Source organism: Eschrichtius robustus, chromosome 9 (genome assembly GCF_028021215.1).
Source record: "Eschrichtius robustus isolate mEscRob2 chromosome 9, mEscRob2.pri, whole genome shotgun sequence".
Taxonomy (NCBI): domain Eukaryota; kingdom Metazoa; phylum Chordata; class Mammalia; order Artiodactyla; family Eschrichtiidae; genus Eschrichtius; species Eschrichtius robustus.
Genome location: NC_090832.1, coordinates 67,351,100 through 67,423,188, shown reverse-complemented (window position 1 = coordinate 67,423,188; position 72,089 = coordinate 67,351,100). Strand labels below are relative to the sequence as shown.

The 72,089-nt window shown below is 38.9% G+C and overlaps 1 pseudogene; it reads right to left on the bottom strand.

Moving 5' to 3' along the window:
* Nucleotides 1-23,999: 23,999 nt before the first annotated feature.
* LOC137769150 (bolA-like protein 3 pseudogene) lies at nucleotides 24,000-64,480 on the bottom strand (annotated as a pseudogene).
* Nucleotides 64,481-72,089: the final 7,609 nt, after the last annotated feature.

The following is a 72,089-nucleotide window of genomic DNA, read 5'->3' as shown; positions in this document are numbered from 1 at the left end:
TTTTAATACTTTTTCTTTGTAATTAATTTTTGATAGTTTGATTAATATGTGTCTTCACATGTTTCTCCTTGGATTTATTCTGTATGGGACTCTGTGCTTCCTGGACTTGATTGACTGTTGCCTTACCTATATTAGGGAAGTTTTCAACTATAATCTATTCAAATATTTTCTCAGTCCCTTCTTTTTTCTCTTCTTCTTTTGGGACCCCTATAGTTCGAATGTTGGTGCGTTTAATGTTGTCCCAGATGTCTCTGAGACTGTCCTCAATTCTTTTCATTCTTTTTTCTTTATTCTGCTCTGCAGTAGTTATTTCCACTATTTTTGTTTAAAATCTTTATTGGAGTATAATTGCTTTACAATGGTGTGTTAGTTTCTGCTTTATAACAAAGTGAATCAGCTATACGTATACGTATAACCCCATATCTCCTCCCTCTTGTGTTTCCTTCCCACCCTCCCTATCCCACCCCTCTAGGTGGTCACAAAGCCCCGAGCTGATCTCCCTGTGCTATGCAGCTGTTTCCCACTAGCTATCTATTTTACATTTGGTAGTATTTATAAGTCCATATATTTCCTCTATTTTATCTTCCAGGTCACTTATCCGTTCTTCTTCCTCAGTTATTGTGCTATTGATTCCTTGCAGAGAATTTTTAATTTCATTTATTTTGTTGTTCATCATTGTTTGTTTGCTCTTTAATTCTCTTAGGTCCTTGTTAAACATTTTTGTATTTTCTCCATTCTATTTCCAAGATTTTGGATCACGTTTACTATCATTACTCTGAATTCCTTTTCAGGTAGACTGCCTATTCCCTCTTCATTTGTTTGGTCTGGTGGATTTTTATTTTGCTCCTTCATCTGCTGTGTATTTCTCTGTCTTCTCATTTTGCTTAACTTACTATGTTTGGGGTCTCCTTTTCGCAGGCTGCAGGTTCATAGTTCCTGTTGTTTTTGGTGTCTGCCCCCAGTGGGTAAGGTTGGTTCAGTGAGTTGTGTAGGCTTCCTGGTGGAGGGGACTGGTGACTGTGTTCTGGTGGATGAGGCTGGATCTTGTCTTTCTGGTGGGCAGGACCACGGCTGATGGTGTGATTTTGGGGTGTCTGTGAACTTATTATGATTTTAGGTGGCCTGTCTGCCAATGGGTGGGGTTGTGTTCCTGTCTTGCTAGTTGTTTGGCATAGGGTGTCCAGCACTGGAGCTTGCTGGTCATTGAGTGGAGTTGGGTCTTAGTGTTGAGTTGGAGATCTCTGGGAGAGCTTTCGTCGTTTGATATTATGTGGGGGCTGGGAGGTCTCTGGTGGACCAATGCCCTGTACTTGGCTCTCCCACGTCAGAGGCTCAGGCCTGACACCTGGACAGAGCACCAAGACCCTCTTGGGAAGTGTGAGGTCTTCTGCCAGCATTCAGCAGGTGTTCTATAGTAGTTGTTCCACATGTAGATGTACTTTTGATGTATTTGTGGGGAGGATGGTGATCTCCACGTCTTACTTGTCCGCCATCTTGAAGGCGCCCTTCTGATACATGTTTTAAAAGCATTTCTATGTTTGCACTTTTGGATAATTAAAAAATAAAACAGGTACACCTATTTATTATGTCCACCATAAAAATATGCATTGGAAGGCTGCATTTTAAAAGCACAAGGAGAATTTTTTTTTTCAGTCATCAAAATTGTTCAAAGTCTTTTCAAGGACTCCTTTGTTAAATTCTACGTGCAAGATTCCTTTTGAGAGGTTCAGATTTAAATTTCTCTCATCTTTTAAAAGGCAATTTTCTACATCCCTTAAAGGACATATTTTATTGGACATTTCCATCCAAATTTAATGACAATTTCTCCTTTAAATAATTTTTGAGTTTCTCAAGTCTGTATTTTATTTGTGGAACAAACAGTTTGTGCGATAATCTCCTGACTGTTCACTAGTATATTCTTTATTGCTTTATGGGAGAGTTCTCAGTAATCACAGGGCTGTGAGAGGGTCCTTGACTCTCTAGTCTGGAAAAGTTAAGTGTTATGAACTAAGTATGCATCTGCCGTTACCGATGCCTGCACAACCCCTGTCTCTTACTATTATATCAGGAATCTAGGTAGGTATGAATGGTCTTCTGCAAAGTAGAGAACAATTCACAAGGGTATAAAGCAAGGCTGTATTCTGTCCCCCCTTTTATTATATTTTAAAAGTTACTTATAAATTTCGATGGTATGGAGGCATGGCCTCCCATCATAAAGAAGTTTTTTTTATGCAGACAGTATGGTTTAACTGTCATGCACCAGGAAAGGCTTTTGTGCAGGACTGGTCCTATTAACTCACTGTGTCTAAAGGAATGACATAAGTTCCACTATCATATTTTTTGGAATCTAAGATGCCATTAATTGTAAATTTCACCAAAGATTTAATAACGTGTTTTAAAAATATTGTATTTGATGTTTTCAGTAAACAAAAGAGCTTCTCATTTCAGAGATGTCAACAGATGAGAAACCATGCACGTGTATTTTATAACTGAGCAATAAGATAATGGGGCATGAGGAGTTCTTAAAGGACTCTGGAAATGCTGCTTGGTGGGCTCATGCCAAGACTCCATCTCTGCTCTGGCAAGTACCTACATGGATACTTCTCTACTGAAATGAACACCAGTGATGAAATCTCTTGAAGGCGTGGTCTGGATACAACATTGTATTAAATGTTGAAGTTCTTTATAGGGTTGAGAACATTCCATGTCTCCCAGGGAACCTGAGAGGAGGCATACCAATGCTATAAATCAATTCAAATGATAAAAATCTTGCATTCAAGTTTGGGTAAGAATCATATTGACAATTGCAAATAGTGGACTAAATTAGAGTGAAATTTGAAAGAATATATTTATTTTTTATGAGTCTCAAGTGGGGAATATCAGTAGAGAAGAATTTGGTGGAAATACATAAGTAGGAAATAAAATATTTAGGAAAATGTGTAAAAGGTTGGAAAATGTTGAGTAGGAGTTGTAAGAAAAAAATCTACTTTACTGGAGGAGATATATATATAAGGTTTAGTACATAAAAATAAAATATATAAGATATAAATATAAACTACATGAGCACAGACTATTCAGTAAGACAAGGTTCCAAACAGAAGTGTTCTTATTCTGGAGATCATAAGAATAAGATAAATTGAAGTTGACCAAATAAATCAAAACTGCCTGATGCTGTTTTGTACAGCTATGAAGAACCCCCATTCCTATTAGTGAGATTATAATAAAAGAAATGACATGGAAATGAAATAAACATTTTTTAGGGGTGAAATTACATACGGCCAAGTTAGCTCTACCTTCGGGGAAGGTTTGACAATGGGCCTGGGACAGAGGGTGAGATCCCCAGGTCACCACGTTGTGGAGACCATTAGGACTTATGCTCCCAGAGGCTTCAGTGCATTCCTTAGGTTATAAGGATTTGTGTCAGGTGGCTGCCTCAGTGGATTTTCTTGCCATGAGTAGCCATTAAGGCTTGCTGCATCCATTCAAAAAGATTAGTGCAGGCATAAGAGAGAGTTGCCAGACCTGCTTCAATTCCAATCCACTGCTCCCTTCCCCACCCTCATACTCTGCAAAATTACTTTCACTAATTTATGGTTTGACATTCTGTTCTTGGTTTATACTAAGGGATATTATACAAAAGAAGAAAAATTATTATAAAAGCCCATTAATGCATATACTGTGTTTCATATACTGAAAATGTTGTCTTCTATATCCCTTCCAGTCCTGTTTTAAGGCCTGTGAAAAATTCTTCTTTGAATTCTTCTTTTTACATGACTAAAAACAAGCCATGTATCTGATTTTTAAAATCCATTTATTAGAAGATACCCAGACACTTGGAAATAAAATTTTAGCTCAATTTTAATAGCAGCATAGAACATGTATGTAAGTCTAGCTTTCCTTTGGGTCTTGATATTCTATCTCAATTTACAATTTCCCAGGCCCTAATTTTTCATTTACAGTTGACCCCTGGACAGTGAAGCCCCTCTATCCCCATCCTTGAAGTCAAAAATCTGTATATAACTTTACAGTTGGCCCTCTGTGTCTGTGGATTCAACCAACCTCGGATCTTGTAGTACTGTAGAACATATTCATTGGAAAAAAATCCGAGCATAAGTGGGCCCCACAGTTGAAAACTGTGTTAAGGGTCAACTGTATTTATATTTTAGTGTAAGTAATCTTGTGAGCTGTTTCAAATAATCTGTGTAACAAAGCTTGTTATAAATAAACATGCACAATATAACACTTATAAAAAATTAAATATATTTTGCTTTTGCCTTTTAATCTCATTTTTGTTTGGTTTAGTGTGGTTTGATATGGTGAACAGTCAGCGTGTTAGTTATAAAAAATGTGCATCGAAGAAGTCGGAAGTCGGATTTGTTAGAAAGAAAGACTGGTGAAAAATGATGTCTGTTCCATGGGCTGAGTAAAATTTTGGTAATATAGGGCAATTTCAAAGTTATTTATGGGATTATGTAGTCAATTCCTTTTGTATCTTGTTCCTCTTGGTCTTTAAAATTGTTTTTGCTGGCTATGCAGTGTGTTATTCCTTGTTAATATAATCACCTCTGTGAGTTGATGTGTCTCTTATGGGAAACAAAACTTCTAGCTAAGATCTCCAGGGAGAACCTTGATGGATCATGAGAGAAGGATGAGTCATGAGGAAGGGGACCTACGTTTTTCTTACCAGCTTAGAGGAAGGTTATTACAATAATTATGAAGGTCCTGTGTGGGAAAAACAAAAGCCATAAATATATATTATATGAACAATTCTTAGTTAAATACATTATGGGGTCTTTTGGGATTAAATAGACCTTTTGAAGCCCTGTGCTTTTATTGAAAGAGCAGCTAAGTGGCTTACCCATTGTCTCACAGTGCTCTGGTGGCAGCGTTGAGACTGAGTTCAGCTCTCTGGAGGCTCAGCCCGTGTTCTTGCCCTATCAACCCTAAACCAAATATGGAAGAGACTGTAATTCTAACTTTGGGAGTGACAGTCATTCTGTTTATGTGGTATTGTGCAAATGTTCTTAGGGATTTGGAAAATAAGATTGAATTTTAATTTTGTGTGTATTTGGATAATTTTATCTGACTCATCCCTATGATACACTTTTTAGAAGAATGTATATTCTATATAGAACTCTGACTGGTGAAATAATCAGTTGTTTTAAATCAGTAAATATCACTCTTAGTCATTAGCATAGAGTTAAGACTATATAGGCTTTGGAACCTGGCAGACTAAATCTGAATCCTGATTCTGCCACATAGTAGCTGAGTGACCTTGGTCAATTTCCTTAACCCCTCTGTACATCAGTTTCCTCATCTGTATAATGGAGATCAGATTAGGAACTACCTCATTTTTGTGAGAGTTAAATGAATGAATGCATAAGTATTTTTAATAGTGCCTGGTACAGTAAGAAATCAGTAAATGTTAACTTTTATCTCTCTATTTCTCTATTTTTGATTTTTAGATTACTATATGCACAGATTTCCCATGGTTTGCTTTACTTGAATAGCAAAACAGGGTATAGAAGTGAATATGAGTGAGCTAAAAACCATGCAAGGAAATACAAAGGTCGTCTAATTTGAGGAACTATTCAATTCATAAAGGTTTATTGTAACATTCCACCAAGTGGTCGTTTCAACTGTGCTTAAATTTTAAAGGATGAGGAATTCACCTTTTCCTGAGACAGTCTATTCCATTTGGACAGTTTTACATAAAAATGTTGTCTACATATTGAGCTGAAATCTGTCTTTCTGTTTTTGTTTTTTTTGGCCGCACCGGCATGCCACGCAGGATCTTAGTTCCCCCACCAGGGATGGAACCCATGCCTCCATGCAGTGGCAGCTCAGAGTCCTAACCACTGGACCACCAGGGAAGTCCCTATCTTTCTATTGCTTCCATTGCTTCTAGTCCTTTCTTTTGGAATGGCACAGGGCAAATTTAACTGTCCTTTCAAGTAACAGTCTCTAAATATTTGAAGAGAGCTTTCACATGGTATCAGCTCCTTCCATTTTCTCCTTTAAAGAGAAATGAATAGTTGAGACACACTATTCAACTATTTCCCGCTGTGTCTCTGTCTCTCTCTGCCTCTCTGTCTCTCTCTGTCGCCTCTCTGTCTCTCTCTGTCTCTCTGTCTGTCTCTCACACACACACACATACACACACACCCACACACCCTCTGCTTTTTCCCCCAACTTATCTCATCTATAATAATCTTAATCAACAATTGATATGTATAATTTTTGCCATGATTCCATGCCAGAATCTAAAGTCCCTTGCATATTTTCTAGATGGTGATTGATGGACAGATAAATTAATCCCGCAGGAAATTTTTGCAGAAAACCTCATCAGGATGCATAGCTGCTTTTGAAAATGGTGACGTGTAATCTAAAATATCTGATGCTTCTAAGACATTAGAACATAGGGTCAACTTTTAGCCTCAATGATAAAGAAACCATAATCTTAATATACAACTCTCCATTCCTTTGGTTATGAATTTGAAAACTGCATTCCTCTTGAAGTTCTTTAAAATCTGAATTTTTGCCAATTTGATTTTTCTTACCATTGTTAGATACAGGTCAAAAAAGGTTTCGGTTGTCTAAATATGTGCCTCCCCTCCAGCCTGGTGCAGTCAATGGATCATAATATCAGAGGTTTGGATCATACTTTCATTGTAAGGATGGATGTTAATACTTAACTCACATGTGTTTTAATGTATAGGTTATCTTAAATAACATGCGTGCAGTTCTTAGTGTCATGCCTGACACAAAGTAGTTGCTTAGTAAATAAAAACTAATGGGACTGATGCATTTCTGGTTCAAAAGGAAACCCCATTGTATACCACTTTCTCTAATGTTCCGGACATAACAGAATAGTCCAGACCTGTTCCTGAGTATGGCATATTGTTCAAGAAGCCAGAAATATAAAAGTGCCCTGTTATTCCCCATTTTTCATTCTATGGAATTCCACTTTCCAGAAATAACCATTGTTGACAGCTTGGTTTGTATTGTGTCCTTCAAGACATTTTGTTTTCATAAACATATGTACGTATGTGTATAATCTGTACAACATGACTATTTATGCAAGTAAGCGTCCACATATATGAGTGTTGTTCTTTTACAAGTGGGATCATATTACATACTATACTGCAGTTCACTTTATTCACTTAAAACACTATGGACAGGGCTTCCCTGGTGGCGCAGTGGTTGAGAATCTGCCTGCCAGTGCAGGGGACACGGGTTCAAGCCCTGGTCTGGGAGGATCCCACGTGCCGCGGAGCAGCTAGGCCCGTGAGCCACAATTACTGAGCCTGCGCATCTGGAGCCTGTGCTCCGCAACAAGAGAGGCCGCGACAGTGAGAGGCCCGCGCACCGCGATGAAGAGTGGCCCCCGCTTGCCGCAACTAGAGAAAGCCCTCGCTCAGAAACGAAGACCCAACGCAGCCATAAATAAATAAACAAATAAATAAAAAATTAAAAAAAAAACAAAAAAACTCCACTATGGACATATTTCCACAGACTAAAAATGGACACACCTCATCTTTTTAATAGCTACACAGTGCTCCATTATATGGATGTACTGTGCTTTAGTTAATAATCCCTTAGTGACAGATATTTAGAATGTATCCATGTACTTGCAAATGTAAGCAGTGCAACAATAAATGTCCTTGGACAGATATTTTTGAACACTTAAGTAAGCCTTGAGGACATATTCTTAAAAGTGAAATAGCTGGGTCAAAGGACAAAAGTATTCAAATCGAAATAGTTCTTGCCAAATGGACCTTCGAAAATCTGTACCAAAGTGCACTTCCACACACAGTGCATTCATTTATTCTTTCGCTCAGTAGCAGAGTTTCCGTTATCCCCACACTCTCACCAGTACTGTGCATTATCCATTTTTTTCTTAATTTTTGCTAATTTGGTTAGTGTAAAATGATAGCCTACTGATGGTTTAATTTGCATTCTAAAACCATGAGTCAAATTGAGCACCTTAAAATGTGTTTATTGGCTATCTGTATTTCTTCTGTGAACCTGCCAGATGAATTCATTGTCCATTGTTCTATTGGATTGGCAGTCTTTTTCTTATTGATTTTAAAAATCAATAATGTATTTAGGTCTCTACTGCAAAATTCGTTTCCTAGTTTGTTGTTTAGAGAGAGGCCAGCCATTTAATGATTATATGATTATTTGAAGCAGCATGCTACTGTGGAAAGATGCTAGTCTCTAGGGTGAGAACACACAAGTTCTAGCTCTTGTTCTGTCTCTCGCGTGCTCCATGATTTTGGTTTTCTCATCTGAAAAATGTGGAAACTAACACCTAACTGTGAGAGTGCTGCAAAGACTTAGTGAGATAATGTACATGAAAGCATTTAATAGACTCTAAAATGCTTTGCAGATGTAATGTGTTGTTATTTTTATGATATCCGTGGAATGGCTCATCTGAGAAAAGGAAAGTTTTTTGCCTTCTCCTTAAACTCTGGTTTCTTGTTTCGTACGTCAAAAGCCAACCTCTTTACACATGGCAAATTTATAAGTATTGACTTCAGGGTAAGGACAGGTTATGCTAAGTCTTTTCTATCCTGCACTGGTCAGGTATCATCAGGAGAAACTGAGCTCATTTCTGGGGACTGTGCTTTCATGAGAGAATTAATGTTCTGGAAAGTACTGGGTGAGAAGGTGCCAGGGAGGAAAGGGCCAGGAAATAGTGTTATAAAGACTAGAAAAGCTCATCTTAGAAAAAAGGAAGAGTCACAGGGAGTTACTATTTTACTTTAATATTTGAAAGGCTGTTTCCTTGAGCAGGGAATAGACTTGTTTTTCATTGTCCTACAGAGAAGATCTAGTACTTACAGTCATCAATTTTCTATGTCTATAAGGAACACCTTTCTGGCAATTCCACCTGTTTGACAATGAAACAAACTGTGTCAAAGCAGTGATCTTCTCATTACTGGATGTATATAAGCAGAAGTAGAATGCCAGGAATGTTTTAGAAGGGATTTCTGAGTTGGAAGACAGTGATTTCTGAGGCATCTGCATTGCTTGGCCATGCAGTTGTATTCCTTCTTATAATTTTTGAGGCTATACCATTTGCCTAGTTCTGAGTTGGGTGTTGTGAACAATACAAAAAAATGTAAGATGTGATCAAGAAGTTATTCTCCGATAGGAAAACACTTGTGGAAGAGTAGAGAGAGGACTGAATCAGGAGGCAGAAGATCCCAGAAGCTAGAGGGATTCTTCCGTTACATCCATTTCCACAGTCACTGTTATCTGGGAGCTTTCTTTGCTGATTTTCTTCTCTCATACTCTCCTTTTACTTTTCCTTCTTATCTGGATTACTCTGAATGTTTTTTATTTTTATTTTTTTACATATTTATGTATTAATAATATAACAAACACTCAGTGAAACCACCACTTAACTCAAGGACTAGACCATTGAAAGTAACCTGCCTGTACACAATGTGTTCTCTTATCCCAAGTCCCTGTCTCCTCATCAGATATTATCATTGAGCTGAACTTCATATTTATCTTTCCCTTATTATTTTTTATTGAAATACAGTTGACTTACAACATTATATTAGTTTCAGGTATACAACATAGTGATTCAATATATTTATAGATTATACTCCATTTAAAGTTATTATAAAATAATGGCCATATTCCCTGTGCTGTACAATATATCCTTGTAGCTCATTTATTTTATATATAGTAGTCTGTACCTCTTAATCCCCTACCTTATCTTCCCTTTCCCCCTTTCCTTTACCTACTGGTAACCACTAGTTTGTTCTCTATATCTGTGAGTCTGTTTCTGTTTTGTTATATTCATTCATTTGTTTCATTTTTTAGACTACATACAGTATTTGTCTTTCACTGTCTGACTTATTTCACTAAACATAATACCCTCCAGGCCATCCATGTTGTTGCACATGGCAAAATTTAGCTGAGTAATATTACATTGTGTATATATATATGTGTGTGTATATATACATATGCATATATACATATATATACACATATATATATACCACTTCTTCTTTATCCATTCTTGTGTTGATGGACACTTAGGTTGCTTCCATGTCTTGGCTATTGTAAATAATGCTGCGATGAACATTGGGGTGCATGTATCTTTTCTAGTTAGTGTTTCTGTTTTCTTTGAATATGTACCCAGGAGTGGAGTTGCTGGATCACATGGTAGTTCTATTCTTAATTTTTTTGAGGAACCCCCATACTGTTCTCCATAGTGGCTGTACCAATTTACATTCCCACCAACAGTGAATGAGGGTTCCCTTTTCTCCACATCCTCACCAACCTTTGTTATTTGTGGTCTTTTTGATGATAGCCTTTCACAAGTGTGGGGTGATATCTCATTGCGGTTTTGATTTGCACGTCTCTGACGATTAACGATGTTAAGTATCTTTTCATGTGCCTGTTGGCCATCTGTATGTCTTCCTTGGAAAAAATGTCTGTTCAGTTCTTCTGCCCATTTTTAAATCAGATTGTTTTGTTGATATTGAGTTGTATGAGCTGTTTATATATTTTTGAATATTAACCCCTTATCAGTCATGCCATTTGCAAATACTTTCTCTCATTCAGTAGGTTGTTTCTACATTTTGTCGATGGTTTCCTTTGCTGTGCAAAAGCTTTCAAGTTTAGTTATGTCCCATTTATTTATTTTTGCTTTTGTTTCCTTTGCCCTAGGAGACATATCCATAAAAGTATTGCTACGATTTATGTCAAAGAGGGTTCTGCCTATGTTTTCTTCTAGGAGTTTTATGGTTTCCAGTCTTACATTTAGGTTTTTAATCTATTTTGAGTTTATTTTGTATATGGTGTGAGAAAATGTTCTAATTTCATTCTTTTACATGTAGCTGTCCAGTTTTCCCAGTACAATTTATTGAAGAGACATCTTTTCCCCATTGTATATTCTTGTCTCCTTTGTCCTAGACTACTTGACCATAACTGTGTGGGTTTATTTCTGGGCTCTCTATTTAGTTCCATTGATCTATGTGTCTGTTTTTGTGCCAGTACCATGGCTCTTTGATTACTGCGGGTTTGTAGTATAGTCTGAAGTCGAGTGTGATACCTTCAGCTTTGTTCCTTTTTCTCAGGCTTGCTTTGGCTCTTTGGGGACTTATGTGGTTCCATATAAATTTTAGGATTATTTGTTCTAGTTCTGTGAAAAATGTCATGGGTGTTTTGATAATGCTTGCATTAAATCTTTTGCCATTTAAAGCCACTGTTTCCTTATTGATTGTCTGTCTGGATGATCTGTCCATTGATGTAAGTGGGGTATTAAAGTCCCCTACTATTATTGTCAATTTCTCCCTTTATGTCTTTAATATTTGCTTTGCATATTTAGGTATCCTATATTAGGTGCATATATGTTAAAGAACATTACATCCTCTTCTTGTTTTGATCCCTTTATCATTATATAATGCCCTTCTTTGTCTTTTGCTATAGACTAGCGTTTACCTTGATATGAATGTTGCTACCCCAGCTTTCTTTTCATTTCCACTTGCATGAAATATATTTTTTCATCCCCTCGTTTTTGGTCTCTGTGTGTCTTTAGCTCTGAACTGAGTCTCTTGTAAGCAGCATATAGATGGGTCTTGTTTTTTTACCCAGTCACCCTAGGTCTTTTGATTGGAGCATTTAGTCCATTGACATTTAAAGTGATTATTGATAGCTATGTATTTATTGCCATTTTGCTACTTGTTTTTCTGGTTGTTTTTGTAGTTCTTCTCTGTTATTTTCTTCTTCTTTTAGTTTCTTCCCCTGTTGTTCAATGATTTTCTTTTGTGCTATATTTGTGTTCCTTTTACGGTAGGTTTTTTTTGTATCTATGGTAGGTTTTTGATTTGTGGTTACCATGGGGTTCATATATATTGACCTATATCTACTTATTTTAAACTGACAGTGTTTTAAATTGAAACACATTCTAAAAGATGTACATTTTTTACTCCCCTCTCTCATGTTTCGTGTTTTTGATGTCATATTTTACATCTTCACATCTATTCCTTAACTTTTTACTAAGTTACAGTTGAATTTACAAATTTTGTATTTTTATCTTCATACTAGCTTATTTAAGAGGTGGATCCACTGTCTTTACTATATATTTGCCTTTAGTAGTAGGATATTCTTTTCAGCCTTTTCATTTCCACTTAGAGAAGACCCTTTAACATCTCTTTTAGGGTTGGTTTAATATTGATGAGCTCTTTTAGTCTTTGCTTGTTGAGAATTTCTTTATCTCTCCTTCAATTCTGAATGATAAACTTGCTCAGTAAGGCATCCCAGGTTGTAGCTTTTTCCCCTTCAGCACTCTAAATATATCATGCCACTCCCATCTGGCTTGCAAAGTTTCTGTAGAAAAATCAGCTGATAGTCTTACAGGGGTTCCCTTGTATGTGACTCTTAGTTTTTCTCTTGCTGCTTTTAGAATTCTCCCTTTATCTTTAACTTTTGCCATTTAAATTATGATATGTCTTTGTGTGGGTCATTTTGGGTTCATCTTGTTGGGGACTCTGTGCTTTCTGTATGTGCATATCTGTTTCCTTCTTCAGGTTCAGGAAGTTTTCAGCCATAATTTCAACAAACACATTTTCTACCCCTTTCTCTCTTTCTTCTCCTTCTGGGATCCCTATAATGTGAATGTTAATATGTTTGATATGGTCCCAGAGGTCCCTTAAACTATCCTCATTTTTTTTTTAACATCTTTATTGGAGTATAATTGCTTTACAATGGTATGTTAGTTTCTGTTTTATAACAAAGTGAATCAGCTGTACATATACATATATCCCCTTATCTCCTCCTTCTTGCGTCTCCCTCCCATCCTCCCTATCCAACCCCTCTAGGTGGTCACAAAGCACCAAGCTGATCTCCCTGTGCTATGTGGCTGCTTCCCACTAGCTATCTACTGCTTCCCACTAGCTATCTATTTTACATTTGGTAGCGTATATATGTACATGCCACTCTCTCACTTCGTCCCAGCTTACCCTTCCCCCTCCCCGTGTCTTCAAGTCCATTCTCTACGTCTGCGTCTTTATTCCTGTCCTGCCCCTAGGTTCTTCAGAACGATTTTTTTTTTTTTTATGATTCCATATATATGTGTTAGCATATGGTATTTGTTTTTCTCTTTCTGACTTACTTCACTCTGTATGACAGTTTCTAGGTCCATCCACCTCACTACAAATAACTCAATTTCGTTTCTTTTTATGGCTGAGTAATATTCCATTGTATATATGTGCCACATCTTCTTTATCCATTCATCTGTCTATGGACACTTAGGTTGCTTCCATGTCCTGGCTATTGTAAATAGAGCTGCAGTGAACAGTGTAGTTCATGCCTCTTTTTGAATTATGGTTTTCTCAGGGTATATGCCCAGTAGTGGTATTGCTGGGTCGTATGGTAGTTCTATATTTACTTTTTTGAAGAACCTCCATACTGTTCCCCATAGTGGCTGTATCAATTTACATTCCCAACCAACAGTGCAAGAGTGTTCCCTTTTCTCCACACCCTCTCCAGCATTTACTGTTTGTAGATTTTTTGATGGTGGCCATTCTGACTGGTGTGGGGTGATACCTCATTGTAGTTTTGATCTGCATTTCTCTAATGATTAGTGATGTTGAGCATCCTTTCATGTGTTTGTTGGCAATCTGTATGTGTTCTTTAGAGAAATGTCTATTTAGGTCTTCTGCCCATTTTTGGATTGGGTTGTTTGTTTTTTTGATATTGAGCTGCATGAGCTGCTTGTAAATTTTAGAGATTAATCCTTTGGCAGTTGCTTCATTTGCAAATATTTTCTCCCATTCTGACAGTTCTCTTTTCGTCTTGTTTATGGTTTCCTTTGCTGCGCAAAAGCTTTCAAGTTTCATTAGGTCCCATTACTTTATTTTTGTTTTTATTTCCATTTCTCTAGGAGGTGGGTCAAAAAGGATCTTGCTGTGATGTATGTCATAGAGTGTTCTGCCTATGTTTTCCTCTAAGAGTTTTATAGTGTCTGGTCTTACATTTAAGTCTTTAATCCATTTGAGTTTTATTTTTGTATATGGTGTTAGGGAGTGTTCTAATTTCATTCTTTTACATGTAGCTGTCCAGTTTTCCCAGCACCACTTATTGAAGAGGCTGTCTTTTCTCCATTGTGTATTCTTGCCTCCTTTATCAAAAATAAGGTGACCATATGTGCGTGGGTTTATCTCTGGGCTTTCTATCCTGTTCCATTGATCTATATTTCTGTTTTTGTGCCAGTATCATACTGTCTTGATTACTGTAGCTTTGTAGTATAGTCTGAAGTCAGGGAGCCTGATTCCTCCAGCTCCATTTTTCTTTCTCACGATTGCTTTGGCTATTCGGGGTCTTTTGTGTTTCTATACAAATTGTGAAATTTTTTGTTCTAGTTCTGTGAAAAATGCCATTGGTAGTTTGTTAGGGATTGCATTGAATCTGTAGATTGCTTTGGGTAGTAGAGTCATTTTCACAATGTGGATTCTTCCAGTCCAAGAACATGGTGTATCTCTCCATCTGTTTGCATCATCTTTAATTTCTTTCATCAGTGTCTTATAGTTTTCTGCATACAGTTCTTTTGTCTCCTTAGGTAGGTTTATTCCTAAGTATAACTGTCCTCATTTTTAAAATTATGTTTTTCTTTTTGCTGTTCTGATTGGGTGATTTTCATTATTCTATCTTCCAGATCAGTTGCATCCTTTTGTATCACCTAGTCTGCTGTTAATTCTGTCTAGTGTATTTTTAGTTTCAGTTATTGTATTCTTCAGCTCTGACTGCTTCATTTTTATATTTTCTAGTTTCTTATTAAAATTGTCACTGTGTTCACCCAGTCTTTTCACAAGTTCGCTTAGCATTCTTATTACTAATGCTTTGAACTTTTTATCTGGTAAATTATTTATCTGTTTCATTAGTTTAGTTTTGTTCTCTTGTCCTTTTATTTGAAAGAAATTTCTCCATCTTCTCATTTTGTGTAACTTTGTCTCTATGAAATTATGTGAAACATTTACCTATTCCAGTCTTGATGGGGTGTCCTTGTCTGTGAGTGTCCCTACCTGGTCTCTGTGTGCCCAGTGACTTTGGTGGGAGAGCTGTATCTGAAGTGCGCATAAATCACATCTTCCTCTGGTGCGTGCTGGCAGCTATCACTTGGTGGGAGTTGGGCTGGAGACGGAGGGGCTTGAGCCAGAGCCAGGTGTGAGCCAGGGCTTCTCCTATGCTCAGTGGCCATCATTGCCCTGTTGTGGGCAGGATTGGGTCCGAGGGTGCTGGAGCAGAAGTCTTGAGGGTCAGGTCCAAGCTGTTTCCATCCCTTCTAAGTGTGTGCTCTCCCCACTCTCAGTAATAGCACCTTTGCCCCAGAGGGCAGCAGCGCTGAAGTAAGAGGGTTTGAAGCAGGTGCCCAGGCAGGTCAGGGCATGCGCTAGGGCTGTCCCTGCATGTCAGTCAGAATTCCAGATCACTCTCAATTTGCTGCCTCCTCTGGCACCAGTAATGGCTGCCCTTGCCCTGTTCTGATGCAGTGCCAGGTCCTAGCTAGCCCCATCTCCTGCAACTGCACACTCTCCTCTGCAATGGCAGCCTTCACCCTATTATGGACCTGTGCCGGAGCAGGAGGGGCCAGGGCCGGTGCTTGGTGATGGCCAGGATGCACACGCAGACAGGACAGTTGATCTGGGAAACCAGCCAGAGCCCCAGGCAGTTTCAGTCTGCTGCTCCTCCTCCTTGTTCCCCGGAGTAATCAAGTGTGTGTGCACTCTTCATAGATAGTCTCAGTTTCTTATTATCCACCTATAAGTCCTACTGGTTTTCAAACCTAAGGGGACTTGTCTTCCCAGTGTCGGATCCCATGGCTGGGGTGCCGAAGGTGTTGTTTGAACTCATGGCTCCCCAGGGAGAGCTCCAAGCCTGTGATATCCCCCTCCTTTTCTATGTCCCCTCCTACGGTCACGGGTCCTAACCTGATCACTTCTCCTCTTTTCCTACTTAACCCTGTGTGGATCTTTCTTTACAGGCTTTGTTGTAGAAGAATCTTTCCGCCAGTCTCCAGTTTGTTTTCAGTGAGAATTGCTCCACATGTATATGTATTTTTGATGTGTTCATGGGGGGAAAGTGAACTTAGTGTCCTCCTACTCTGCCATATTGACCTCCTCCCATCTATTCCTTATATTTAAAAACAGTTTTTAATATATATTATATATATTTGGGGATTTTACAATATGCTGTTGTTATATGAGAACTTCTGGTTTTCCTTTAACTCTATGTTACTAAGATTCATCCACGTTGCTGAGTATAGCTATAGTCTATTTCATTTTGTGGGTAAACTACGCATTATTTATTCTCCTGTTGAATTCTATTAGCAGTTTGTTATTGTTAACAAATATTGTTTTTACACACTCACTCATGTATAAGGGTTTCTTTAGGATTCATATAATATCATAAGTGTAAATGCTGAGTCAAAGGAAATACATATGTTTACCTTTACTAAGTGTTTGTATATTCAGTTCTATTCAAAGTAGTCTCCCTTATAATAGTTTCCTTTGAAAAATATATTTTCTTAAGTTATATTATCCATATGCCCAAGAACCAATAATGGTTTTCTGATCAAATGACTCTCCATAGTGTAATCAAAATTCTCCAATGACTGGCAATCCTATGTCCATTGAAAGTCATCTCTCATTGTTCCCCTTAAGGTTCACTTCACTCCAGGCCTGTGACCTCATTGCCTCACCTCACTTTCCCTGCTTTTCTTGTCTCATCTTACCTTCTATCTCCTCCTTATCAATCTCAGTCTCAGAGGTTTGAGAACACAGACTCTGGAGCTTGAATCTCTGCTTAATCACCATAAGCTGGGAGACCTTATTCATCTCTGTGTCTCAATTTCCCCGTCTGTGGGATAATTGAGATAATAACAGATACTTGGGGATAATAACAGAACTTACCCAGAGGGTTGTTGTAAGGATTAAATGAATTAATCTCCACAAAATTCTTAGAACAGTAAACACTATATAAAAATTTGATTTTTTTATTACTTCAGAACAGGCTCTTATATTGTTCTAGAAGTATTTTGTGACTAAAATAATTTTACGTAGTGTTGAATTTCATTAAAAATGCATCATAAGTACCTTGCCTGAGAGCAGCAACCATTTTGGTACAACTTTCTTTCCAAGTATTTAGTTCAAGTTGGGTCTGTTGAATAAAATGCAATAAAAATTCTATGGGAATCAGGTTCCCAAGTGTTCATAGTCTTTGTAGTGGCTACAGAAAAGTAGCTATCTCATGCATAAAACGCCACTTGGCTACTAATTCATTGCCATGACACTAACTTATGATCCAGACCTTAGCACTAAGCCTAAGTAATTCACCTTGGAACCTAAATCCTAAAGAAATAACTTGGGACATAGGATAGAAAGAGTCTCCAAAATAAAGAAGACTGGGATGTGCCCATTTTTCTAACCCTGCACAGGGTTCTGTCTTCTGAAGACTGGATTGAATTGCAGGAAGCTGTGTTTTCCTAGAGAATTACTCTAGTGAAAAGGTGAAATAACACAGGGTCCCGGAGCAGACCTGAACGAGGCACCTTGGTGTACTCCCAAAGGCTGACACTGCACCATGATGTCCACTCTCCAGCATCGTGCTCCAGCGAGGTGCCATGTTCCCTTGAAGGGGTGAGCTCCCATGGCATTGCCATTTCTGAGCTTATTGATCAACATTAGCTGTCATGACTACAGGTTGCTGGACAACCCAGTTACTCTTTAAAGATAAGTCTTCTTTGATTGCACACTATAACATTATTCTTGCAAGGGCCATTTTCTGAAGGACTTCTGGAGCAACAGAAAAAGCCATAAATTGCTTTCTACTGCTGGGAAAAATCATGTGTCTGTTTAAGTATACAAGCATCTTCAGCTGGCTGGCTGTTTGTGATTGCAGCATTTTTAGACTCGATAGAGCCACATATTAAAGCAAACTCTCTCTAAGAATTTGAGTATCCTCTCTCTGTAGTTTGAAGCACACAGATGAAGATAAAGATACATTGGAGAGGAAAACTTGTTTCTCCCAGAGAGGCAGGATAGAGATTGTGAAGTGTTAAAGGACCCAGAAAAGGGATAATGATGAGAATTGCAGGGATTCTTGAGCTATTGGATCAATTCAAAATGCATGAGTTTTTCAATTTTCAGAGAATACTATAAATGAAAAAAGTTGTCATGCCAGTTGACATTTAAATATTGCTGACTTGTAGTTTTAACAAAGTAACTCATATTGCCATGAGTTGGAGGTAGCAAAGACCTGCATAATCACTGAATCTGTCCATCTGTTTGAGTTCTTAAATTCAGTTTTTCTTGAGTCTTTGATCTTAAAGTATTAACAAAATTCTTATATTTTTGTTGGATAGGCATGTAGTGTAAGAAAATAAAAGAACTGTGTTTTTATGTTTTAAAAAGTTAAGGGGAAAGAGAAAACACTTTGAAAATATAGGTAATACTTATAAGTAAGTATTTTAGAAGTGTGACTAACCTGCCTCTCTGTAATTAGATAGTGAGCTGGGATGTTACAAAGCTGGGAAAGGAAGAAGAAAATTTTTTTCTCCATAGAAGTGGTAGTTGGAATTTTTTCTGTATTAGAAAGAAAGAAGTCTTAAACTTAAGAAATGTGATGTCATCCTTCATCTTTTTTAAACTAACCTTTGGCCCATTTAAGAATTAAAATAATGTATAGCCTTCTACAATTGTAAGAGGATTCTCCAATAACATCCTTGGAATGAAGAGATCAGGATGACTATTCTTTAATCCGAACAAGTTATTTATAAGATTATGAAAAATCCAGGTTCTTGCCTATCCTCCCTTCAGAGCAAGACATTATTAAATTACGAGACAGAAAAAAGAACCATGAATCTGCTACATCCGGTAATCACTCAAAAAGTTTCAGTGATTATTGAAAGCAGGTTAATGCAAAACTCAGCTATTTGTCTTTGATATACATGAGAATTCTTTGGACATTTCATCTAAATCATTTTGAAACACCCAGGAGCTTAGTACTATAATGCAAACAGACCCATTTTTATAAATTAGCTAGTGGTACACATTCTTTGAAAGGTACACCATATTACTATAGGCCAAAGGCTCTTTCATTTCATTATATAACAATGACAGCAACTCAATTTAAGTGTATAATGACCCAAGCCATCCATAGCAGCACAAATTTAATAGCAACCTTATCTGGAATGCTGACGAGGAGCACTTCCCGAGAAATCATTACAGACTCTTCAGTTTACAAAACAATTGTCTTTAATCTTTAATACTGTAAGCAGTAGGGAGAAGATAGGCACATTAGCACAGCTTTACGTTTTATAAATAGCATTTAATACGCCATATTCAGATGCTGTTGGGCTAAGCATCTTATGTCAAATAGTTTTAGAGTTGATAGTACCAGGATACTAAAGAAATAGTACCAGGATTTCTTTTTTTTTTGAAAGACTAGACACAATGCTGGCATTCTCACAATGGGGCTTAGGAGGGTTTGTATATTAATGAAGTTTGAAGGCGAAAACCTTAACCATGTGTCCTTAGAGAAATGTAAGACTTCTTGACATAAATTTCAGTTACAATAAGAAGAAAACCATTAAGAAGAAATTTTCTCAGTTCCATGTAGAAACATTAGCATCATTAAGTTCACGTATTCTGCTTGGAGCATGAAGTCACAAAATAGCCTCACCATGATAGCTCTTCATCTGCCCTACAGTTTCTCACATTAAAAGTTTTTCTTTTATTATTGCATGAGAAGTACTCATGTGTGAATTTCCCTTTCTCAGGGAAGCAAATATATTTTTAATTGTTGTAGTACGTTATTGGATTTACATGGAAGAGAACCTTAATGAGATTGCTGAAATTAAAGGCTGGGTTCACATCCTCACTGGGATGCTCCTACTCAGTACCTGCCGGCTTGAACTGCAAGGCGTGCCATTCACACTTGGCATACCCTCCTGGGGCATTAGGGTTCCTTGATGATAGGAAATACAGTTGTTAACTTTATATTACACAGACACAAGTGAATTATGAATATATTGAACAATTTTCCTGCGTTTTAATATGAATAAAATAAGGCTTTAAAGGAATTTCATATTTGTGCTGTGCTGCTCCAGAGGTAGGCTCCCAGGTTTCCAGGAATAAGCACACTTGCCTTTCAGTTAAGGGCATTTTGGAAGGAAGGTCTGAGGAGGACCGGCTTAAACAATAGGGAGCATGACCCACTGTCTGTAGAAAGCACGTGTTAGATTATAACTTAAGCCAAAGAAATTAAAATGTAGTTTTGTCTCAAGATACGTTCCAATGGGACTTTTTCTCTAACTGCAAAAAGAACTGGGAAAAACACTGGTTTTGAATTCTTGACCTTATGCTTAAAGTGTAATCAAGCTATTTTGGAATTAATTTAGGCATTATTTATTTGGAGAGAGTAGATTTATCAACTTGCTTCATACTTTCTACTTCTTACCTCTTTTGATTTGCCCCTTGGGTTTTGGGGGTGGGGGTAGTTCTTTTTGATAATCATTGTTATCAGCTATCTCAGTTATAAAGGCCTCCTTCAACTTTAGATGGTTTGACCAATTTGAATTGCTGTTTAAATACATTATGTATATAAACATCATCCTAACAGAAACAGTTTGCAGATATTAGTCTTTTGTCTTCTGACTTTGAATATGTACATCTGCATGAAGGAGCATACTTTCTATGGAAGAACTTCAACTATGATGATTTTCTCCATCTTAATGTAATACCATCCAACAACCTCTTAGTCAAGGGAAACATCAGACCCCTGCCCTGCCTTCAAGGAGTTTCTCGTCTGTTATGGGAGATGAGATTAAGACATAGAAAACAATTTTAGAAAAAAACTGCCCCGTAAGGTGTTAACTTAATTAAACAAGGAGGCTATCAGACTAAGGTGGCTCTCATGCCAAGGAGGCCTACAGAAGCAAACCAAAAGCTGAGCCAGTAAATGCCTCCGGGTCACGAAATTAAAACACTAAGGGCAATTAATCACAAACAGCCAACTAGGCTTTAAGTTCTAGCCAATCAAGTAATTTCTTTTCTTTGCTTCTGCACCTTCTCTGTATAAGTCCTTTCCCTGGCTCCTGTCCTCAGGGAGCTCCTAACCACTTCCCATTTGGCATACCCCAATTCACATCCATTTTGGCTCAAGTAAACTCTTAACATTTTTAATATGCCTCTGTTTATCTTTTAATGAAGGTATAGAAATATACATTCAGAAAGGAATTTGCTGTACAAGACACAGAGCCTTTCTTCGTAGTTTACTTGCAAACATCTAGCGAAGAACATGTATTTTAGTGTTAAAGCAGGCACTAGTCATGATTACAATTCCCCACATTTTTTTAATGCAGTCTCTATATTCTGAAGAGCTTTCAGTTGATCCTCACAACAATTTTGTGAGATAGGCAAGGCTTTTCTTCCATTTCACAGAGGAAGAAACGAAGATTCACAAAGGCTAAATAACGTGTCCAGGGTCATAAACCTAAAAAGTGGTATCACAGCACTTGACCCTACTCCAGTGATTTCAAGTTCAGGTATATTTTCTCAAATGCTATGCTGCAAGATTTCATGCCATTTAAAGTCCTTTATAGTTATGACTTTGTATTTATAAGTGTGACCTTTATAGTCACATTAAAAGGAATCAACTCTGGAACTCAGACCTTCTATATCTGGGTGCTCAGAAACATACAAAATAATTTTCTCAAAATGAGGTCTGTGGAACTCAGAGATGAGGAAAAATAGAAATAGAAATTTGGAATACTACATACTACAGGCCTCTCTGGGAGACTCATAGTGTACATGGAATAGAAAAGACCTTGAGAAACACTACAAAAAATAAGTTTGCTTACTGGTTTCCCAAACTAATCTGGACCTGGGTCGTCCTTTTTATCCCACTTATTAACAGTTTCCACATTAATTCTGAATTAGAGCTTATTTATATAAATTTATATAATACAATTATTTATATAAATCTCTTAGTTAAGAGTGGGATTAAAAAATTAAGCCTAGTTTGAAATTCCCAATACCAAATTGGGTAGTAAATGCCTGGAATATGAATCTTATTCTCCTTTACCTTTGAAGGTCCCTGTAAAGAAAGGAGAGGATCTTTTGGCTTCTTTTTTCCTCCTGCTTCCATCCTTTGGCTGTTCCAGAGCTGTTAACCACCATGCTGTGATGGTTTGAAATAAGCCAGCCTCACTATGAAAAACTTTGATAGTTTCAACATCTCTTTATTTTCCTCCCTGTAGTGATCACTGTGGCACAAAATGATTTTTGAGGTTATGGGATAAGAAAAAAAGTGCTATGAAAGCAGGTCTTATTGATCCTTTTGTAGGAGGTCTTATCATCGAGGACGGAAGATGCTGTTACTGAACTGCTTTTTACCAGCCTATGGAAGAGTCGATGCATTAAGTTGAAAAGAATGGGCTTAGATCATAAATCTGTTCTTTGGGGAAACTACAGATTCAAGCTCTTTGAAGATATTTATTCTTTCAAAGTTCTTAATTTATGTTTATTCATTTCCCCTAGTTGATTTCAGGCACAAAGATAAGAAGGAAAACTTAATTCTTTACTGTGGCCATGCCTGGTCAGTGATCAGTATGAAAATGCTTTCTAAGTTTTCCAAAATTGCTTTTAAAATAACCATATTTTGCTGCCTTTATTGGCATGCTTCTGTGTTTGATACTAGTTTAAATCTTGCTATTTTGTGAATATTATAAAATAAAGCCCCAAAGAAAAAAGGCTGAAAGGAAATTCACCAAAATATTAACAACGATGGTTTTCTTAGGAAAGTGGAATTTCTAATATCTTAACGTATTTTTTCACATTTTATGCTATACTGTTATACTATTACATAATATTACAATGAAAATCAGGAAAAAAAAGTACTAAAATTATGTAAAATTGAAAATTAGTGTCCTATTTCTCCCTAAGCTACAGGCATGATTTAAAACTTTTTGTTTTTCCCTTAATCACCACCTTAAAAAAAGGAGAGGGGGGCCGAGTAAATGTATAATATTTCCAGTAGTAATGCTTTGCTAAAATTAAATGATCACATGATGATGATTAAACATCTAGATCTGCCTCCAATAAAGAAATGAGGAACGGCCTAATTACTGTAGTTTGCCAGTAAAAACCTATTCATTTATCATTTCACCTAACATCACCACCGGAGTTTTACAAAAAGAGCCTTTTTCAATCAATGACTTCCCTCTCTCATAAACTGGGGTTTCTGTTGAGCAGACAGGAGGGATTTAGCTGACACTCGCTGAGCAGAGCCCTCCAGCCTTCACCATGAGTGCCTGGGGAGACTATGACTGATTTACATGCATCAGGTCTTAGGAGCTATTGCTCCAAATAATCGGAAACCAGGCATCTATCGGTTCTCCTCCCTTCATGTTTCTTATGTAGATTTATTTCTCATATAAATTCACTTTCCTATTGGTTTTGATACAGGTAAGACCAGAAAGACTTTACTGAAAAGATTTGGGTAGTCAGTTGAGATTGTTTTTTCCCTCCTGAGAGAAACTAGAAATTTTATATGAAGAAGTAAGATTTTTCTTTGAAGGTACAGGAGGAAATATTGTATGTATTTAATATATCCCTAGGATCATTCCCTAAACTCCATACTCAGGTGCTAAATTTAGCCAGTCTAGTTTGACATGTTTTAGTGATGTTTCCTTAACTTCTCTGTGTCTGACTATTCTTCAGGCGAATAAATCTTGATGACAAAAGCTTCCCAATAAAGTTGATAATGAGCTATCCTGAAATTAATCATATGGTTTATGGACTCTCTAGACCCCTAGTTTCTCTTCTGTTCCTTTTTTTTTTTTTTTTTTTTAAGCTGTCTGTTGCCTTTAATTTACATCTAAATAGATACCATATTCTTCTATAATTACAATATGGAAATGTCTATGAACAAAATAGATAATTTTTGTCATATGCCTAGGAAAGAATGGTGGCAATAAGATTCATCCAAGGTTTTAGCAGCAACATCTAGTCAGCCAGGGCGTGGTCAGTGTTTGGGGACAGAGGTAAATATCCACAACCCGTGCATACCTTTGACGACTTCTTTTAGTGCCTGATTTACCATCTGGTGCTGCTGGACCGTTCTCTTCTCCTTAAATTCTTCCGATTCGATTTGAATTTCGTACAGTGCCCCACAGCCTCCTGAAATGTCAGTGACTTTGATAGCTGTAGCTCGAGGAAACTTTTCTTTGAGAATTTGGGTCACTTTGAGCTCCCCCTCAGTCTGCGAGGCAAACATGCGCTGGGCCCAGTGGCGAAGAAGAAGCCGGCGGGTTCCGCGGAGCAGAGGCGCTGCCGCGGCGGGTTTCCACACCACCGGCCCGGCCGACAGGGCCCGCCGTCTCTGTTCCTTTTTTTTTACCACATTAATGGATGCTATTTCACGAACTGCCGTAAGAAATTGAGACGACTGTGAAGTCCGTATCACTTATCATACCAACCTAAAGGGTGAGATATTTCTGTGGATAGGTATAAGTTAGCAGAAAATAAGAAAAAACACAAGGAAGAAAGCATATTACTAAGGACTTGAGAGTGATTAAATCTTTGGATTATCTAGTTGTCACATTTAAATCTACTTTTCCAGCATTTCTCTGCAACTTCTCTCTCATGAGTCCCTCACCTGCATCCTGGACTCCAGCCGTGTACTTCTTGATGGGTCATGTAGCTTGATATAGGAGAGTTTGATACCACCTTCTCCTCCTGTATCCTACCCTGGCTGAAAACCATTGCTCCAGCCATGCTCATTTTTTGGATACTCTGAACATTGGCCCCCTATGAATCTGTGTCTGACCCTGCAGTTTCCTCATTTATAATGGTCTTCCCACACTTCTCTGCTCCACCTCCTCCTAGATGCCACTCATATATCAAGAATTAGCTCAAGCACTGTCACCTTTTGAGATTTCACCGCCTTCCTCGGTACTACCACTGTACCTTGAAATGCATTCCTTTCAGCACGTGGGATATGTTGTGTTAGGATTATTTATTTCCATGCCTGTCTCTCCCTTCAGGATATGAGTACCTCAGTATCAGACAGTGGCTTATTCATCTTTGTATCCCATCACCTAGCAAAGCCTGGGAAAACCTAGATTCACAATGAATGTTGGCTGAATGATTCTTGGCTGAATGAATTGTGAATCTGAAGGCTGTAGATGAAGATTCTGGCAGGTGTGGTTGGAGAGAAAAGAGTTTTGAAAAGATTATGGACATGGGCTGTATGCTTTCAAAGGAAAGCTGGTCCATAGGGAGCATCTTGGGCAGCAGGCTTCTTGGGTAGAAGTGGAGAACAATGAGAGAAGGAGTAGGTTTTCAATAACAAATATCAATTATTTTGAATTTTTTCTTGGGGTCGTCCTGAACATGTGTTCTTATCCCTTTCTTATGCATTCATCTGCTACATAGGTGAATTAATATAAAACGAAGTCACTGCTTCTAGCCATCAGGTTTTATGTTTGCTTAGTGCTGTCTCACATAGAATGATGAAATTCCAAGGAATTCGGTATTTTCCTAATCCTTTCCAATCTGTAGTTCTACAGAAAGGTCCTATAAGCGATCCAAATGATCTGATGGAAGACTCTTCTTGCTGGCCTTTATGTAGCTTGAATGCTTAAGGATCTTATGGTGAGAAAAATGACTTTGGAAGCTACTGGGTTAGAACCATACTTCGTTCATTCAATGGGACAAAACACTGCCTAAGTCAGGGGAATAATATGCATTTTAGTATATCAGTGGGGAAATACTAAATATCAGTGGGGAAATACTCCTGCAGAGGGCGGGAGGTGTGGTGGGATATGATTCTAGTTACCTACAAACTGGTTGCATCTCAGATATTTTGGATTTAAACTCTCCAAAGACCTGAGTCACCATACCAAGTTTCTTTAAACTTTTTTTTTTTTTTCCCTGTGCAGAATTGAGTGCTCTGCTGGGTGCTGCATTCTTAATCCTGATTTCCTTCCTAATTGCACAAGTGGTTGAGCTCTTACAACGCCATATTTTTGTTCATTTGCATTTACACAATATACTTCACCGTGTGCTTCAAATGCACCATTTGAATGTCGAGTCCTGTCTCCATCTTTAGGTTCTTATAATGGCTGGGCCCACGAGTAGGGCAAGTCTCAGGAGAGCTGCTATAATCTCAATATGAGACTGTCTTCTTACAATTGGCCAATATTCAGCTGACTTCTTAGGTGATGCTGAGTAGTAATTCAAATGGAAGAACACAGCAATAAGTACAGGGAAAGAACACCCTAGGTGATCATTTAGAAATCTTTTTCAGGTCAGAATAAAAGAACATGGGATTTGTTCTATTTTATTCCAAACACCATGTAATCAAGAGGGTCTCAGGCTCCCAGGGAGTTCAATACGTGGGGTTGCTTTATAAAACTGTTGAACAAAACCTGAAAGAATTCTTGCCTTGCATTTCCTTCCTAATCCACATACTTGTTTTCATACTTGGTCTCTCCGGTCAAATCATATAATTTCGCCAAATGCTATCACTTCAGTTTCTGAAGAAGACCTGTTGATCAAATATAGAGCACACTTGAGGCGGCAAAACATATCCATGATGTGATCTATCATATTCACTACATTATAAATTTTCAACATGGTCTCCTCTTAGATTAACTAAATAAGCAAAAAGCATCTTAGTTATTCTGAATGGCAGAATCACTGGAACCAGAGGTGGAAGGGTCCTGATGTGGTCATTCTATACTGGCTTGTGCTAAAGATTCCTCTGTGGCAGGTTTTCTCAAAGTCCATACTATTGACGTTTGGCCAGCATTTCTTTGTTGTGGTGGCTACTCATTGCATTGTAGGATGTTTAACAGCATCCCTGGCCTCTACCCATTAGATGCCAGTAGCACTCCCCCGGTTATGACAACCAAGAATGTCTCCATATATTGCCAAATATTCCTGGGGAGTTGGGGGCAGGGGGAACAAAATTGCCCTGGTTGAGGATCATTGCTCTGTAATAACAATCTCGGCAGCTGTGATCAGCCTACTTGGGCCATATTTTTATTCAGGAATTATAACATCTAATGAGATCTAAGAGGTAAAATGTGGAGGTTTGGCTTGTATTGTGGAGAGTGAACATTTGTTAAATATCTCCAGTTCACAGCCAGAGTGACCTGGGATTTCAGAGTTGATGTAATGATTTTCTTCTCACCAGCCTATGCCCAGTCTGTTGTCTCAGACTTCCTCATCTCTTTCAAGGCAAGGCAGGGAGAAGCGCAGACCACCTCTCCCATAGATTTTCCGGCAACGACCTATTGGTTCTATATATCAAATCCTTCTAATCTTAATCGATTATTACCATTACTTTGAAATGTTTAGCTTATCAGTAGGATATCAACAGTGATGTTGCTCTGTAACATTTCAAATTGGAATCAAAATCTTGTACTTTTTTTGGGATAATTCACAAGTTGGATTTATTAATCTGTACTCACCTGAAGTTATAAACCCAGGATTTAATTTATGGAAACTGCCAGCAAATCTTAACAGCCTGCTTTTGATTTATAAGTCTTTCTTCTTTCTAATGGTAGTTGTAGCCAAACTGTTTTTAGTGTTTTGTAAGTCCAAAAATTAATTTCCATATCCTTAAATGGGTTTACAAATCCTAACACAGGTTTACAAGTCCTGAAACAGGTTTTCAAATCGTGCCAGTGAATCCTACATAAAAATACTTGACTTATAAACCTGGATTTTGCACCTGGTTTTCCAGGAAGGTATTATAAATCAGGAATTGAGAGCACCCCGGCAGAGTGAGCCCGGGCTCTCTTTGGGAAGTCCGGCTCTCCGCATCAAATTGCACAGGCCTGGTTTACAGCAGCAGCCCGAGCTGGCCACGGCTCCTCTGGTTCTGACATGCCAGTGCCTGTGAGGAAGAAGGGCCACGTCCCACAGGCTGGCTAAAACAGCCACTAATCAGACTGAGGACAGCAAACCATTCATCTTTTTGTCAGAAATGGGAAGTGGCATCCAGATAGTCGAAACTCCCAGTTCTAGCTGAGTAATACAGCAGAAATACACGCAGGCATTTGGCAAGATGCTAGTCAACATTAGCACTGACATTATGCTTCAGAGCCCAGGGCCAAGGTCGGGGTCAAGAGTGTGTGTCCTTCCTCAGATGGGGCTGAGGATGGGCATCTGGGCTTTGTCCCTCTGCCGTCTTCATCATGGTGCTGAAGATGTCTGGCCTACGTGAGGGTATACACCAAACTGGGGGCAGTGGTTATTCCGGGGAATGGGATGAGGGTGGGTGGGAGATGGGCAAACTGCATTTCTACTTTATTCACTTCTGGGCTATTTGAATGTCTTTCACAGTGAGCCTATATTGATTTCATAGTGGAAAAAAATCACAAAGAGATTTTGTCAAGAATACAAAGGGAACAAGAGGTTTTGTTTTTACTTGCTCTTTAGTAGGTGCCTAAAGTAGATCGTCACGCAGAGCCCCTTCATTAGCCAGCATTCCACTCCACTCCGCTTAGGTGCCCCTTCACATTTACATAGCAGATTAAAGTCCTTCCATAGAACCCTTGCTTATTTACTCCTTCAGTTTCCTGTAAACCAGGCAAGGCAGCAGTCATGTTCCAGGTGTGGGAAATGAAGCTCTCAGAGGATAAAAAGCTTGCTTTCCCCAAAAGAATATTTAAGTGGCAGAGACAATATTTGGACCAGCTTTGGACTTCCAGTTCCCAGACTGGTGTTCTTTCCATGACACAACACGAGGCATCATGGCACACATAGGCCTTCCCACGGTAGAGGTTGGAGGTGCAACCTGTCTGCTCTGGTCTGGTGATCCTTGCTGCAGTTTACCCCTGTGTTAGCCACCATCTGTGACCCCAGTGAAGCTTTGTCCATAATGGTCTTCTTTGAAAAACTATGAGCTATTAAATTTTCTTCCTCTCTCTCTCTCTTTTTCTCTCTCACATACCATTCCACTAAGCCAAGTTGTGCCCTTCAACAATTCTGCCCATTCCCTCAAAAGTCGGCTCAAACAGCAGTTTTTTTTTTTTTTTCCTTTTTTTGGTTTTGTTTTTTGTAAAGCTTTCCTGACCACTCTACCTCAGAGTGCTCCTTCGGATGGTCCTAACAGTGATTGTTTGTTCATCTGACATATAATTACATACCTCCTCACCTGATTTCTTTCATTTTTGGTGAGAAAGGTCTCTGGATTTAAAATCAGGAATTCTAGATTTGTGTTCTGGCTCCATTACTTGCTGGAAATGAAGCCCATGAGCCTCAGTGTGTTCAAATGAGAATATATTTTAACCTACTTACCTACTGAACACAGTGATTATAATGCCCAAATGAGATAAGATGGGAGAAAATGTTTTGCAAACCTTAAATGCTGTGTAAGTCAAGTAAACTGTGGACGCTACTAACATAGTCCCACAGTTGGGGATCTGAAAAGTTTAAAAGTGCACAGGGCCAATGATATTTCAAAGTAACTTCAATGGTGATTTGGACACAATAAATGCAACACAGTTACATAGCATACGAATTTGCATTAAGTAAAATTATTAAAATATTAATAATTCATTTTGTATGCAAATTTTGAGATAAAGGGAGTCCTCAAACTTTAAAGATAGTTGCCGAAATTACAAAACTTCAAAGCTGTTGGGCTGAGTAAATGATAAACTATGTATATGATGTTGTTACTTGGCAGTGCCTCTTTAGTTGTTAAAGAGAAGTAGCACTCACTCTTTACCGGAATAATGAACCATGCCTTTGTTCCATATGTTGAAATGTGTTGGTTTAATTTCACTTTACTATAATGAATCAATATAAAGAGCCAATGGCAAGGTTATTCAAGCTTTCATTAAGCAGTAGTGTTAGTGTTAGCGCTCTGAATCTCCCTCCTTCCTTTTTACCTTCCAAAATAGTAACCTCGTAACATAAGTTAGGTGGGAGGAAATACCATTTTACTGTGTTATCATTTAGTAGAACTAACTCTGGGAAATATTAGAGATAATCCCGAGTAAACTAAGAAGGAATAGCAAAGCAGGCTTTCTTTCAAATTCTTTAAAGTTTTCAAATATCCAGTCAGGGATGATGGTAAAAAAATTGCTAAGATTGTGGGGACATGGCTGTATGATACACATCACTGTAACGCGCCCCTAGACTACATGGGTATGACGGAATTCACTCTGAGAAGGAAAACCTCTATTTATAGGACTTCGATTGATAGGAAACCTCTATTGATAGGACTCATTTTCCTATCAGGAAATTAGTCTTGAATTTTGCAAGGTTTGAAATATCTCTTTAGGAAAACCTCTCTTGCATAACACCTGACTTTCCTGCAATCAATGTGGTGAAGATATGGCCCCTAAAGATTGACAGCTAGGTACTGGAATACAATACAGATGAGACTGTAACCTTTAAAATGTTGTCTCTAACTTCCAAGACCTTTCCCTTTCTACATCTAGATCATCAACTTCTTGAAAGCAGGAAGTAGTCTATTTCATATTCTTTGGACTTCCTCAGTATCTAGTAAAAAACCCATGCACAACAGATATTTTGGAATAATTGATTGAAAATATGCACCTCGGCTGTGCACAGACTCTATTTTAGAGTCTAATAAGAATTTCACCCCATAGATGATTTTAATAGATTATTTCAGTAAATGGGGTGCTTTGTTCACAGTAAGTCCACTGGTTTGTACCTGGGCTTAGAGCTAAGATGTGATTTGAGGAGGCCTGCTGATTACTAAATGATTGTTTAAATCTTTGCTTGTTGTCAGAAGCCCTTTACTGAACACCACAGCATGCTAAAGAGATGCTCTCCAGTCTAAACAAATAAATCAGATAATCCTAACATAATATAGAATCTATGCACTTAATGAAAACCTTAACAGGGAAGATGTGTGATAAAAAGTACTTATGTGCATCACTTAATCTAATGAAAGGAAAAAAGAGCTACAGATCTGCAGTCTGCACATACAGACAACACCCTCTGCCCTCACCTCCCTTCATCATCTCTGCATTAGGACCACTGAATTGACAAACACATACCAGTATTAATTCAAGGTAGATATAAAGTTTCTAGCAATATCTGGGATTTAGAAGAACCAACAGAACTAATTAAGAGGAAATGCATCTTTTCTTTATGAAAATAAAGTCCAAAGAGTTGTGGTGAACTTGGATGAAAAAAACTTACATTTGTAACTTCACTAACCTTTAACTAAAATTTCACATTTCCATCTGTTATGAATGTAGACAACAAACCACTATAGTAATAAGTAGTGTTTATGACCTCAACGCAAAATGTCTGCATATATTACTGTTGACACAGATGTCTTGAAATAGCATGCATGCTTGCTCATCTCTGCTTTGAAATTATGGTAGTTATTAGACAAATCCACTGGATCTTGTTATTAAATGCATTAATAAAGAAGCACATAAAGCACTAGATTGCAAATTAAGAATGATATCTTTATGACATATTTGGTTTCCTTTGTAATCCCATTTATTTTATGTTATGCACTGAAGAATATTTCTGGGAAGAAATGAAGAAGATTCACAAGACTTTCAAAGGGGCTAAGGCCCAGGAAAGGTTAAGAAACCCTGGTTTGGGCTTCCCTGGTGGCGCAGTGGTTAGGAGTCCGCCTGCCAATGCAGGGGACACGGGTTCGAGCCCTGGTCCGGGAGGATCCCACATGCCGCGGAGCAAATTAGCCTGTGTGCCACAACTTCTGAGCCTGTGCTCTAGGGCCTGTGTGCCACAACTACTGAGCCCACGTGCCACAGCTGCTGAAGCCCGCGTGCCTAGAGCCCGTGCTCCGCAACAAGAGAAGCCACCGCAATGAGAAGCCCGCGCACCGCAATGAAGAGTAGCTCCCACTCGCCACAACTAGAGGAAGCCCGCACGCAGCAATGAAGACCCAACACAGCCAAAATAAATAAATTAAAAAACAAACAAACAAAAAAAAAACCCCTCGTTTAATGGCAGTCAAAACCACAGTTGGATTGTCTTTATTTGGGAATTAACTGGTCATAAACTTTGAAGTCCAGGAGCCTACCTCAAAGTTGACAAAGAAGAAGTCCCTTTTACTGACCAGGTCTTTTATGATTATAAGATGGAGACTGGAGAGGCAACATTTGTTGCTACTGTGTGTCAGAAATGTCTGCACAAACAGAGAAAAGAGAAAAGAGGTCATAACCATTTGCTCTTTGTTTTTTCCCCCATACATTGGTTAAAGAGGACTTTTAACTACATCTCTTTAGACCTTCTCAGCAATAGGTAAATGATCTTTTAAAAAGCCACATAAAAGAGAGCCATGCCCTTAATTCTTTGTGTCTTATGTACAGCATGAGATTTGCCATGTAGCATTATTATATACAGTGATTATGCTCTACAGAAGAGTAATGGCAGTGGAAATAATCCCCAGAGCTGCTTTTGTTCATTGACATGAGTGATATCTGTTGCTTTAAAAAGTCTTTCCTGATTATCAATGGCTATTTCCTTGCCAAGTGCTGACCAGACCTGGCCTTCCTTTTCCAAGCTGACAGAAGGTTTCAGGTTGAAAGGGATTTGGACTTGAAACTGAATTTCTAATCTGACCAGCTCCCCAAATGGGGCTCCTGTTCTTGGCAAAAATGCTCTCTGCCCACTTCCAGAAAGTCATCAATTATTCAGAGGGACTTTTCAAATGCCAACAGCTTAAATAAGAAAATGTGCCATGACAGAAGGAAGCAAGAATGGAGAGTCTCAGGCTGAGTCTATCCTGCTAAAAGGAAACCTCCTGGACCAGGGCTTTAGTGCAAAGAAGGCTTTTGATCCAGTGACTCTCTAGACCAGCTGGGTCAAGGGGGAGGGGACCTGAGCACCGCAGAGGTTTTAACCCATTTGCCCTGAGGTGGGTGATCTGCGATACTGATTCTTGTTGTGTCTCATACTCTGTTCCCTGAGAAGCACTACTGAACATCACCTGATTCTTTATGGAGATTGCATTCATTCAATTGCATACTTCATCCTTTGATGTGGATACAATTCTTTTAAGTTCAAAATTTTAGGAAAAAGCTGGACATAAAAAGTTGACTCTCCTCCCCCCATTTCATTTCAATAGGCATTGAATATCTGCTATGTGCTTGGCATTGTGATAGCTCTTATAGCAGACACAGTGTTTGCTCTAAGAAAATTCAGTCTAGAATAATGGATTGGGCAAGGACACAATGATTGTAGGTGTTTGAGTTAAGGGGTTCTTGCCTTCAGAGAATTAGATTTAGTCCCTCATTGTGTAGAAAGCTTGGTGAGTCCCTAGGTTCTCAAATATTACTATACTCAACAGTCTCTTTGGTTTCTTCATTTGTAAAATGAGAGATATAATATCTACCCCACAGTACATTGTTATTATACGTGACTTAAATGAGATTATGTACCAAAGAAGGACAATACCTTTTAGATATGTCAAGGCTGGGCTGATTCTCTAATTGAATAACTCACCTCCTTGTTGCATATGCAGCTCAAATGACAAATCACACCAAATCAGAAACCTTTGGGTCACTCCTGGACAAGGCTTGTATTAAATTGATGGCATCATTAAGCTATTACGGGAATTAGGGAAAAATTAACACAGGGATGTTTCCGAGGAAGAAGTGGAATTTGCCCTGAATCTTGAAGAGTCTGTAAGCTTCTAAAGGGCAGGGAGGGGAGACATGGTTAGGAATGGCTTCTGGCAGAGGGAACAGTACAAGGAAAAACCTGTACAAAAAACAGTGAGTCCACTAGTTTGCATGGAACATGATGTTTGCATTCATTACAGAGTAGTGAGGAGATGGATACTGGAGGGTAGGCTGAGTCATACTGTGTAAGTTCTTCATTTAGGTGGCAGTCAGGGAAAAAAATAGAATGTGTTTTAACTGGATCAGAGCTTTGCTTTGGAAAATTAGTTTGGTAGCAGCATGTAGAATGAATTGGAGGGTGCAAGTAACATTCAAGGAAAGAGATAGACTGCGACAGTCCAGCATTAAAATAGCACAGGAGTTTGACAGCTATTTCAGGGCTTGGTTTTGTAGCACCCATGAAGTTATGATGATGTAAACTTGGACTGTGGCAGTGGAAGGGGGAGGCATTCAATAGGCTTTGTAGGAACACACCTGACACAACTTAGCACCAGCTTTATAGGAAGCAGGGGAGACAATGACAAGATGATTTGGAGGTGTGAGGGCTGGGTGAGAGGAAGAGAGAAATAGTAGAAATAAAGAATTTGGGAGAAGCTGGCCTGTGCAGTGAGAGATGGAATAAGTCATGAGGTCAATTTGGAGTATGCTGAATTTAAGTTGTAAGTGAGTGAATTTAAGTTCTGAGTGGAGGTGACCAGCAGGCTGTTAGCAATTTGGGTATGGAGCTAGAAGAGAGATAAAGATTCAAGTGTACTGTACACTTAGGCATCATTTCAAAGGAGGTAATTTTGAGACTATGGAAAGTAATAAGATTCCTGGAAAATAAAGAGAAAAAGAAAGCTAAGGTTAGAACATTAGCAAATATCTACTGTTGGTGTAGGGGTGTTGAGTGAAGGCACCGTGGGAGTAGGTGTGGGAAAAGCCTGCAAGGGCCCGGCAGGTAACTTAATGAGGAGGGGAGCCTGGGATTAGTGCATACTCACCCACTGAGTATGAGGTAGGTATCCTGGCGCACCAAGGAGGTGAGCCTGCTGCATGGGGACCATTGGGACTCAGTTTTAATGAGTGGGCCCAGTGTCACCAGATCTTCTGAGTTTTCAAGAGAAATCATGAATCTAGATTATAATGGGAATCATGGTATTATAAAACAATAAGTCAGATTTTTAAAAACACTGTGCAGAACAAAGAGAACATACCTGTTGTCCTGGCCTAGACCAAGGGCCGTGGAGCTCTCCTTCTGAAGTAGGTAGAGATAGAACAGTCAGAGAAGTAGGGGTAGAGCCAAGTTCCCATAGTTTGTAGGGATTCATCAATCCCTATGATGCAACAGGAAGTGAGAATTTCAAGTTGACTGAGTTCCATCGCTCTGGGAAGTTACAGAGGACAAGAAGTGAGAATGGCGCAGAGTCTGATGGGTGGGAGGCAGTTGGTGGCTTTCTAGAGAGCAGTTTCAAGCAGCAAGGTCAAGTCAGAGGTCAAATGGAAATAAAGACATGTCCACAGAGGGGAAAATTCTGAGATATTCTGTGGGGTTGATAATCTTACGTTGCTATGGCTGGGATGGCAGATGGGAAGTCCTTAGTAGCTGGACCACTGATTAAGAGCCTTTCATGAGTGAAAAAAGACTTTCCAAATTACTACATTATTATGAGTGAATTAGGAGAGCAATTTGATCACTTGGAAAGTGCTCCTCTTTCAATAAATGTAAAATATGGATTCTTGCTGAGATTTCTAAGCTGCTTCATCTAAATTATATGCTAAAGTAGAGAAACAGATGTTAAATATGATTAAAACCAATTACAAGTTCCACAGTACAATGCTGTGTTTTACTTACATTAGTCTCCCTGCTAGCTTAGGTGCCATCCGTTTTGCCTTTATTTCCTGTTCATAACTCCAGGGTAAGCAACATGGGGGATTTAAGCAGTTCAGACTGGAGCCTGACAGGGATGTACGGACGCAAATAGAATTGCCTCAGCAGATCCAAATATCTAACATAAGGCTGGTTGGGGAGGGAGGCGGTGGGGGGGGGGGGTGTCCTGATTTTGCATATAAAGCAGATTATCAACTTTTCTGGCCTGACCTATCAGTGCATGTATCAAAGCTGAATTCTGACTCAATACTGGGGTAAAATTTTCTGGATTTTTAAAAATTTGTTTGTTTTTAATTTTCAATGGTTAAGTGCTATCTTGAGCGCATGCCAGGCTGAAGCCTACATTTTGTCATTCAGGGACTGGGAACAGACACTCACTCAAATACCTCAAGGAAGAGGGGGTTCATTATGGATATTTTGGTGGCCTGGGATGGGAAGCCATCACGAATGAGGCAGCTGCATGGACTTCCCACTCTTGTCGCCACCTGGTCTGGTTCACGTGCCTCTGCTGGGTCAATGCACATGCCCCCTTTTCTCCAACTCCAGGTGGATCCCTCTGTGGACTCACAGAACAGCCTTCTCAGAGCTTCATCTTTCAGAGGGCTCTTTTGGCTATTCTGATGCCCCCTACTTTATGTACTTCAGTTCTCACTGTCGACTACTTCACTCCCTTATGATTCTCTCCTTACATTTCCTAAGAGGGCAATTTCATGGTTCCTGCTTATCTTTTTGGGGGGCCAGATTGCTGGCCAGCTTTAGGATTGGCTGACCTTGTGTCTGGTGACCATCCCTGGCCAATCGCCCTCAGTGGGGTTTGGGGACCATCTGATAACATGTCCCTTGAGCACAGACTGTGGATGTGGAAGACGTGGGACTTCAAGTACACTGACACTAAACTTATTCTATTCTTGGTGTCTAACACAGGGGAGGACCTCAAGAAATATCTGTTGAATAAATGACTGACAGAATGAATGGAGTAGATTTGTCTTATGATTAGAAGTGTGTGCGTTTGTATGTGTGAGAAAAATAGTCTCACGTTTGAGACTAAAGCAAGTCCACTTATATATTTTTTAATTATTGCAGTTGGAAAACTAAATGAGGAAAAGCTCTTGTGCTGAAGCAGCATCTGCTTAAAAAATAGCTATATCTCTTTTTAGGGCTTTAATGGTAAAGCATATTCTAAATTCTTCTTAATCTCCAATCAGTCACGGGTTGTATGCTCAATAGCCCACTCCCTCATTCTTTCTTCTCTTTGTATAAAATGGGGCCAGTAGAGAAATCCAAGTTGATTTAAATATGTATCTTTCTTACCAAATGAGTCAATTAATAGTTTAAAACTCTTGATTTCTTGGGGCTCAAGTCTCATAAGAAACTGATTACCATAACTCATTTTCAGAGTCAATTCTCTCAGTTCTAATTAGAATTAGAAATTTCTGAGGAATCCTGAGTGCTTGTATTTCCTATGTATCATGAGCTATGCTTGAGTTATTCATTGACTTGTCTTTGGGAATTTAAAAAAAAATGACCTCTCGTTAGTTTGAGTGGATGGAGACCTCAGCCTCCTATTTTCTTACCTTCCTCCAACTTCTTTCCATTATACATTATCATCCATTCCAAAGTGATTGATGTGGTCACAGTGACAGTGTCTTTGTTTCTTTTATTTTTCTAAAGTCTCAGTTACATTAGCTAAAGTATTACACTGTAGAGTGTCACTGTTGTGCACATTTATTTGGAATGGAATGCATTCTGGAATAATCCAAAAATATGGCCATCATTTTCCTGGATGCCATTGGCTCCTCTTCTCTTCACGGTAGTTTATGGATATTGAGAACCCACAATGCAAAAAGGAAATTGAAGCTATACTTAGTGGGATCCAATGATTCCTATTTCATAGAAATAGGCTCCAGTGGTGAGGCATGTACTGCAAATTGCATGCTGACCCTTTAATGTCAAAGCAGAGGGTAATATTCAGGATAAGAACACAGATAGACAGAGAAGCCACAGGAAGCCAGGCTAGGGTGACAGAACTGGGAGAGTGGCAGGCCTTGCGTCAGGCTAATATTGATTCTGGAGCTTGAGTTTTGAATGGAGTGTTTAGTAAATTAATGACAAATTGATAAATGATTAAGAGAATCAAAGTGAGTGGTTGTAAGAAGGCATTGGACAAACTAGCCAGCCAGCAGAGATCACGTTCACTCCAACAGGGTTGCCAAGCTGGAGATGTGGCAGAGTCAGGTAGTGATGAGCACTGAAGAGTAGGCGCTGAAAACAAGAATAAGGCTGACCATTTAAGAGTGAGGGTGTACTGAACAAGTCAGTTGAATGTCTTATGGCAAAGGTCTTCATAACAGTCACTCCATCCCCTTTAGAAGCTGAGACCCAGTTCTTCCTCAGTGGGTGCTAAAAGGCTCCTACGTTTCAGATTAGCTAGTCTCAGTTGGGAGTGATATTGCTTTCCAAGGGACATTTGGCAGTGTTTGAGGACGTATTTACTTGTCACAGCTGGTGGGTGTTACTGGCATTTAGTTGGGAGAGACCAGGGATTCTGCTTAACATTGTCTAATAATAGGCTAGCCCCTCATAACAAAGAATTATCTGATCCAACAGTTCAACTGGCTCAAGTTTGAGGAAGTCAATGGAAGAAGTCATTTTTAAAGGATGTGTCTCCTGCATATTGGCCTCATATTACATGTTGACCCTGCTGGTTGCCACCTCTTCCCAGGCTTCTCCACTCCTACACTCACATTATCTGCTTCCTTTTCTTCCCAAGCCCCCATTCATACTTTGGTTGACCTTTGAAAACTGTACCCGAAATGAATTATTCTGGAGTTTCTGAATGTTTTGAAAGTGTTCTTATCAATAATTCAATTCAATTCAGTTCAACAAACATTTGTCGAGTTTTGCTTATAAGTATTTTGCTGTATTTCCTGTATAAGGGGATTCAGAGGTAAATAAGCCTGGGCCCCTGTCCTACAAGAGATCATAATTTAGTGTGGGAGCCAGGCATACACACAGTTAATTATAATAAAGACAGACTAGAGAAGAGCCCATGATGGAAGAGTAACTTAGAATTCAGGTTGGGTCTTCTTGGCTCTAGTATATAGGTAGCATTCCCTTATCTCTCCAATTCTATTGCTTGAGTTTATATGAACCTTCTAAAAGTTTTGCAGTTTTACAGAGCTTACACTGTTATGGTCTGGCTCCTGTGTCAATGTCTACTTTCTTCACCCACCTCCTCTAGGACACAAGGATTTGGTCCTATATGGGTTTCCAAGTATAAATCCACTCAGTTCAAGATTTCTTTGCAGTTTTGCAGAATGTACCAATAATTTCAGGTTATTCCTGGAGGGATCTCATTGAGTATTATTTCATCTGCTCTTTCAGAGTTGCCAGCTCTCCATCCTTTCTCTCTGACTCCTGCGTTCCGACCCTTGTGCAGAATAACACATTCCTTCCATTGTCCCAGCCTTAGCAGTTCTTCCTTCACCCAGACCATTTGCCATCTCACCTTTTACCCTCGTCATTTTCAGAATATATTTTTTTCCAAAGAAATACAATTCCCTTTCTAAGAGGATTTCTGGTGCCAGAAATAACATTTTCTCCACATCTTTACAAAAACATAATCACATTACTTAAATAGAAGAAATAAACTGGGAGATGGGGTCAGGAAAGGCTGTTGAGGGGATGTGAACTTAGAGATGTCAGCCGGAGTTAACAGACAGAAGAAAAGAGTGTGTAAATAACCCAGGCAAAGCAGACAGTACCAGCAAGGCACAGAGGCTAGACGTGCTCTGTGTTTGGGCAGCCAGTATGGCAAAGGTGCAAGGAGTATTCATGCTGAAGAATTTAGGCTTTGATGTGTATTCAGCGAGAAGTCATTAAAGCATGCTGTGTGTGTGTGTGTGTGTGTGTGTGTGTGTGTGTGTGTGTGTGTGAGAGAACGGGGATGCCATGATCAGATCTACATTTTAGAAAGATCACTCTGGATACAGCGTGGCAGATGGATCAGAGCAAGGAAAAGTTGGTGGATAGGTGACCCATCAGGGGACAATCACAGTTGTTCAAACAAGAAGTGACATGGTGCCATACACTAAATGTTTGTGTCCCTTCCAGATTCATACGTTATGATAGTCCAAGCAGACTGAAACACATGGGAATGGGAGAGGGGAATGGAGAATGTTTCATTTAATTTTTTCTGTGTAATATTTTGTAATTTCATGTGCATGCCTTTTCTCTTCTACGATACAGAGTGGAAGAGAATATAATTTCGTGTCATAAGATCTAAGTTTGAGTCCCAGATTTGTGACTTTTTCAGTCACTATGCCCATAGAGTTTCTGTGTTGAGGTGTGTCAAGTGGCTGTTTGGGCTGGGTGTGCTATCATAAACGGAGGAGAGGCCTCCTCTTCGTAGGTCAGGCAAACACTGTGGAGGTTTTCTGAAATAGTTCCCTTGAGTGGATTTCCTCCTCTTCCTCCTCTTTCCTTCTGTTTTGTAAGATTATCTTTGCTCTCTTGAAGTATCTGCAGTTCTTTGGGAAACTTGGGCTTCGCTTGCGGAATCCAAGTTTCGATAAGCCAAAAACCCTGGATGTTGCAGCCTCAACTACCTCCTGCAAATTTCCCCTTGAAAAGTTGCTGCATGGTATTAACATTTGGAAACCTGAATATGAAATACTTATTGCTTGGCCATGGAAAGGAGCTTTTGTGTAGGTCTTTGGAATGTTCTTCTTGAAGATTTTCCTGGTAGTTTCAACCTGACAGTATCTGTACCTTTTCCTCCCTCTTCTGCATGGAAATGTGCAAACTTAATTCCTGCATACTTGTCCTTTAATACTCCTCCAGCAGTTGTGATTCCAGGCTCCTGGTGAATTTGTGTTCCTGTAGGTTCTCTGAGGAACTTCTAGAGCATTTCCTATAAGGATCCAGATGCTCCCACTTCTCCCAGGAACATTACCTCTGTAACTCTGAGTTGGAGTAAATCTTATTCCCCAGGAAGAGAAAATTCAGTGGATGCATAGTGTTCGTTAGTTCAAATCTTGATTGAGTCAGAACATCCTTAAAGAAACAAACGTGTAGGAAATAAAACATGGCTTGGAATCAAGAATCATTGGCTGCCTGATAGCTGTGCAAACTTGGGAAAGTTACAATGCATTTCTAAACATTAAAGTCCTTGTCTTTTAATCTAATATAACTCATTGCAGGATTATTGGGAGAGTTAAATGTGATTATGAATGTGAAAGGACTTTCTGAACTTTGTAACAGTATATAAATTTTGATGTCATAATTATTCTGCATTACTTTTTGCATGTTGCATTAGCAGTGGACAGACAAAAAGGCCAAATACATGATATAATTGTAAATAACAACCTAATAGCTTTTGGTATGAGGTGACTGGGAGTAAGAAAGGAGGACGCAAGAAAGGAGGAAACACCAGCTTGCTGGAGATGTAATTATTTTGTACTTAAACAGTAGGTAAAAAGGGTCTCCTTGACATTTTGGTCATGAAACAAAAACTTAAATTTATGCCACTAATCTGAGCCAGTATTTCAGTCCAGTATGTTAACAAAAACATTGTAATGACACAAGTAAGGCCACCTCTTGTAGAATTTTTGGCTTAAAAGTGTTGAATACTGACCAAACATTGCAAGAAACTACTACTTAGAGATCTTAATTATAAGAACTCAAGAGATAAGCATCTCAACTTTTAGAAGATTAAGTATATCCTAAATTTCAACCACTTCAGTTAAACCTGCCTCTCCAGTCCTTCATTTGGGACAGTTAACCCAGAGACAGTGATGCCTCATCTGCAATGATTCCCCCTGTAATTATAACTAGGGAAGAGCAAACATTAGCATTTGGAAACAAAGAAACTATTCTGTGTATTTTGGATGATTCACAATCATTTGGACAAGTAACTTCCTCTACTGTCCAAAGCTTTCTCCAAAAATGCTTCAATGGTTGTTGAGGTATCTCATCCTATTTAAGTTGATTTCATTTTTCCCCTGGCAGTTTTCACCTTTGTTTTAGCTACTTCTAGATTATATACTTGGAAATCAGGCTTAAGGTAACTCTGTCTTAGAGAAATTACCATAACCCCAAACTGAAATCCCTCATCTGACTGGCATCATGTTATTTTGTTTTTTGTTTTTTTGTAAATGGGGAGGTTTGCTGAAATCAGGTGGGCAAGTAATCAGAAGGAAAGGTGAGAGAAAAGCCCCAGGAAAGCATATTTGAAATTGGGAATGTGTGGGTACAGATTTGGGTATTTGCCATCTATTCAACTGGATTTATAATTTGGGAGGAGTCAGGGAAGAGATGAATAGAAAGAAAGAATTATTAGTTGCCATGAGAGAATTTAAAAAGCTTTAAAAACTTTGGTAGGCAAAGATTAAACTAACTGAGTCAGTGAACTTTTATTGAAATTTTCTGTCAGTGGATGATTTCTCCAAATGTTTGGAGGCTTTCTTGTTCAAAGGCTTAGGGATGGCACTTTCTCAGCTGTTTTATTCATGGTGAAGAACTCACTTCTACCAAGGTGACTTATAAAAGCATCCTAATGCCTTTAGCTTCCAATCCCTCCTCCTGAGAAACTATTCTAATTTTGCCAAATGAGTTGGGAAGGTGAGTCTGTATGAAACTTATTCCAGGTTTGCCTTACTGCAAATTATGTTCCTTTTTGTTATGAATGTCTGAAGATAAAAATACTATCCTATAGCCATCTGTTAAGTATATTCCATACATTTCTAGGATATATTAGAACAATACCTGGTGTATTGAATTTATCTTCCAGAGATGGGGTGGTCTCATCAGTCTCCGTGTGTCATGGCACAGCCAGGACGCCCGTGAATAATGAGGCCACCCTTATCGTGTGCAGAGGAATTCAATTTCCTTTCTATTGTAATGCCATATTTGATTCACTTACTTCTTATTTTTATTTTTAAAGGTTGCCTACTGCTCCAAGGCTCTTTCTTTGTCACCACTAATATGAAACATTTCTCAGAATTATCCAGTTCTGGGTCTATTATCCTTACCAAGCTTGGTGAATACCTCAAAATGCTTAATCGGAGTACACGGTACATAGACATATTTTCAGTCTGTGAATGTCAGGCAACTATAGGATGACATTTTAAGTTCGACTGGTAAATTCATCATCACAGAAATTGTCTATTTGATTTGATTTTTGTTTTTGTCTGTCTTACATATTCTAAAGCAGCACACATGATCCTGTAGCATGTGGGCAGTATCATATACACTGAACCTTAACAAGGGAATTTGAACCCAATTAGAACCCAATTAGAGTAGCACAAGATTCTGCAAGAATAAATCTCCTGTCTTCGCTGGTTTCCTCTTTAGAGAAACAAGACAATGTTTCCACATTACATTTACCTAATGGATGAGACTCAGTCTGTTAGATGAGATATAAAATAAATTAAATTCTGTGGCAGGTGGACACCCTGAGGGCACTGCGTTTTTTAACAGGGTGTTAGTATTCTCCAAGACCACTGCATGAGCTTAGCAGAGCTATCTTCAAAATTAGCTTTATAGGCCACCTGCAGACTTCTCTTTTGCTTTCCTAATCAAAACTGCAATCCTAGGTAATTTAGCAAAATATTAAGTAAATAATTGCTTCAGAATATTTTAGGTTTAGGGACATAAATCTTATTCTTTTTACATGCCTACTGGTGCTAAGAAGCAGGGAGGTTCCAACCTTGCAGTTTCAGTTTCTGGTGAGCTCTATTACTTTCCATTGTGAAAAATTAAATTCCTTCTGCAGACGGATGTAACAGAATCCTCAGCTAAATTATAGTGGGAAGAGGATCTGACTTCAGGGGTCTATACAGTACATACTCAGGATCAAGATAAAGAAGAGTGTAACGAGCTCTAGGGTTTTGGAATGTATCCGTGTGTACTTACGAGCGCGAGGTCTTTTGGGGGGATGGTTTTTGTTATGCTCTTCCAAACCGATGCTAAACTGAGCACCAACTGGGATAATAAGGACGTGTGGTGGGTGAGCCTCATAACTGCAGTTGTGGATGGAGGGGGCTTCCTAATTAGACCCTGGCAGCTTAAATCTGGCAGTCTCTGTAACAAAAAGTGGCTGTGATAATCATGGCAGCAACAGGGTGTGTCGTGTGTGATCAGAGAACCATTTGCATTTTGAAAGAAGCAATCTGCTTGGGGACGTAGCTCTTCCAAAATGTCCAGGTTTGGTTTAGATTCTGCTTTGGTTCTGTTGGTGGTTTCCTTTATCCTTCTCTTATCTCCTTCTCTAGCTTCTATGTGATGATGGGTTTTTTTGTTTGTTTGTTTGTTTGTTTTTAATTATTCCCTCCCACCTGCACCCACTGCGCCTTCCTAGTTGGAAGGCTGTATATTACCTTTTTAATTCCTTAATGGTTACACTTGTTATTAACACATGCTTCTGACTTAGTAATACCAAATATTAGTCAAAGTCCTGCCCTCCTCCCAAATGATATAAAAACCTTAGAACTCAGCAGCTCTCATCACCACTGTAATAGCTTGCAGGTTGTTGTCCCGTATCTTAGTTTCATATAATTTTTAAAAACTCAAAATTAGTTTTTATTGTTACCTTATAAAGCCAATGCTTAGATTTACCCCACGCTTCTAAGTCTTAGCTCATCAATCCTCCTTGCATATCCCTCATTCCTTTTTCATTTCCTCTTCCATTCTAAGTTGATTTCACTCTCCTGAAGTACAACTCTTTTTTTTTTAATGTTTTAGTGAATAATCTTTTTTAAAAAAAATATTTATGTATTTATTTATTTATGGCTGCATTGGGTCTTCGTTGCTACGCACAGGCTTTCTCTAGTTGCGGTGAGCGGGGGCTGCTCTTCGTTGCAGTGCGCGGGCTTCTCACTGCAGTGGCTTCTCTTGTTGCAAAGCACGGACTCTAGGCACGCGGGCTTCAGTAGTTGTGGCATGCGGGCTCAGTAGTTGTGGCTCGTGGGCTCTAGAGCGCAGGCCAGTAGTTGTGGCGCATGGGCTTAGTTGCTCCGTGGCATGTGGTATATTCCTGGACCAGGGCTCGAACCCATGTCCCCTGCATTGGCAGGTGGATTCTCAGCCACTGCACCACCAGGAAAGCCCTCCTGAAGTACATCTTTAAAAAGACCTTTTTTGTAGGGATCTGTTAATGGTAATTATGCTCAGTTTTGTAGTCCGAAAATGTTACTCTAAATAATGTCTAAATTATCTAAGAAATAGTTTAGCTGGGCATGTAACAGTAAGTGGACAGTTATTTTCTTTTTTAGGACTTTGTATTATCTTTTTTTCTGGCTTCCAATATTATTGTTAGGATGTCCTCTACGGACTGCCTTTGCTTTTTAGATGATTTATTTTAAAAACACTATTTTTGTCTTCATCGTACTCCAGTTGCACCACTCTGTGCTTGGATAGAGTCATTTTTGTTTATCCTGTTCAGTACCAGGAAAAAGAATTGTCTGAGGCCTTAGAAAGGAATTCTTGTACTGCCTCTCCTAAATTTCCATCATTTATCAATTGCCTTCACAATGTTTGCTCTGTCTGCTTACCACTTGTACCGTAATTTACTTAATATCTTTCTTTAAGTTGACTTAAAAAACTCTTAATTATAGTATAAATAAACATTAAAAGGCTGTGAAATCATGGGTTTAATATGCCAGTTATAATTTTTCTAATGAGACTATAACTATCTATTTTATTTAAATAATTATATGTACATCACAATAGAAAAGTTCACCTGTGCTCCTCCTAAAATACCTTGTACATCAGCAATGCATACAGCCTCTGGAATGAGAAATGCTACTTTAGTGTGCCATTGTTTGAGTTCCTCCTCAGACTTATACGGAGGATTTTTATCCTTGATTGGCTGAAATGATTTCTGGAAAATTCTGCATTTGGTTAGGGGATTATCTAATTCTGGGCATATTGCCCATTATGAAAGGAAAGGAAATTTCTATGCTCCTCACCATGCTGGCCAATGGAAGTGACTAGAAGTGGTGAAATCAGAGGTTGAGAACTGGGGAATCCTCTAGAATCAAGCTACTTGATTCTCAGTCTGTGCTTCACAAGATGGACATACAAATTTGCACTTCAACCATATGTTGGGTTAGTCTCTTCCACCAAGGGAACTGATGAGTAAAGCAAAACTTTTCCGAAGTTTGCACTTCTTAGGAGATTAACAAAAGCAACAAAACATAATACTAACTTACCGCTGTTACAGTGAGCCAAGGGTGAAAGAAATTTATGGGCAGATTTAAAATGCTTTGCTTGATCAGAATATTCACACAAGTATGCTAATTGAGGAAGAGATAATTCCTCAGTCAAATTCCCACTCCAACTGGGATATTATCACTGTTTGAAACACTGAAGAGCCTATGATATGCTAATAGCTTTAAATTGGTTCGCATTCAAATTTCTAGGTGTTTGGGGAAACTAAACATGCTTTACAGTAATTGGCCTCTTCTGTAAATGTGGCCTTAGGTACCACTTCTTGTGTTGAACAGCCACTTCTACGTCCAGGAGTGATGGGTTCCAGGCCTAGTTATCTCAGTCTTCCTTAAGCAGACATGGCTCCATGCCATCTCACTGGGAGGCCTTCCCTAGTGTGGTACCTAGCTGTTTAGCTGGTTTTAATTTGGTCTTTTGTGGAAAGTTTTATTTAAAGACAATTATGAAAAGGACCATTAATGCCCAAGAAAGTGAAATTTGAGCCAGGATGGAAAGGATGCAAAGATGCCAGTAAACCATGAATACTTAAAGAGAAACTCCAGAGAAAGAATGAAATCAAACAAGTCTGACTCCACCACAACAAGCTGTGCTTAGTTTTATATAAACATTCACTTGTGTGTCTCATGTAGGGCATAAAAGAATGGCAAACTGATTCACAATAGTTTCTACCTCATTTATTAGAAAATGCATGAGCTCGGTGGTGATTCAAGAGGATACAAATTAATACAAAGAAAAAGTCTTTGAGAAACAACAGTCCCTGTTCCCAAAAAAGGAAAATAGGAAAGAAATAAAAGTAAATTTTAAGATAAGAAAGAAAAACAAATCCCCCAAAGCCATAACTTTGATGTTTTAGGTTAAGAAAGAGAGAAAGGCAGTTAAGAATCCATTGCTTTCCACCCACGTGGTGGCTTCTCCACTACCTGGGAATACGGAGATGAAGGACAGTAAGCTGCTGCCCTTTGAGAGGATAACGTGGCCATGGGGGCTTGCCTTTGGAGATGGTGTTAAGTGATGGGGCAGACGTGGATGGAATAGACAGGCCTCAAAGTTCCTGATGGGCCAGTGTCAGCAGGCAGACCCCAGATGTCTGTTTCTCGTCTAGTGGCCATAACTATGCACAGCCTTGGACTAGTAAGTAGACTTTGCTTAGGGCACCAAACCAACCCTCTGTTGAAAAGTTGGGTAAGTTTTCAAGGTCACTGAGGAGGGGTGTGTATTAATTTTCTAGAACTGCCATAACAAAGTACTATAGATAGGGTGGCTTAAACAACAGAAATTTATTTCCTCACAATTCTAGAGGCTAGGAGTCCAAGATCAAGATGTTTACAGGGTTGGATTTATTCTGAGGCCTCTCTCCTTGGCTTGTAGATGGTTGTCTTCTCCCTTTGTCTTTGCATGGTCTTCCCTTTCTGCCTGTCTGTGTCCTAATCTCTTCTTATAAGGCCACTAGTCATATTGGATTAGGACCCACCCCAATGACCCTGTTTTACCTTAATTACCTCTTTAAAGGCCCTATCTCCAAATACAGTTACATTCTGTAATACTAGGGGTTAGGATGTCAACATATGAATTTGGAGGGTGGGGACAATTCAGCCCTCAAAATAGAATTCAGGAACACTGATTAAACATCAAATGCTGGTGAGTATTTAATAATTATGGTATTTGTTAATAATAGTAAAAAATTCTGAACAGAAATAAAAAATCTCCAATAATGTGGGATTCTTTGTGACCTAAAAGAAAGCCCATCATTTTTCTTTGTCTACAAGAATGAAAAATTGTGTTGAAATGGTATAAGCCAGTTTTGAGGAACTTGAGTATTTCTTGATGTGCAACTACAATGGCCTCAAGAAATATCTCCCCACAGTTCCCTCCACCCCCAAAACAATTTATCTAATGCTTTGGGAAAGGGTTCTGTTTATACTTGGTCGATTATGGATGATAAATAAATGATAAATACAGTCATAGACTGAAGTTCAAAAATTTGAGAAGCTTTGAAAGATAAACTTTAAATGAGATTGATAATGACATTTATACCTGTATTTTTTTAAAAACATGTTATCTTTTTTTGGCTTCTTTGAGGGTAAAATTTGGGTCCAAACCTCATGGTGGGGTTGGACATGGTTGCCTCTGACATGATTAGTTGGGCTCTTCAATCTACATCTAAGTACTTTTAGGTTTCCTTATGCACTGTGCCCTGTAGAGGCATGTTTGAGACCTAGAGATTCAAACAGAAGCTAAAGGGGAAAATATGTATTGTTAATTAGACTATACATCTGCAGACTCCAAGAGCGAGAAGTAAACTGTTTCCTAAAGGCCAATGTTTGCATTCTCTCTGGGCTTCTGAGGACCAGGAAAAGTTTGAGTTAGCAGAAAATGAGGTTCACCGGTGATGAGCTATTCTCATTTTATCTTTGTAAGAAAATAGACAGTAAAAACAAAACAAAATGCATAGTTAGTATTGGAGGCATGATTTTAACATTTTCAAGGAAATGCAATATTCTAGACCAAGTTTTATCTCAATAAAAACTGCTGACATTAAAAACCATAAAAGTAAGATATTCGTTGGAACCCTTTGAATACAGATATGTAATTCTTAATTTCATAATAAAGCATCGGGACTCCCTCTCCCTCCAACGACACATTGACTTTATTTTGTTTGTTTGTTAAACTGATTTAACAACTAGATACACTTAAAAACATCTCCCAAGTACTAGTAATTATAATTTGGTACAGCTACTCAGGACAAGGCTTGACATCAAATAAAAATTTGCCTATAAAATGATATGCATGTATCTCCCAAATACCTCATTGCTTGTTTTTATGAGTGTTATGGAGGAATACATCTGTGGTGAAGGTGTTCACAAATCTAATAGCAATGTTATTATTTCTGAGTTTTATATAGAGTTTTTCAGTTAGTCATCACAACGTACATAACAAATGTAACTTCATCTGTTTGCCCAGTACTAGCTACTTTCAATTTCCTTGCTTACAAGTGGAGAAAGGGAACCAAGGAGGTGAGGCATGATTTTCTACAAAGGTCCTTGAGATTTGGAAAGACTGTCAAGGCTTCTTTTCTGACCCCTGCGTTGCTAGTCTAGCCCCCTTATCAGGCTTTTTTATTTCCCCCGTGGGAGAAAATGAACTCTCTCTCACACATGTTTACAGTACAATATGTAAGGGAAAATGGCAAAGCACAGTTATGTCAATACCATTTTTGAAGGACAAATTAAAAAAAGATCTCTTTCATAAAATCAATAGCGAGGGAGCGAAAATCAAGATGAGTGGGCGAGGGAGAGAAGATAACCAGGATAACAAATGGGGAGAATCTTCTTACTCCTCTGCCCGAGTGAGCAGAGGTAAACAATTATTCGCTGAATGTGTGTTTTCACTGAGTAAGTTGGGTCAACACAGTGTGATAAGAGGAAGAGAGGATAAATTGTTGAGGCATAAAATACAAATGTTTATCTGAGTATTTATCACCCCTTGATCTAGTGTGGAATTCATAGATGGAGCGCGGCGCTGGGCAGGCTCCGCGCTTGGTTTATATGAAGCCTCAGAATCGTTCAGCAAACCATAAAACGTGCTTTCTCACTTTTCTGCTTGGATGATTTCAAAGCTGCTCTCTGGGGACCAATTTCTCTAATGGCGCGATCTAATTCAATTGTGTGCTGACTCAGTTCAGAGGGAAGGCCACGGAAGGATCAGTGCCACAGACATTGTGTTTGGGGTCTGGAGGGATGGTGATTCTGCTCTGGGGAGCCTGGAAAGCATGGGTATTGCTTCTTACTCAAAATGTTGGTCGTACGTCTCTCCCAATCTTTCTTGCTCATCAAATCCAGGCAAGTATAGTTGTTTTACAGTGATTCAGGTATACAGCAAAGTGATTTAGTTATACATATATATCTATATATTCTTTTTCAGATTCTTTTCAGAAGATAGAAGAATTTTAAATAGAATATTAAGATGTGTCTCAACAATATATGAGTTTACGTAGAATTTGTTAAATAATTTGTCTAGTAATGGCATTTGATCTTCTGCAAGTAATGTTCCCTTGGGAAGGCAGTTTGGGTCCCAGCATAGAGGTTAAGAGTGCAGACTCTGGAACCAGAACGTCTGGTTTCAAATCTTGGCTCTGCCACTCCTAGCTGCGTAACCTTAGGCACGTCATGTAACTTCTATGTCTCAGTTTCTTAATCTATTAAATGGGCATAAAAATAGGCCCTAGATTATAGGCTTGCTGTGAAGATTGAAAAGCATGTACGTGGATGTGCACATGCACACACATACTATAGGAGAGTGCCAGGCACATAGTAGGCCCAATTGAAGTGCTAGCCATCTCTCCTAAGAGTATGTGTCAGGAAAACAACCTGGACTTGGAGTGCTGGGAGAGTGACTTTAAGGCTCAGGAGAGCACAGAACAAAAGAAAGGCAGGGGTACATATGAAGGAGGTGGTTGGCAGGCACAGTGGGACTGGAAAGAGCTTGGAAGCCCTAACAGAGTCAGGAGGCCCTTGTCCAGGTGGCACACTGCTTTCCCTCTGAGCTTGGTTCAGGGGTGCAGATTTAGCCTCAGGGGTAGAGGCTTGGAGTGAGCCCCCTCCATAACTGAGACTTTATTACCAGGCAAATGATGAGAATAAGGACTTCGGAAAAAGTCTACATGAAAGCTTCTGATTATGGGAACCGGGCTACACAGTGGCCAACTCGGTCTCCAAGACTCTGGAAGGGGAGTTCCTAGATAAGAATGAAGCCAGACGGGCTTCCCTGGTGGCGCAGTGGTTGAGAATCTGCCTGCCAGTGCAGGGGACACGGGTTCCCCTGGTCTGGGAGCCCTGGTCTGGGAAGATCCCACATGCCGCGGAGCAACTAGGCCCCTGAGCCACAACTGCTGAGCCTGCGCGTCTGGAGCCTGTGCTCCGCAACAAAGAGAGGCCGCGATAGTGAGAGGCCCGCGCACCGCGATGAAGAGCGGCCCCCGCTCGCCGCAACTAGAGAAAGCCCTCGCACAGAAACGAAGACCCAACACAGCCAAAAATAAATAAAATAAATAAATAAATTTAGCAAAAAAGAATGAAGCCACACAAAGAGGACCAGTGCTCTCCCATCAGCAATTGTCGATGGGGGCCATGTGGTTCTGGCTGCTAGAGGAGGAGCCTGGGGAATCACTTTGCTCTGCTTTCTGGGTCTGATCTCCAGGCACTGGGACCTGCTCCCACATGGCCTGGAGTGAGGCTACCAGTGGGCATGGGGGGTAAGGCTACGGCTGTCTAAGAACTTGCTCTTTCAAGTCAGGGTTACTCTGTGAACCAGGTTCAGGCTGGGGCTGTCAACGGTGGGAAGTTTCCCTGCCTGTCTTCCCTTTCAGTGCAAAATCTTTGAGGGCAAGGACTGCGCATGTGCACTGTTGCTCCCTCGCACCTATCCCACATCTGTCAGAGTTACAGGTGATCGATGAATAATTGGTGAATGAATTGGAAAATTAGAGAGAAGAGGGGGAGGTGAGGTAAGAGCTGCCTGAGCCAGAGGAGGAAAAGAAATTAGGCCTCAGGCCTGATGACTGGTCAACTGAGCTGCCCGCCAGATCAGCACTTTTCAAATTACAGGAAAGTATGTAGACTTCTGGTGATGCAATGGCGCAGAAAGAAATGAAAATTGATCCTACTTTCTGTGGGAGAAACTCAAAAAGAGACGTTTCAGAAACAGCCAACAGATATAGTTTTAAAAATGCACACCAGCGTCCTTTATAAACTGACATCAATAGGCACTATGGTCATTTGCTAGAAAGGGAAATTGAGACTAAGAAAAACAAATGGCTTAAGCCCCTACAGTAGTGGAAGGCAGGAGGAGAGGGCAGGAAGCAATCTGTCTTATGTGTGTTGTTCTGTCTTCCTGTTTAAAAATTATAAAATCCAAACAGCAAATGAAGCTGCATTTAATTCTAGGGAAGAGACTTAAAATGATTCAGTACATGACAGGTGCAATCTCCTTAGGGTGAGGAGGGAGATCTAGGGCTTCATGTGGAGCAGGGAAGCAGAACAGATGTGAGAAGCCATCTTCGAAATAACTGTGGATTTCAAAATCAGTCTAGGAAGCTTCGGGCTGTGGCCTAATCCTTCCAGAAAGATAGTCGTTCTGGTCTCACTTTGAGCTGAATCCTCAAGCAGGTAGCCGGAGGTAGAGGGGGTTTGAACCAAGGCATGGCTTTAATTCAAGCAGAGTCTGTCTGTGGCTGTGAAAAGCCAGCCCCCAAGTTGTCCTCCCAGGATAATTGTCTTTCCTGCCCCTAGTTCAGGCCGGTTTGGTTTCTCTCTGGCTGCAGCCTGCAAATGGTTTCTAAAGAGCCTGGAGAGCTGCACAATCTCGTTTTGCAAAGAACTGCTTTACTGCAAGGCTGGGGGGTTGGCACACGAATGGTAAGGATTTCACTCATGTTGGGTAAGGCCTGTAGAGTGGTTAGACTCCTGTGCTGGGTTTCAAGCACCTGCATTATCTGAAGCTGCGAGCATAACAAACCTTTGCTAGCAATGGATAATTTTTAAAGTCAACTTTCACACTGGTTTTAGAATATCAAAGGAAATATGAAAACTATAAGGGTAATATTGGAATTCTAACTCAATGCTAAGAAAAACGTTTTTAGTAAGGCTGCCGTCAACCTCAGGCTCTTGGAGGTGGTAGCAGTGGGGGGGGGGGGGGTGGGACATAGGAAGGCTGTATTTCGATTTTTAGAAAAGATCAGTGAAGAGAAATTTTTTTCTTTTCTTTCTTTTTTTTTAAGGTTAGGATATATTTTGACAGTTTAGTTCTAACACTGGACATGTATTGTAAGTGTTTTATTTCATGGCACCTTGGATTTCCCTCTCTCTTCCTTTTATCACTTTTGTCTCTTTCCAGGTAGTCTCTGAGCATCTTAAAAGTACTCTTTTCTTTCTCTCTGTCCCCATTTCTTAGAATAGTGCCTGGCACAAAGTAGATCCTCAATAGATATGTGTTGAGTGATCAAATGAATTCACAGGTTGTGGAATGACCAAAAAATAATCAAAAGATTGTTTAATTCATGCTTTTGTTTTTGGTTAAAAGTTTTGGGTTGCATTTTGATCAATACCTAGTTCTGTACCACAGCAGGTCAGAGTAAAATTTACAGACTCTGGAGCCAGATTTTCTGAGTTTGACTCTCAGCTCTACTACTTACTGTCTGTGTAACCTTGGACAAATTACCTAACCTCTCTGTGCCTCAGTTTTCTCATATGTAAAATGAGGATATTAGTGGAATATACCTCATAGAGTTGTTGTGAGAACCAAGTGATTTAATACATGTAAAGCACTTAGAACAATTCCTGGTACGTAGTAAGTGCTGTGTCAGTCGTTATTTTATGAGTCATGCCCTGGAGTGATTCTCAGAAAGCAAGCCTACAAAAAGGGTTCTATCTTATTACCAAGAACTCAGATGAGTTTTCCAGTCTCTTTATATTGTTTTAATAAGTATTCAAAGTGACATGTGGTTTCCTCTCCATCCTTTTCTGGGACTTATTTTTAGTAGTTGGGGAAGCTGATATCACAGCTCCTGATGCTCCTGGACTTGGCCAAGACTGGCTTTCTAAATAAATGCAATATGAGGATCCTTTGATCAGAGATGAGCTATAAACCACTCTTCCAAGAATAAAGTCTGATGTGGAGTGAGGGGATCACACTCTCATTATAAATCTACCATACAAAAATTATACGTTCCCTCAAATCGTCTTAGTCTTCAAAGTTTGATTCTTGGTAGGGAAAGCTTCAGATGTATAGGACCTGAGTTAGGCCAATGGAAAACCTGATGAATTGAATACTAACTACCCGAACCAGTCGAAAAAGCACGCGGCTCTCTGGATTTCTGCAGTTCTTAGATATGTGAAGTTATGTAAAAGCGTTGCTTTGGCCCACTGCAGGATGCTTGATGCAGTTTCATGGCATGTTTAAATCTCTGCAATCTAAGACGACACACTACTCTGTTTTACCCCCAAATTGGCTCTTAGTTACATTACCGTTTTGGTTCTTTCCTTTCCTACTTGATTTACTTTTTTTGTGTGTGTGACGCTTCTCAAAGCCTTAACCATGTGGGATTATATTAAGTGGCACTAGTAACCAAGTTGAATACCAATAAACCGAGAATGGCTCATTATAGGGCAGGAATAAAGAAATGGAAAGTGCTAGTAGTTAAATAGGAGTTTATGTATCTATTAAAAAGGGTTCTGTTTTTCAAGCTGCCTTTTGTGGCATATTAGATGCGCTTTCTTGTGTTGAAAATCTTGGCAACTCTTTCACACTAAATATTTCAAGATCATTTAGTTATTTATCCTTCAGATACAATGAGTTAGAGCTATCCCACAAGGAGGAAAATGGAAAATTGCTGAAATTACAGCTGTTTTTACTTTTCCCTAATGGAAATAGCCTTAAAATCCATGGGGGGAAAATCCAATTTGAAGGAAAGCAGTATTAGAAAGCATACAATTATATATAGTGAATATATCTTCAATGATGGAGAAATTCAAAATACATGAAGAGGAGCCTCCGTGACCATTTTCTCAATAAGGTGAGCTGATATTGTACACTGCTACTGGGGACTCCTGTGGCCAAGGAGACAGAGTAGAAATGGATTTATTTTTGTATTCTGGACTGGGGTAAGGGCACAATATCATTGATGGAGGTGAGACCATGTGCCAGAAACCACATATGCAATTTGATTTTCCATTCAGATTCTGCTCCTGAGAATAATTAAGTGATGATAATAACAGCTATTAATAAAGTTTAATTTAATAATATAATTGTTGCACAGACTAAGAGAGATAATTTTCTTAAGTTATCAAGTTATCAAGTTCTGACATGTGATGTGAGTCAAGCCACTCAACCAAGTTTTCCTCCTGTGGTAAAACGGGGAATACACTTGACTCTTTTGCTCCCTTGAAGATGGAGGCCCTTAAAGTTTTTATATTAAGTATAGGATATATTTACATTAATATAAATGTTTGTGTAACTAATTTTGTGAGCTCTTGATGGGTACCCATGTCGTGTCCTTTCCCACTTCCCGTATGTTGGTGTGACTTTTCACATAACAGTTGCATTCAGGCAGGTGTAAAACTATTGAACAAGGAGAGTAAGAAAATGACTGCTGGTTCTTTATTTAACACATGGAAAAATGGATAGAGTATTGTGAAGCATACTTAAACCCACCCAGGATGAGATTGTCAAACTCTGGAAATACGACAGAGTTCCTATAGCCTTGTATATGGGCACCCAAGGGTGAAGCATTCATTTGGTCATATCTAGACCCTACCTCTCTAAACATAAATTTTATCTGGCTTATGGGAATGAGACACTTAAAGGCATTAGACGAGGAAAAATAAATCCGGCCCAAATCCTCAAAACATTAGAAAGGAAATTGAGGTGTAATGAAATATGTTTTTTTCTCTCCGTTTCTTGTGTCTACCGTTAAGGTTTTATGGAATTATTTTCCCAGGTCTTGGCTATAGGGTTTACGAGCAACCCTTCTCAGTCCTTATACTACACAGCCTGATATTCGTGAGCTTTGGATATTATGCATTTTTGCACATGCTTTACCCACAACTAGATCGTGTGCGGCCGTAGCTCAGGATCCATAACGGCAGGCACTGTGTGTTTTGCAAAATATACTCAAAAAAGGTATATGATTCTTATAATATTCCTTTTTAGAAGTTACAGTGAAATGTTAAAACAGAGATAAAGCTGTAAATAATAATAGAATAAATAATAACAAAAAGCTCTGAATAATAATATAGTGGGTAACTGTGTAACCACCACTCAGTTTAAGAAATAAATATTACCAATAAGTTGAAACTCCCTGTATCCTTTCTTATCTTATCACCTCCCCACCCCCACCAGAAGTACCCTTATCTTGAATTTGGTAATTATTATTCCCATTTACATCTTATTCTTTTACTAAAGACAGTACAGTAATATATAGACTACAGTGGTAAATATGTATAAGGAAAATGGTGTACAGCTTTTCATATTTTAATGTTTTATGTTAATCGAATAAACTATTCTCCTGAAACTTGCCAGTTTTTTGCTCAGCATTGTTTGTGAAATTCATCCATGTGGATACGTGTGACTTTATTCATTTTCATGGCTATGTCGTCTTCCATTACATGAATATACTACAAACAATTTAATCATTGTTCTCTTGATGGTCATTTAGGTTGTTTCTAGTTTTTGACTTTGCAAATATAGTTGTTATAAGCACCGCTGTACATTCTTTTTTGCATACATGTGCGAGAATTTCTCTAGGTTACATGACTAGGAGAGGAATTGCTGGGTCTTAGAATACGTGCTTCGATTTTGCTAGATAACAACAGAATTACTCTTAAGAGCATCTCTTAATGTCACCAGAAGTTCCTCACAGGCAGCCCTTTACCTCCAGCTCCTGCTTCTTGTCTGGTCCTTTCAGGTTGTCCTACTGACTTTCCTTACTGACTTCTGCTTTTTCCAGAAGGAAGGCCATGAATTGGTCTCCTATGCTTTCTCCAATCCAGGCCTGTTAGTATCTGGCAGAATTGGATTAAACCTTCTGACTTGTGCCCACTATGAATATAGACTTGTCCACATTTTGTTTTCTATATAATTCTATTAGGAATCTAGAAGGTGGAAAAGAGGCATCTGTATTGGTGCCATCCCAAAGACGCCCTAGAGCCTATACATTTGCCTAGTGCAATTGTACTGTTGCCTGGGAGACCAGGTACCACTCTGGTCCTTTTTGACATTGACATTTTAGATATAGAATAGCCCTTGTTGGAAGCAACCTAAGTGTCCATCGACAGATGAATGGATAAAGAAGAGGTAGCATGGCATGCACAACTTGTTTTATAAGATGAACATTTCTTTTTTTCTTCTATTCTAATCAGAAGTCAGCTGGAATCTTAAATTTTCATAAATTACACATTTATTTGGGAACGGCTAATCAGTGTTATTCCAGCGTCCTAATATCTATCTGCACCTGTATCTTGTGTTGAGAGATGAAAATAACTGATAGCTCTGAACCTTTTTAAGCGATGAGACAAATGATCGCTGCTCATCTTCCCTGTGGCTGGCAGGGAATGATGTGCACAGAGGAATAGGATAGGTAAGAACATTGATTTTGGAGTTTGAAATATCTAACTTTTGAAAATTGTGTAAGAAAACTTATCAGTTGCAAGGGCTATCGCTGAAAGAGGCGTGACTGCCTGTCATTTTCTTAATAACTGTAAAACACCTATGATTGAGTAGTCATGGGAAAAGTCAAAGGAGTCATCTGGGACTTTGGCGATCTGGGTTTTCATCACGGCTCTTCTTACCAAATGAGTGTGTTATCTGTGTATTATCTCTGGGTCATTCTCTCCACTGGGGCTAGTGATGCCTGCATTGCTGTGATGCCAGGACGTTTGAGAGGATCCCATAAGGCAAGGCATGAGAAAGCAGCTCATGAACCATAAGCACAGGCTACCAGTTAGGTATCATCATCCAGCCGGTGAGATGGGAGCAACTGGTTCCAGCTGAGTTAGAAGGCACCCGAAAGCCACAACCAGCAAGTGTTATTTTTAAGTGCTCAAATTTTCCTCATATGCATATATTTTTAGAACTTTGCATATCCAGCCATGGCAAAAACACATAGCTGACATTTTAGATGAAAGGTAAAATGGACAGTCTACTCTATGGATACATGGGGGAGAAAGTGGGGTGTGTGGACCCTGAAGCAATTCCAGGAGTGAGGAAGAAGAAGATCTTTCCTGGGCTGAACATCATGCCCCTGTGTTTCCCAGTTTTTCTGGGTTCCTCCCCATCTTTCAGGGGAGGTCCTAGCTAGTATAACTTGCTGTGGATTTGGGATTACAAAAATATGATCACTCTTGGCAAAAGGTTCCAGATGCTGGGAGAACTACCACAGAATAAGCCTGTTCTGCAGAATGATTTGATTCAAAATGTGTCCAATTTCTAGTCAGCAGAAGGCTCCTGAAATGTTTGTAGCATCCGCGGGCTCCGAGTTACTCCCATCCAGGGTTCCAGATGCTGGCAGGCATTTCCCTCTATTAAATCAGTCTTAAAGGATTGCCATATGCACTTCAATCAAACCTTTCCCACACACGTGTTTCCATAAAATTGCTGCTCTATGGCAAATCTTTTCAACCACACTCATGTAAATGTGGCTTTTTCTGTGAATAGAATAGAAAGTACATATAAAATCTGGTTCAACAATGGTACCTTTGTATACCACACTGAGCTTTATGCGGTGTGATGGGACACTGCTGCGTGATTCTTGGGAGGTCAGGGTCAGGCTTTTCTTGTTGTATATATAGTGGGTTCCCATTATGCCATAGGGCTGGGGCTCAGGAATCAAACTTGTTTTATGGATTTCCTATCCTAAGTTTTATTCCTCCAAACTTTATAGCTTTCAAAGTATTTTCCTTATACCCAGGTGAGGTAGGCAGAGCAGGTGTTATTATCCACATTTTATAAAGAAACCAAAGCTTAGCTATGACTTGTAGATGTTAAATACAGTTCACTGTACTACATTTAATAAGATTTTTTTTCCTATGTTATTTTATGTTACTTATTTATATTGTAGCTTAATTTTTGAACAATGTCTGACCAAAATCATAGGAGTCAGGCCTGTATCCTTTTGAACTCTCTGAGATTATAGTGAAATGGACACAGATTTTTGGAAATATAAGCCACTGTATTTTTCATTCCCCTTCAATCATTATGTACTGCAAATGCATATCTCCTTAGAGCAAATGCATCCATAAGATAGAGAAAAGGAATTTGACCTTCAGGATGTCTTCACCAAATAAGAAGCAGAAGGGAACCCCTATGATGCTGAGAGGGGGAAACTGTGTCCTACTTCCTCAGGAGTAGCCTGGGGAGGCAGCCAACCTGTCTGCGTAGCAATACATTGAACTCGACGCTGATGAGGGCAGGATGTGATTTAGCCATGGGTTAGGGATACATCTTGCACTTTTCAGTCCCCAAAGCCAGTGGACGGGTTGCAGAGGATCTCAAAGTTCCCATGGTCCCCACTGGGGCACACAGAGATGTAGAATGGGCCATCAGGAATCAGGGGCCCTTCTCAACCAGAGGTGGGTAACCTTGATCGTGGATTCCAACTGCTGCTCCAGTGCAGTGCTGCCCCCAGTAGTCACCTCGTGGGAACTGAGGGCCCAGGGCTGCCCTAGTGACAGGACCCAAAGGACCCTCTGCTGATCAAGCCCCACCCCCAACCCCAACACACTGAGGACTCGTAAGCTACTCTTTATACCCACGTGACACCTTCTCTTAAAAAATGGGGGGAATGTCATAAAGAAAACCTGAGAGGTTGAGTATTTTTCCAGATGAGACCTTAAGAAATTCTTATCAATTGCTTAGACAGAGAAATCTTTGTTAGTCTAAAATTCCTCCTTCTTGTCTCTCCCTTTCTACCTTCCCCCATTCTCCCAATTACCAGTTAAAGGGAGGTGCTCGTGAGAGGTTTAGTTAACTTATAAGGATACAAAGGATGTTGCATTGTTTTTTGTAGTATAGATTGTCCCCAACTTCCGATAGTTTTTGACTTTACCATGGTGTGAAAGCAGTATGCGTTCAGTGGAAACCATGCTTTGAATTTTGAATTTTGATCCTTCCCCGGGCTAATGATATGGGGTATGATCCTCTCTCGTGATGCTGGGCTGCAGCAGTGAGCTGCAGCTCCCAGTCAGCTACACGGTCACAATCACGAGGGTAAACAACTTGTACTGTTATAACCATTTTCTACCCAGACAGCCATTCTGTTTTTCACTTTCAGTACAATATTCAATTAGGCGAGATATTCAACACTTTATTATGAAACAGGCTTTGTGTTAGATGATTTTGCCCATCTGTAGGCTAATATAAGTGTTCTGAGCACATTTAAGGTAGGCGAGGCTAAGCTATGATGTTAAGTGGGTTAGGTGTATTAAATGCATTTTTGTCTTAACGGTATTTTCAACTTACAATGGGTTTATTGGGACGTAACCCCATCGTGAGTTGAGGAAGATCTGTATATCCGAGTTTTAGGGTGTGAATTGTCCACCTTGCTATAATAGGACAGGGAAATATTCAATCAAGCTGAAGGCTACGTTAGAGGTCAGTGTACGTGAGAACTTCGGAAGCAACAGGAAACCACAGGCATTTTTCTTTTCTTGTATTTGCTTTCATTCTTGCTTGCCTAAGGATCTTTTTGTATAATGGACATCAGCGAAAGTGCCTTCCTCCAGGAGGGCAGTCCTCCTGCCTACCGTGTGGGCCTCCAGGGGTCCCCAGGCTTCTCAATTTAATTACCGTAAGACCTTTAGCAGTTGCCCCATGGTGCTTCTAGGCTTTCCCAGAAGCTGTGCCGTAAATCTTCCACCCACTGAAACCTTTTGTATATCCCTCAGCCAGAATAATTGGGAAGAAAATTATGTTCATGTTATTTCAGTTGGAGAAAGTGCTCATAATTCAGGGATCTGTGCAGTGGGACATAGAAATCCATTACTTTTAGGGTTAGTTCCATATTTCATTGACCTTGGGCAACTCTCTGGGCCACTTGGAAATGGATTGGGCTATGTGATTTTAAATGTCAGCATCTATTATTTGCTTGATTTGCCTATTCATTTAACACATATTTATTAAGCGCCTACTATGTGCTATCCTAGGTGCTAGGATGTGATAATGAACCAGACAGGCATGGCCTGTGTCTTCGTGGTGCTTTTATATGGATAGAAAAATTGAGAAACTCTATAATAAATTATAAGGTGACATATATCATAAAACCATGATACAAAGCCTTTGTAATCTAACTTTTCACAGCCATACTTTTGTTCCAGATCTTCCTGGGCATCCGTGACTGGTTCTCTTAACAAGTCTGGTTCAGGTGGGTGTGGGAAAATGGCAGTGGAGAGAGCACTGAGGTCTCAGCACAGATATTGCTGGCAAAATGGCCCTTTTATGATTAGGGCAAAATAATGGAAGTGACTGACACTTAGAGCACCCATTGAATGCTAAGTGCAGCACTACAGGCTTAACATTTGTTACCACGTCTGAGGGAAATCATCTCAATTACTCTTGGCTTTGAATTCCCAGGTAAACTGTAGATACCTTTCCATCAGTTTTCTGTCTTCTTTACCATGACCTCCTCTTCTCCTTTAGTAAAATACAGCACAAGAGGCCACCAAAGGGACTACATTAAAGAGAAGGGGTAACAGGTCAGGGAACTTCTTGATGAAGAAAGGGTGTGTATGGGGGAGAAACAGAAGAGGAAGAGTAGTACCAGTGAGTTCACCTCTAAATTTCATAAGAAAAGGGCATTTTGTAGCCGTCTATCCTATTTTGAAGTAATGAAACATTTTCCTGAATGGGAAATCATGTCATCTGTCATGCTTGAGTAGGCTTAATCTAAAGAGAAGGAAAGTATTTCATATGTTTTTATGAGGAACTTTGAAAAAAAAAAACAATGACTAACCATCTGGTATATTTTAAAAATCTGCTCTGAAATGTATATTTTACATATTTTCTGGATTGCCTTATTTTACTGCCAAGCATCCCTGCAGAGATTCCTGTTTCAGAGGTCCACGTCCACATGTCCAGATGATTGCTAAAAGAGGACAAAACAGTCCCCCCCCTCCCCGCGCCCCTGCAACTGGTATTCTGATCACACTTTTTCCAGAATGCTTAACAAAAGAGAGTCTCAAACTAGGACTTATACACCTAAACTATTCATGGATAACTCATGTGTGGGAGGGCAAGCCCTTGAATCTGAAATAGTTCATTTTCTGAGTGTGTACTGCTTTCCTTCTATAGAGGGGTCAAAATTTACATAATGATGATGTAGATGGGGGAAAAATATAAGAAAAATTTTATTTTGTATAAGTGATGTTCCTTTGATTTTGAGCTTTATACCTCAAAATGGTGGAAAAAACTTAAATTTCTAAAGTAAAGCTATCTGGGTTTTATGTTTTGGGTAAATATTCAGGTGATTTAAAGTTCAAACTCTTTATTATTGTTATTTCTCCTCTCTCAAAGGTCCATCCTCCTTTCCAAAGTGGGCTCCAGGTGTAGGGGAAGGTGTGGGTGGCCTCAGGGCCACAGGGAGGAGACTGTGTGTCTTTTGGGGCTTTCCTGGAAATTTCCCGTGATCTGACTAGTGAGCCACTGATAGCTGTTGAGCGTGGCTTGTCCTGTACAGCTGTTTGTGTGTGTGCTAACCATTGCTGCTGCTCCTGGATTTTTCCACCCTATGGATTCAGGACCAGCTACATAATTTGTGAAGCCCCATGCAAAATAAAAGTATGGGGTCCCTTGTTCAAACATTATGAAAAATTTCCAGAAGGCTACAACAGAGCATTAAACCAAGAAAGGGACCCTTCTGAGCACAAGGTTCTTTTAAAATTCTCTATTGTACCTACTCTCCAGAGAAACTCCAGAGCAACTGGTCTGGCAAAGAGACGCTAAGTCCTTAGGAGATCAGAGAGGAAGAAAAGCTGAATGGTAGAAGACAGATTTTTTTTTTAATGGGGAAGGTGAAAACATGGATGCACGTTAGTGAGTCTTGTCCTTGACACATGCTTTGTTGCTGAATTCTGGTTAAGCTTGTCAATGGTTGCTGCATCTGTAAGTCTCTAAACCAAGATCCCTATAATTCGCTTTCTCTTTTTGCAGAGGTTAGCATCCTCTTGTTGAGATGGCTGCTTTCTCCATGTTGTGTTAACAAAAGCCTTTATAGAAAGGGTTTTGTCTTTTTGCATTCCAGTTGGATATGGATTTTCCTTTTTTTGAGTGTCCTGGCACATATCTACATATCTAGATACATATCTATCTATCTATCTATCTATATATATATTGATAAATATATATATGACTTTAATATTGACACAATCAAAATCCGTCTCTCTGCAGCCACCCCTACATGCTCTCAACTTACAACAGTGCCTTAAAACATTAAGCTTTAATATTTACATTGTTTTAGTACTATATCTTCAGTGTGGAGTGGAAAGCATTTCCTTGGGGCAGAAATAATATTTTGTTTGTATGAGGGCTAGTGCATTAAAGATAATTCATTAAGTATTCAAAATCCAAGTGAATGCTAATGGATTATAGCAGTATGAATGCCCCCCTTTTGCTTTTTTAAGAAAAGAAATGTATTTATGCTTTAAATCCATTAGAACATAATAAAATCAGATTAGAAGTTAGAACATTATTAAATTTAATTCTAGTGTATTCTATAGTATATTCTATACTGTGTAGACATATACTTAAGGAGTTGAAATAAGAGTTCAAATATTTCATTTGAAAATTGGGTGGCAATTTAGCATAACATTGGCTGACACTTTTTTTTAAATTTATTTATTTATTTATTTATTTATTTATTTATTTATGGCTGTGTTGGGTCTTCGTTTCTATGCGAGGGCTTTCTCTAGTTGTGGCAAGCGGGGGCCACTCTTCATCGCGGTGCGCGGGCCTCTCACTATCGCGGCCTCTCTTGTTGTGGAGCACAGGCTCCAGACGCGCAGGCTCAGTAATTGTGGCTCACGGGCCCAGTTGCTCCGCGGCATGTGGGATCTTCCCAGACCAGGGCTCGAACCCGTGTCCCCTGCCTTGGCAGGCAGATTCTTAACCACTGCGCCACCAGGGAAGCCCTGGCTGACACTTTTTAAAAAAAAAAAAATTAGATGACTAATCAGTCACAAATCGTATCTTATGCTAATAGTATCTTATCCAGTGTATAAAAATCAGGTCAAGGTCTCACTACTAAGGGACAATGGTTCTGTGTTAAATTAAGAAAATATCTTTATTTTACAGTTCACTATTTACCTGGAACAGAGAGAAAAATAAGGTGGCCATCTACCCTGTTTAATTTGTCAGCAGCTAATAGCAGCTTCTTAATCCTATAATTTGCATTGCATGCAGAGGCTGCTGATTGTGGTATTTCTGGGGGAAGGGCAAAAGCGTTCTCTTGAACAGATGCATTTGAAAAGATGTGCTCATGTATAGTTGAAAGAAGATTATTGCCAGAGGTTGAGCTTGTAGATTTTAAAAAGTCAGTCATCATCAATATTGTTACAATTAGAAATATGATTGAAGATTTCCAGATTTTCCCTTTACTCACCCTTCATACGCTTTTATTTTGTCTACATCTCAGTGGAATAGGAGCACATTCCAATTTCATAATCTATTCCTGTGATTCCTTTGTAATGTTTCTTAAATCTGAGCCTTTCTTTATCTCTCCCCACCATCCATGTTTAGGTTCCTGTTGCTTCAGTCCTCCATAATTAAAAACCTCTTTATTTGTCTTCTTGTCTTTACTCTTAGGCTTATCTAATTTATCTCATACACAGCTGCCATATTAATCTTCTGAAAATGACACTGGAGTACACTATTCTTACACTCAAAGACCTTAAAGAAGTCCCAGAGCCTAGAGAATAAAGCCCAACTTTCTTATTCTGGCATTTAGTCCCTGCACAACTGGGTTCCAACCGCCTCTTCAACCTGTCCTCGCCTTGGTCCTCCCAAGGAATCTGTCTTTTTCATTTCACATAGGCCAGTGGACAGCTACCCAAGTATGCTTCTGTCCTCACGTGTGTATTTGCTCACTGTGTTTTTATCACCTGAAATGCTCTCCCACCATCTCACCACTTACCCAAGTTATTGCCGGTCTTCAGAGTCATGACGGCATACATTTAAAAAAACCAACATACCTGTTATCTCATGTAGTTGAAAAAAAGATTCACAGAGCAGAGAGAACTTAGGCTGACTGTGAAGACTGGCATTAGCAGTTGGACAGGGAGAAAGGGAGCCCTGTTCGAGTATGCAGCAGGGACACTTCATGCAACCCTGGTGTGCTTCTCAATGGTCAGAGAAGACTTCACCAAAAGGGATATTTGAGCAGATGGAATAGTGTGTGTAGAAGCCAGGAAAAGCATAAGCTTGGCTTGTTTGAACATCTAAATAAAGTTTAGGATAGCTGGTACTTTGAGTGTGGGCATGGGAATGGCAGGAGGATGCATACATTTGGTATACATGGCCGGCTACATCATTTGTGGGCTCTAGTGCAATATAAAAATGTAGGCCCCTTTTCAAACAGCAGGCAAATAGCTTTCCCCTTTCTTTTGCATCCTTTGTCATGATTTACTTTTAAAATTTGCTATTTAATGTGCTTCCTTGAGCACAGGGATATTTGCAGGGTAAGGGCTGACCTTCCCAGTCATCTGGCACTCCACCCTGCAACTTGGTGCTTGTGTGCCAAACTTCACCCTTCCCTGCTCAGGCCCAGCTGGGACCAGAGGGCAGCAACAGTTGCTAGGTCTGGGGCAGGTGGTTGAGAATCGTTCCTGGGAAGGTGAGGAGGCAGTGCATGCTGGGAGATAAGTATCTAAGGCCCCGCTATGTGCTCCATTGTTTCGCCAGCCTTCATTTACCAAATTTAAAAATAAAATTATTAAGAATTTCAAGATGATGACATTTGAGTGTGGGGTTTTGTGCAACTGTACTATTGATATGGTATTATTTTCTTCTGTTCTGGGGTAAAGTGTAGATATAGCACAAATATATATGATGCCAAGATCAATGGATCATGTGGGTCATTTCAGAGTCATTTTTTAAAAAACAGTTAAGGACGTTAAGCAAGAAATAGGTATATAAATAAGCAGGGAAAAGATATGGAAGGTTTTACAGCAGTTTTAAGTGGTTTCCTTTGAGTTTGATTATTGTGTAATTAATATTTTCTTTTGGCTTATCTGTACTTTATTATGGCTCTAAAATAAACATGTATTGATTTTATAAGAAGAAAAAATAAACTATAATAATTTTTATTTAAAAAAAGCTCTGGAAGGATTTTTCTCTAGTACTGTTCAGATAAAGTAAGGCTCCAAAAGATGTATGTTCATAGCAGAAATGTGCATGCTGAGTAACCATCTTGGTATTTCCAGAATAAACCCATCTGGTCAATGATTAAACAATAAGAAAACCCTGATGTACTTATATTTTCTTGCTAATAATTTACTTTTGATTTTTGTTTCTAGGATTATAACTGAGATGAGAAAGTTATAGACTATTATTTTGTGTTAGAAAAAATATTTTGAGAAGAATGACATCAGCAAGAAGGCAGAATTGGAGTTTTCTACCACCATCCCCCAACAGCATTTATCCATTTTAGGTTTATAGTTTGATGAGTTTTGACAAATACATACAGTCATGAAGCCATTACTAAAATCAAATATGGATTATTTCCATCACCCCACAAAATTCCCTCATGTCCCTTTGTAATCAGTCTCCTATTCTATACTCCAGCCTTCAGCAACAAATGATCTGATTCCTGTCTCTATAGTTTTGCCTTGTTATTGATTTTAATTTAGTTGTACTGTGGCCAGGGAACATGGACTTTATTATAATGATTCTTTGATATTTAATAAGATTTGCTTTTGGCCCATTATGTGGCTAATTTTCATAAAGTATCTCCATGTCTGAATTGCTATATGCAGAGTTCTATATATGTCAGTCAAATCAAACTTGTTTATAGTTTTTTTCCAATCTTCTATTGTCTTACTCATTTTCTGTCTGCTTTATCTATCAATTTCTGAGAGAGGTATATTAAAATTGCTTACTACTCTGGTGGATTTGTCAATTTCTCCTTGCAGTTTTGTCAATTTTTTGCCTCATGCTTGTTGAGTTTAGGTACTTACAAGTTTAAAATTGATAAATCTTCCTCGTGAATCAAAACTTTTATTATTAAATATTAACTTTTCTTTATTCCTAAAATGCTTTTTTTAAAAATTATTTTTTTCTGGTATTAATCTAGCTTTCTTCTGTCTAATATTTGAGTGATATATTCTTTTTCTAGCCTTTTATTTTAAGTATTTCTGAGTCCTTATGTATTATGTGATTTTTTGTATATAGCCTAAAGCTGTATTTATTTTTAACCCAATTTAACAATTTCTGCTTATTAACTGAATAGTTTAGACCATTTACACTTATTATTACTTATACTTTTAATTTGTCTTATCTTACTTTTTTACTTCATATTTTATATTTTCTTTTCTGCCACTATTGAATCCTTAGAGTTTGTGTTTGTTTTATTCCCTATTCCCACTGCTTTGGAAGTTATATACGCTGTAGCTCTTTGAGTGATCGCTCAAGAACTTTTAATATGCCTACTTAAGTTACTAAAGTTTAAATTTAATATCACTACTGTCTTCATGAAAAATGAAATAATTTCAGAATTCTTTAAACATGATTATATCCTTCCCATGTTCTATATTATTGTTATCCAGTATTTTAGTTGTCACCTATTTTTATAACACCCAAATCTATAGTTTTTTTTCTTCAAATCTATTGTTTTATATAATCTGTTTAGATCTAGCCACATATTTGCCAGATTCTTTATTCACTACTCCTAGCATCTCAGACTTTCCTCCTGAGATCATGTTTCTTCCTTCTGAAGTATATCTTTTTTTTTTTTACAACTTTATTGAAGTATAATTGCTTCACAATGCTGTGTTAGTTTCTGTTGTACAACAAAGTGAATCAACCGTATGCATACATATATCCCCATATACCCTCCCTCTTGAACCTCCCTCCCACCCTCCCGATCCCACCCCTCTAGGATGTCACAAAGCACTGAGCTGATATCCCTGTGCTATGCTGCTGCTTCCCACTAGCTATCTATTTTATATTTGCTAGTGTATGTATGTCGATGCTACTCTCACTTGGCTCCACCTTCCCCCTCTGGCCCGTGTCCTCAAGTCCATTCTCAGTGTCTGCATCTTTATTCCTGCCCTGCCACTAGGTTCATCACTACCATTTTCTTTTTAAATTCCATATATATACATTAGCATACTGTATTTGTTTTTCTCTTTCTGACTTACTTCACACTGTACGACACACTCTAGGTCCATCCACCTCACTACAAATAACTCAATTTCGTTTCTTTTTATGGCTGAGTAATATTCCATTGTATATATGTGCCACATCTTCTTTATCCATCCATCTGTCGATGGACACTTAGGTTGCTTCCATATCCTGGCTGTTGTAAATAGAGCTGCAATGAACATTGTGGTACATGACTCTTTTTGAATTATGGTTTTCTCAGGGTATATGCCCAGTAGTGGGATTGGTGTGTTGTATGGTAGTTCTATTTTTAGCTTTTTAAGGAACCTCCATACTGTTTTCCATAGTGGCTGTATCAATTTACATTACCACCAACAGTGCAAGAAGGTTTCCTTTTCTCCACACCCTCTCCAGCATTTATTCTTTGTAGATTTTTGGTGATGGCCATTCTGACTGGTGTGAGGTGATACCTCATTGTAGTTTTGATTTGCATTTCTCTAATGATTAGTGATGTTGAGCATCCTTTCATGTGTTTGTTGGCAATCTGTATATCTTCTTTGGAGAGATGTCTGTTTAGGTCTTCTGCCCATTTTTGGATTGGGTTGTTTGTTTTTTTGATATTGAGCTGCATGACCTGCTTGTAAATTTTGGAGATTAATCCTTTGTCAGTTGCTTCATTTGCAAATATTTTCTCCCATTCTGAGGGTTGTCTTTTCATCTTGTTTATGTTTTCCTTTGCTGTGCAAAAGCTTTGAAGTTTCATTAGGTCCCAGTTGTTTATTTTTGTTTTTATTTCCATTTCTCTAGGAGGCGGGTCAAAAAGGATCTTGCAGTGATTTATGTCATAGAGTGTTCTGCCAATGTTTTTCTCTAAGAGTTTTGTAGTGTCTGGCCTTACATTTAGGTCTTTAATCCATTTGAGTTTACTTTTGTGTATGGTGTTAGGGAGTGTTCTAATTTCATTCTTTTACATGTAGCTGTCCAGTTTTCCCAGCACCACTTATTGAAGAGGCTGTCTTTTCACCATTATATGTTCTTGCCTCCTTTGTCGTAAATTAGGTGACCATATGTGTGTGGGTTTATCTCTGGGCTTTCTATCCTGTTGCATTCATCTATATTTCTGTTTTTGTGCCAGTACCATACTGTCTTGATTACCGTAGCTTTGTAGTATAGTTTGAAGTCGGGGGGCCTGATCCCTCCAGCTCCGTTTTTCTTTCTCAAGATTGCTTTGGCTATTCAGGGTCTTTTGTGTTTCCACACAAACTGTGAATTTTTTTGTTCTAATTCTGTGAAGAATGCCATTGGTAGTTTGATAGGGATTGCCTTGAATCTGTAGATTACTTTGGGTAGTACAGTTGTTTTCACAATATTGATTCTTCCAATCCAAGAACATGGTATATTTCTCCATCTGTTTATGTCATCTTTGATTTCTTTCATCAGTGTTTTATGGTTTTCTGAGTACAAGTCTTTTGCCTCCTTAGGTAGGTTTATTCCTAGGTATTTTATTCTTTTTGTTGCAATGGTAAATGGAATTCTTTCCTTAATGTCTCTTTCTGATTTTTCGTTGTTAGTGTATAGGAATACCAGAGATTTCTGTGCATTAATTTTGTATCCTGCAACCTTACCAAATTCATTGATTAGTCTAGTAGTTTTCTGGTGGCATCTTTAGGATTTTCTATGTATAGTATCTTGTCATCTGCAAACAGTGACAGTTTTACTTCTTATTTTCCAATTTGTATTCCTTTTATTTCTTTTTCTTCTCTGATTGCCGTGGGTAGGACTTCCAAAACTATGTTGAATAAGAGTTGCGAGAGTGGACACCCTTGTCTTGTTCCTGATCTTAGTGGAAATGCTTTCAGATTTTCACCATCGAGTATGATGTTTGCTGTGAGTTTGTCATATATGGCCTTTATTATGTTGAGGTGGGTTCCCTCTATGCCCATTTTCTGGAGAGCTTTTTATCATAAATGGGTTTTGAATTTTGTCGAAAGATTTTTCTGCATCTATTGAGATGATCATATTGTTTTTATTCCTTAATTTTTTAATGTGGTGTATCACATTGATTGATTTGCATACATTGAAGAATCCTTGCATTCCTGGGATAAATCCCACTTGATCAAGGTGTATGATCCTTTTAATATGTTCTTGGATTCTGTTTGCTAGTATTTTGTTCAGGATTTTTTGCATCTATGTTCATCAGTGATATTGGTCTATAATTTTCTTTTTTTGTGATATCTTTTCCTGGTTTTGTTATCAGGGTGATGGTGGTTTCATAGAATGAATTTGAGAGTGTTCCTCCCTCTGCAACTTTTTGGAAGAGTTTGAGAAGGATAGGTGTTAGGTCTTCTCTAAAAGTTTGACCGAATTCAGCTGTGAAGCCACCTGGTCCTGGACTTTTGTTTGTTGGAAGATTTTTAGTTACAGTTTCAATTTCATTACTGGTGATACGTCTGTATATATTTTCTAATTCTTCCAGGTTCAGTCTTGGAAAATTGTACCTTTCCAAGAATTGGTCCATTTCTTTGTGGCTGTCCATTTTATTGGCATATGGTTGTTTGTAGTAGTCTCTTATAATCCTTTGTATTTCAGTGGTGTCAGTTGTGATTTTTCCTGTTTCATTTCTAATTTTATTGATTTGCATCCTCTCCCTTTTTTTCCTGATGAGTCTGGCTGAGGGTTTATCAATTTTGTTTATCTTCTCAAAGAACCAACTTTTAGTTTTATTGACCTTTGCTATTGTTTTCTTCGTTTCTATTTCATTTATTTCTGCTCTGATCTTTATGTTTTCTTTCCTTTTACTGACTTCGGGTTTTCTTTGTTCTTCTTTCTTGAGTTGTTTTAGCTGTAGGGTTAGATTGTTTATTTGAGATTTCTCTTGTTTTCTGAGGTGAGATTGAATTGCTATAAACTTCCCTCTTAGAACTGCTTTTGCTGAGGCCCATAGGTTTTGGGTCATCATTTATTTCTGTGTATTTTTTTATTTCTTCTTTGACTTCTTCAGTGATCTCTTGGTTATTTAGTAGCGCACTCTTTAGCCTCCATGTATTTGTGTTTTTTACCATTTTTTTCCTGTAATTGATTTCCAATCTCATAGCATTGTGGCCAGAAAAGATGCTTGATATGATTTCAAGTTTCATAAATTTTCCGAGGCTTGATTTGTGACCCAAGATGTGATCTATCCTGGAGAATGTTTCATGTGCACTTGAGGAGAAAGTGTATTCTGTCACTTTCGGGTGGAATGTTCTATAAATATCAATTAAATCTATCTGGTCTATTGTGTCACTTAAAGCTTATGTTTCCTTATTTATTTTCTGTTTGGATGATGAAAAATACCCACAAAAACAAACCCAAAACAATTAAGAAAATAGTAATAGGAACATACATATACATAATAACCTTAAATGTAAATGGATTAAATGCCCCAACCAAAAGACACAGACTGAAGTGTATCTTTTATGCATTCTTTTAATATACTCTGTTGCCTGTCAGTTCTCCTAATTTGCTCTTGTACTTTTTAGCTATGTACATAATTCTGGGCAGACAGTTATTTTCTCTGTATGCTTGAAGCTATTACTCTTAGTCAGTTTGAGTGGTTATAACAAAATACCATTAGACTGAGTAGCTTGTAAACAACAGAAATTTATTTCTAACAGTTCTAGAGGCTGGAAGTCTGGGTGAGATCAGGGTGCTAGCATGGTTGGGTTCTCGTGAAGGTCTTCTTCTGGCTTGCAGACTATCATCTTCTCCTTGTATCCTCATATGACAGAAGGGGCAAGACCTAATGACCTCCCAAAGTCCTCACCTCCAAATACCATCGCATTGGGGGTTAGGATTTCAACATATGAATTTTGCAGGTGAGGTATAAACATGCAGTCATAACAATCACGACCTTTTGTCTTCTATTGTCATTAAGTCTTAGGATTCATTTATCTACAAAATCAATTTTGGAGAATTCTCAGTCATAATTTCTACAAATATTACCTCTTTTCTATTCTCATTATTTTCTTTTAGAAATCCAATTTGACATATGTTGGAGCCTCTCATTCTGTCTCCCATGTATCTTAATTTCTCTTTACTAATTTCCATTTCTTTGTGTTGCATTTGGAGCAGTTGTTGAAGCTTATCTTCCAGATCATGCCTATTCTTTCACTAGGAGTGTAGCTCTTCAAGGATCCAGTCTTTATGCAGGAGTCTTAGTTCCCAGTTTACAGCCCAGGGCCTAGGTTCTATTTCTCTGGAGGTTGTTGTTAAAAGCAAGACTAAACATAAAATTAAGTTACAGATAAGAGTAAATGCCCAAGGGAAGCTGAATATCTCACATCAGGTTACTATACTGGTTTTCAATTTGCTTTTCTTTTTTTTTTTTTTTTCAGTATCTAGGTATTTTCCTTATATTTTATGATCTCAGCTATATATTTCAAAGGGTATTTGTTATATTTTGTCCAGTATTTC